The 72,089-nt window shown below is 40.2% G+C and overlaps 3 protein-coding genes across 5 annotated transcripts; 2 read left to right on the top strand and 1 right to left on the bottom strand.

Moving 5' to 3' along the window:
- Positions 1 to 332: 332 nt before the first annotated feature.
- Positions 333 to 31,023, top strand: kcnk12 (potassium channel, subfamily K, member 12). Its single transcript, XM_085182996.1, has 2 exons — positions 333 to 2,428; positions 21,571 to 31,023. Exons 1-2 carry the CDS (start codon positions 2,089 to 2,091, stop codon positions 22,461 to 22,463), a joined length of 1,233 nt encoding a protein of 410 aa, XP_085039122.1. The 5' UTR covers positions 333 to 2,088; the 3' UTR covers positions 22,464 to 31,023.
- Positions 31,024 to 40,544: 9,521 nt separating this feature from the next.
- Positions 40,545 to 48,834, top strand: msh6 (mutS homolog 6 (E. coli)). Of its 2 annotated transcripts, none has more exons than XM_085182913.1 (10): positions 40,545 to 40,961; positions 41,631 to 41,836; positions 41,949 to 42,124; positions 42,316 to 44,878; positions 45,396 to 45,679; positions 45,811 to 45,928; positions 46,020 to 46,109; positions 46,228 to 46,382; positions 47,454 to 47,653; positions 47,767 to 48,834. In XM_085182913.1, exons 1-10 carry the CDS (start codon positions 40,702 to 40,704, stop codon positions 47,846 to 47,848), a joined length of 4,134 nt encoding a protein of 1,377 aa, XP_085039039.1. In that variant the 5' UTR covers positions 40,545 to 40,701; the 3' UTR covers positions 47,849 to 48,834. The 2 variants fall into 2 exon arrangements, with proteins under 2 accessions (XP_085039039.1, XP_085039040.1); XM_085182914.1 differs by having other exon boundaries at positions 41,634 to 41,836.
- Positions 47,907 to 60,831, bottom strand: fbxo11a (F-box protein 11a). 2 transcript variants are annotated; one of them, XM_085182915.1, is made up of 22 exons: positions 60,453 to 60,831; positions 58,461 to 58,585; positions 58,273 to 58,354; positions 57,056 to 57,200; positions 55,865 to 55,994; positions 55,181 to 55,264; positions 54,940 to 55,072; positions 54,746 to 54,852; positions 54,504 to 54,615; positions 54,152 to 54,258; positions 52,903 to 53,040; positions 52,466 to 52,683; positions 52,189 to 52,369; positions 51,964 to 52,086; positions 51,656 to 51,741; positions 51,446 to 51,522; positions 51,193 to 51,336; positions 50,913 to 51,023; positions 50,680 to 50,787; positions 50,470 to 50,578; positions 50,280 to 50,378; positions 47,907 to 49,590 (listed from the first exon to the last, which is right to left on the bottom strand). In XM_085182915.1, the coding sequence occupies exons 1-22, from the start codon at positions 60,544 to 60,546 to the stop codon at positions 49,461 to 49,463; spliced, it is 2,643 nt and encodes an 880-aa protein (XP_085039041.1). In that variant the 5' UTR covers positions 60,547 to 60,831; the 3' UTR covers positions 47,907 to 49,460. The 2 variants fall into 2 exon arrangements, with proteins under 2 accessions (XP_085039041.1, XP_085039042.1); XM_085182916.1 differs by having other exon boundaries at positions 57,056 to 57,197; positions 60,453 to 60,830.
- Positions 60,832 to 72,089: the final 11,258 nt, after the last annotated feature.

Here is a 72,089-nt window from a genome sequence, read left to right on the forward strand (position 1 = left end):
TCTTTCATATCTCCGTCCTGGGCTTTCCTACATTTTGAGCTCCAGATTGGATTTGACAAGGACGGACTCAGAGGAGCAGAGATAACCGTGCGCAGTGTGCCCTTGTTCTGCAGTCTGCCTTCATATTTGTAAGCCAATTAACTAGATTAGAAAGCATGATCAATACAGCCACCTTATGCAACCCCGTTACTGTCAACTCATTAGAAAATTAACTACTGCCTGTCACAACAATGCCGATTCAACGCCCACTTTTTCGACTTGATTCTCACAGGATATGTTTTTTCTTTCTCATTAGCCTCACTGTCATTCACACGTTTCATTTTTTATCAAACATAGCTTAGCCTATGACATCTGAAGTGACAGCTTGTTTGTGGCTCCTTCCTCTTCAGTTGGATAAGGTCTTTTTAAAGCCTCAGTCGATATTTTCACGGGTATTTAAATGGATCAACAGCTCTCCAGGTCGACATTGATTTTGACCAACTGAACCCAGAGGAAATCGAGTAATTTGAACCTTGTGGGGTCAGTAGAAGTTTACTCAGCCGTGATCTGAAGAAAGTTTTGACCTGCTCTTGGCAGATGATTTTAGCACATGTGGCCACCGCCAACCCCAACTCCACCCCATCTTTTCTTAAACGACAACCGTTTTAAATCTCCATCTTACCATCAGGTCTTTTTTTTTTCTGGGTCGTTATTCACTCGGATCAAGTGAAAGGATGACAGCGGGATCATGTCCGACTATCTTTAGGGTTTTTTTTTCTTACTTTATGTTATAGGTACACTGGATATATCATTTTTTTTGTTTTGCATTATTTCCAGCGGTGGAATTTAAAAAAAGTAAAGTTATAAGTAAAGTCATAAATAGTATTATTTAGTATTGTTGCTTACTTCCTCTTTGTCGAGGTTTATTTCATTTATTTAATTAAAACTCTATAAATCTCTATATTTTGATAATCAGTTAATCGTGGAGATATTTTTCAGCTTAGTATTATTTTGCTATTGGCGCCTCCTGTGTGATGATTTCTTCTTTTCAGTGTTTTGAGTCACCGTGCGCTGAATTATGGCGGTTTTGAATCTGTGAAATTACAATCGGCATCATTGCCAAGCCATAATTTCTAACATTAAGCAGATAACTAGCATGTCATTAATATTTGATTAATTGAGAAGGTATGGCTTTTTCCACCGGTTTTTTTCTTCTTCTGACAGTTACATTTTTGTGCCTCTGACTCTCCGCTGAAGCTGTTAGGAATAGTTTAGTTTAAGGAGGTATAGCTTAATTTTGGTTCTGCTTTTGCGCCCACTGTGCTGAAAGTGAGTTTCTAGAGAGTAGTCACAGTGCGCATGGCAAAAGATAGCGTCTGCACCGGAGTGAAAATGTAAATCCTGAGATCTGAAGACTACCCCATCTGAGGACGCATAAGGGGATGCTGCTTATCTTCAGCCAAACGCACACCCCCTGGATTCGATGAGAGATTTCACAACACCCGCTGCTGATGGGATGCACTGTGCTACCACCAGTGCCCACGTTAAGGCGACAGCTCCGCACTCCTGCAGAACAAGCCTGTGTGGAAACAGAAGACTTTACTTGTAAGGAGGGACGTGGTGATTTTTTTAGACGCACTCATTTGTAACTTAGAGAATCTCGAGCGTCATTGTGATCTTTTGTGTGGGGGATCGTTTTGGTGCAACGGAGGAGGGGTACCCAGTGGATACTACTGCTTGCTTTTGCTCAAAAGAAGCGCGCTCGGTTGGATTTAAGCTGCAGTCCACTTTACGCCAACTGCATTGCCACAAGGAGAGGGGGGGAAATGTGTGTACCATGAAACTAGGCGCCTGCGGCTTTTCGCATTAACTCTTTGATGGATGTGCGGACTTAAATCCACAAGTGGGGTCGTTCTTTGTGCTTTTAAGCTATACATAATATCACTTCACAACTACAATGAGACAACGTGTCGGGAGAGGAATTGTTGCCCGGAGAAGTGGAGACACAGAGCAGGACAGTGACTTCCAGAGGATACCTACAGACGAGTGAATGCCGTCTCTGATGTGGAGCTTGTCGCTGTCCGACGCGCGAGTGGTGCTGAAATTTGGATGATGCCTGGCCAGCGACTGCAAGACTGCCGCTCCCTGCACCTCAACGAGGACAACGGCCGCTTCGTTTTGCTCGCCATCCTCATTTTAGTGTACCTGCTGTGCGGCGCTGCGGTCTTCTCGGCTATAGAGAGGCCCTCCGAGCTGCGGGCTCACGGGCGCTGGAACGGGACGCTCCTCAACTTCAGTGAGACCTTCAACATAAGCCTGCAGGAGCTGAACTCCTTCCTGCGGGAGTACGAGGCTGCCATCGCCGCCGGAATCCGGGCTGACGCTCTGAGGCCAAGATGGGATTTTACAGGGGCTTTTTATTTTGTTGGAACTGTGGTGTCGACTATAGGTGGGTGATCTCTGCAGCATTCACTAAATTCCCTGACCTCTTGGTCCATTCGGTTGCATCATGTTGTTCTCTCGACAGCATACATGTTGGAAAATATGCATTAGGGCTATTCTACATAAAACCACACACATGCCAAGCCCACATAAAGCTTTGTGTTAATAAAAGAAGAAGAAATTCCAGGGATGCTTGTCAGCCCATGTCGTGAAGACAGGAAACACTTGAATGGGTCTTTGTTACTGGATTGGATTAGAGGTGTTTTATTTTAAATTGTATTCATGGTAAATACTGATATCCTTACTTTTTGTGTGGATGTCACATAAACTGGAGCTGCTTCCCTGGGGGTGGCTTTCTTTCCACTGGCTTACATGCAGAATAAATGATCCAAATTATTGTGTTTTTCTTTCCAATCATGTGTTACATTTTGGCTGTGAGGGACTTTGGCACCGGGGACGGCATCTGACTTGTCTGCCATTTGGAACAGGGATGAGTTCCCTGGCTATAGGACAGCACCCACGGGTGCAACTCTTTTTTTTTTTTTTTGGCCACATTTCTGTTCAAACCAAAAGGAATGTCAATGAGAAGCCCCTTCTGCTCTCACCCCGCCCCCTCCCCATTTAACATTTACTTGTGCAATAGGTCAGAAAAGAGCAAGTGTCCCTCCCAGGGCACCCCGAGGGCCAATACTGTGGTGCACTGCATGCCTGATGGGCTCCAACACCCCCCTCCAATCATGCACACCTGCCCCTCACACCACCACCAGCATCACACCACACCCCGGACAGATAAAGCAGAGCCACAGCTTACAGTGAGTAAATGAGTGAGTGAATGCGAACAAGCAAATGAACACACTCCAGCAGCTGTCTGTCTCTGACCTTGGCCTAAACACACAAACACACTCTGCGTATACAGTGTGACACCTTCGGCAACTATTTTTAATTGAATACTGTGGCATAGGGAGTGATAAAAGAAAGCTGATCCACGTGAGCAGGGAACCTGTCACAACTTTATTTACTGTAGACCTGTCAGGAGAGCTTTATTAGTCCTTCTACCTCCTGCTTGCAGACACACAAAGGCACAGACACAGAGCACTCGGGGAGCCCGTGCAGTCAGCTCACCGTGTTATGGGAGGGAACCACAGCAGCTGTGTTTGTGTACATGTCTGTGGCAGGTTGAAAGCCTTTGTACTCCGGTTGTCTGCATCGCTTTCTTTACCCAACAGGCTGATGATAAAAACTGACTCAGCAGCTTGGGGCGGAAAAGGGAAGGAGAAAAGAATGATGTTATGATGCTTTCTACAATATTTCCTCCTTTTCATGTGTTTGCATGGATTTCTGTCAAGCATTTCATCCTCCTTTGATCTCAACCCGCTCCCCCCCACCCCAACCCTCTGGCTTGTGTGCTACTTTTTTCTGCATGCTTGTGAGATGGTGATATAAAAGGGATTGTGGGGCCTCCCCACACAACTCTTTATCAGAGCGGCATCCCCCTGTGCACTCTAGACTTTACTCCCAAACACTTCCCGCCTCTGACTCTGCTGTGGCAGAGGCTTCAAATCAGCAGTGACTCTTTGCTCCCCTTGATGTGCCTCCATAGCATCACTTTGAAGAATGAAATAAAGCCGTGGCCACATGATGCATTCTTTACCCCGGGATTTGGCTGGGTTCACTGGCCATCGGTGCTGCACACATTGTGTTGTTTTAGAATTTTCGAAAAAGCTGCAGTAAGTATCAAATCCACTGCAGCTTTTTCCAAAGGGTATGTTGAACAAATGCAACAAAACTAGCACTTTGGCCCAGATTGAAATCTCTGGTGTTCCCTCAGATTGGTTAAACTCTGACTTTTTTTTTTTTTTTGTATTTTCTGTAGCTGCACATTTGTTGTTTTGAGTGAAATTGTTCAAAAAAGAAGAAATAAAAGTTTGTCCAGCATTTATGCATGAGAGTAGCTGTGAGGAGCACATCTGCCTTCTGCCTGTATGAGGCGATAGGCGGGGAGAGCAGAATGAACGGGGCAGGCGTCAGATAAGACACCGATTAAATCTGAGATAGCATGAGCTGAGGTGGAGGTGGCTGCAAAGTGAATGGGCTTAAATAGTATGACCCATATGAGATTTGACAGTTGGATGCAAAGAAAGGTATCGGCTGAGCTGTCACTTAACGTAGGTTGGAACTGAAAACAGCTGCCGGGATAACAGCTGAGCATGGCTGCTCGATATGCTTGATTTGGTGAGCAACGTTAGCACTAACCTGTCATATACACAGCAGTATAATGACCACTTCACACAGTGCTGCCATTCAGTGTCACTTCTGATTAGGCCCAGTAATCACTCAAGGGGAGGCCACAATAAGAAAAAAACAAGCTTGAGGCACAAAAAGCATTTCCCTGTTGAGAAGCCCTGTCAGAGAAACATCTGTAAAATTTCTGACAGGTGAACTCCTGCTACAAACATGAACTTTTCTATCATGAATTCTTGAACAGCTGTTTATCTGTTTCCTGTGAGCGGAGTTTCTGTGTGATGAGTGGGAATGGATGGGACATGTACAGCCAGGGCCAAGTGCATTAATGTGGAAGCAAAGTTATAAGCTTATGCATATTTAACTCAAAGCCACCTACACACAAAAAAAAAAACACCACACAAGTATCTAATGTGTGTCTAGCATGAAAATATAGACTGTTAGACTCTTTTCAGCCTTCTTGTATTGGTTGTATTGTATTGCCCCATATTTCTGGTTACTGTGTTTGAACTCACATTAAGGAGGGCACAAGAGTTGCATCAATAAAATGGCTTATTTATAGCCTTCAGAGCTGATTGATAGATGCTAGCTGCCAATTAGGACAGCTCTCTGTAGTCTTTTGAGAGCCTCTATGTCTCATTTTGAGTACCTATAATGGCATTTAGGAGAAACCCTTAGTCACTTTTACAGTGCTGGCAATGGAAATACTTGCTTGAGAATAAAGCAGCGAGGGAAGAGAATCAATTAGATTGAGAACTTTTAGCTTGTTGGGAGTTATTAAGCAGGTTAAGGCTGTTAGTTGTTCAGCAGTTTGTAACATAACATTCAGCTGCAAATTTGGATTGTGTCTGCACTGTTTATTCCTGAGGATAAACTCTGTCCTGCCCCTGGCAGCCACTGCAGCATCCTGCTCTATCACACCTATATCCACAAAGGCAGACAATGCAAATAGTACAGTTTAACACACAGCACACAAAAGAGCCCCATGCAGTTTCTTTTGCTTTAAATAAATCCTCACTGAACCTGCAGAAAACTTTCAAAATTAAGAGGAATGTCAGAAATGGACATCACATAATCCTGCTTGATCCTGGCTGTACAGAGTAGCTACTGAGATGAAATGTGATCATTACGAACAAACTGTCCTCATTAGCCTGACGTCTCTGAGCTTACTGTAGTGTTATGATGATATTATAACATAATAAGTGCCATAAAAACCCTGTTTTGTATTTATGTGTCAGATCACATTGAGAACACCTCTCAAAAGTGTAACTTAAAGTTGCATTAAACAACATTTCGACATTAGCAATCCCTTTTATGTGTTATACGTTACACAGAGGGGGATACTGCATAAATCTCTGGTTTCCAGTCAACTCTTCATGTGTTTTAGCTGCATTTAGCTCTTAGATCTTTTAGTCTTTTAGTCTCACTGAGAGGCTCATTTAATTGTTTCCTGTGAGCTGTTAATTAGCAAAGAACCCCCTTGTGGAGTACACTAAATGTCCAGCTCTAAACAGTGGACAGACAATGTTAGAGATTAGTTGGTGAACATATTAAAGCACACAACAGCTTAAGGTGGTGCCCTGAGTGGTTGAAAGAGCTAAAAAGGAAAGTCACTACTGGACTGGTCTGATTGAGATATTAAAACACAAGAGTAAACGATGCTTGTTGGATTATTAGTATGATGTTTACAGCATGTTCTACTCTCTTATTGACCACCATTTATTTATAGAGTGCTTTATTCTAGGGGATTCTAACACTTTATCTTACATGCTTGGTCAATATAGATTCGCCAGTTAAGCTAGCTTGCATGTCTTGCACAGTATCCAGAGGAAATCCATGCAGGCACAGAAAGGCCCAAACCAGGTGACAGGTGACAGTGCTCTTAATTTTGCCAAAACCTGGCTGAACGTGTCTTTGTTTGCCCAAATGAGTTTAAAATATACCCTGCTATGCTAATACAGCGCACCTGCCAGGACAGTTGTCTAATATTTCATGAAACGAGATACATAGACAAAATATGTCAGTCCCTCTACTGAACTGGGGGCTGCAAAGTTGGTTCAGCGGCGTTTCTGAATTTGTGTTTATAGTCAGCTTATGACTCTATTTCATGAATCCCATAACAGGAAAATTATTCTTTGAAGCAGTGTGTGAATATGCATTACTCTGCCAACTTTTCTAAAAGTCAACACCAAAAGTATCTGCGAAACCACGATGTATTCAGTCCAGCAGAGCGATAACCGATTCCTGTTAATGAGCAGCAGATCTGACTTAATGCCTCCGCTGCAGAAGGACAGGTTTGTTTTTTGACACTCATTATTTCAAACATAATCACTTTGTAATCTCATAAACCAGCAATCAAAAAGCAATCAAAGCCATTCTGGCATTATATTGCATTTGTATTATAACTAGGTGACAATTAGAAAAAAAATTGTTAACTCAAGAAAGCTACAAGCGTGTTATGTAATGATCAATGTAAGAAAAGATTTAGAAACATTATAATCTTCAGCGTTTCTGGAGTGTTAGTAGACAATTAGGCCTAATGGCTTAGAGGGTATTATTCTCCTCATCTTCTGGTGCCAATTTAAAAAGTGCTAATTTGGCAGTCTCATTGAGTCTCACTGAGTCACACTTGTGAGGTTTCTGTCACCATGCCTCTCTGACCAAGGCCCGATGTATGTGCAAACCAAATTTGTTCTGTACTGTGCTGCCTTTTAATTTGTGTGCCTCTGAGGTTATAAGACAATGTCACCTCAGTCTGGTGAAGCGTGCGTTTGGCATTTAAGCAATGTGAAATGTCAAATGATGGAGTGCGTGGATTCCTGAAGGCAGGCTGTGTTTTTGCTTTGATGTCGTGTTCCCATTTAGATTAACCACTTCATGCTGCCTCGCTGGGACAAAACCATCTGTGTTGTTGTTACTGTTGGTGCATGTTATGAATGTGCCTTTGGGAGGTAGGTGGGAAAGGTTTGCAATCTGCGAAGGCAAAATCGCTGCACAGCAATTTTTCAAGTTGTTCTTGTTGTCCGTCTCTCGCTTCAGCACTGTTGCTAGAGTGTCTCAAACAATGCCGATTCCCATCTAACGTCAGTCTCAGATCTCACTGTGCTGGACATATTCCTTCTTTTAACACCGTTGTCTCATTTCTTTCTATTTACAACCCCAATTCTGAAAAACTTGGGTTGCTGTATATTAGTCACTGTCAATTTTTTTAAAAAGGAGATGTACTTTACAAGAGAGTTTGAAAACAACAAAAACGAACCATATATTGATTTTAGTCCAATTTAAGTACAACAGCAAAATATAAAAATACAATAAAATTGACCCCCCCCCCAAAAAAAGGCTAAAAAAAGACACCACAACATAAAAAACCCAGATGAGAATCAAACTGAGATCTAATTTTAAAAAAAAAAAGTGTAAATAAAAACAAAATGCAATGATTTGTAGCTGTCATAAACCCATATTTTATTCACAAGATTGTAGAAAACATAAAAAAAAAACCTCACTGGATCACCTGTTAACATGTAAGCAAAATGATCAGATGCAAAAAGGGCGTCTCCGAGAGGCAGAGTTTCTCAGAAGTCAATACAGGCAGAGATAGCAAGAAGAAGCCATATGGCAACAGGAAAAGTCAAAGCTCTTTGTAGAGAGGCAAAGTGGAAAACAGTCAGACGAATAAAAATTTGAAACTCTTTTTGGAAAACACAGTTTACCTGGCACAGCTCAAATCCACATGTCTTGCATATCTCGGGAAGTAAATGCTAAGCTGCATAATGAAGCAGCTACAACAGCTACAGCATTCGTAGGAGAAGGAGAAGAGTTGAACTGACCTTTTTGCAGTCCAGAATTTTCATTAGCTGAAAGCATTCAAAGCACGTTGAAATGAATTAAATATGACAAAGAGGGACTGCCTATATAGCCTATATAAGACAAGAATGGGACAATATTCCTCTCTGAGAAGTCCAACAACTGATCTCATCATTTTCCAAATGTTTACAGTCTGGTGCTAAAAGAAGAGGGGCTGCTACACAGTAGGAAATGTGGTCCTGACCTAACTTTTTTGATATGTCTTGCTGTCATTAAATTAAACATAACCTTACAATTTCTTAAAATGGTATACTTTCTCAGTTTGAACATCTGAAAGGTTTTCTGTGTTCTGTTATGACTAGAATATGGGTTTGAGAAATGCAAATCATCATCTATTTCTTTGCATTTCTATACATTTTACATAGCATACCAATTTTTGTGGAACTGGGTTTGTATTAATTAAGTCCCTTTTAAATTATATTGTAAGTTTTTGGGAGTATCACTGCCACTGTGTTAAACAATAGACTGCTGAACTGCACACTCGATAAAAAATTTCAAAGATCAGTTCTTTCGAAGCTGTATGTTATGATTTTTTTTTTGTTTCTGGTTTTCCCCTTTCCTTTCTTCAGATCTCAGTGGCTGCTCAGTGACTCTGAGGAAATGTCACTGTTAAAAGTGAAAAAAGGGGAGTCCCCAGTCACATGAAAGGCACTGGGGGTCTTTTTAGATTAGTCCAAACCCTCGGTGCAGAAAAATGTCTCACTAGGGATTCAGTAAACCTGTTGTGTACCACTTCTGCATAAGACTTGCATGGGATTTTGTCTATAATACAGGAATGCAATATGTCTCATTTTTGCCCTAAAGCTTCCTTATGCAATATTTTTTGTAAGGCACTGGAAGGCTAGAGGGTGACAAGCAGGAAATTATTACATGAGTTTGGAAGATTAGTTTGGTCACTAAATTGAAACTAAATGTTGTTTCTAGCTTCAAGCAGAGACGGGGTGCAGACTACTGTAACCTCTAATCCACAGTTCCAAATTATTTTCATTTTCAAACTTACAGTTTTCAGTCCCAATCATGTATGGGACATGATTGACAGGAGTCACTTTGACTCCTTATAGGTGCGACTAATAATATTATCAATAGCTCTGTTCTGTTTAATCTTTGCAGGGTGACAGTGAAGCAGTATGCACAATATCATAATAAGAAGCTAAATAAAAGTTAGTTGTACTACCCTGTCATTACTATCAGCAAGTGATTGCCAAAGTGATTATTTTTTCACATACAACTCCCCAAGTCCTGGGATCTTTGATATTACAATGTTTGTTCTCTGGCTTACAAGATAATAACTTGCCAACTCATACAGAGTTGCAAAGTAAAACAAAGAGTCATCCTGCTGACACGGACATGTTGTATTACTGTTCTCACTATAATAGCTTGTAGACATGCTAATATGCTAGCTTTGCCATCAGCTACTTCACATTTAAAGTAGTACCTTAACAATTATTTAGTGATCACTAACCTTGTAACATTAATTTTTTCCATCATTTTGGACATGTGACAATGATGGTGACATGTAGGCTCAAGGGAATAAGATACCATTCCCACAGGCCATCTAGCTGGTACTGGTCAGGGGGGAAAAATGAGTAATCGCGACTAGTTAGCTCAAAAGTCCCACTAACACAGACCTAAAGACAAGTTAGCGACTCCCTTGCAACCACCTCTTGCGAAAAAAAATATTTCCTAACTGGTTGGCTAAAACCTCTTTTTGATTGCTTCAGTTTCTAGCATATGATTGCAGTAGTATTTTGAATGGAAGTGATGAAAGTGTCTTTAAACACCGTACAGCTACTCTCCTTAGTGAAATTGTGAAAAGTGCAACACAAACTAAAAACGGAAACTATTTGCCTTCAAAGTAAAAGTTGGGAAACATGTTGGCTTCCGCACTGAGGTATAGCTTTTCCTCTGAAGGCAAACTTTGTTCACTTCTAGGTTTGATCTGTAGCTGACCAGTTTGTCAGCAGGAAGAATCCCCAGTGGCCTCTTTGATTTTCATTCTGTAAATGAAGTAGGCCTGTGGATATGGCCTCCTGTTACACAGAAGTACATAACTGGACCTGGCTTGGATGAACCAATGATGGCAGATGGTGTGATGCATCCATAGTTTTAAGGCTGCAGATCTGAAACTTAGAAGCATCCTGGGGCTTAAAAGAGATATATGTGAATCATCTACATAGCAGTGATAAGAAATGTCCTTAAAAGTGCTTAAAATGTGCTGAAGTCAGAGCAGATGTAACAGAAACAATAAGGGCCCTAAAACAGAGCCTTGTGGCACACCATAGACAAGAGAAATGGAAGAGCCTGAACTGAACACTATGTAACAAGTTATCACAGAAGACTCTGAGAAGAGCTGTTTCAGTACAAAACACAGACTAAAATTTATCAAGAAAGCTGCTTAGCTACAACCCTGCCTAAAGATTTAACAATAAATCGTAATTTTGAGATTGACCTGCAACTGCTAAGAAGAGAGGGGTTGAACTTTTGCTTTAAAGTTATTTTTTTAAATATGTTGGTGAAAGTTACATTAGCAGTAAAGTTTAAACCAAAATTAAAAGACTAGAATTAAAATGTGTCCAGATAAGAAATAGCTGCTTTCATTCATTTATTTTATCCCTTCATCTCTTCCACTCTCTCAGATCCTGTTCTTCGAAAGTGCTTCCCACTGTGATGCAGAAATACATGTGCATGTGTGTTTCTGTGGTATAGGGCAAACCTACTGGGAAGCCTAAGCTTCAATAAATCTCCATCATAGTTAATTGCTGCTGTACAGAAAGGCTGTACACACCTCTGTGCTCTGTCGCAGCAGGTCATAAATCTGGTCTGACTTGGCGTGTACTCGCCTACGTACAGTAACTCACAGACGTAAACCATCACCGCCAAGTATTACCAAGATCATTTTAGAGGACACAGCAAATTTGCTGGGCTTCATCTTCCTCAAGCTGATTAGCATTTCACTGATTCTGCTCTTTGCAGCAACATGGCACTGGGAAGATAAAACTCTCTGTGTTCTTTGCACTCTGAAGTCTTGTGACCTTCTCTGTGTCAGGGTTAATTTTTACAGTCATTCATTTAATTTTTTTTTTTACCTGCTGATAACATTTTGATCATTGCCAATTTATCTGGCAACCCACTGGGACTGAAGCATAGTAGTCATTGCTGACTTGCAGCTATGAGAGTTCAAAGTTTCCCCATAAGCAGAAAAAGTCTGCATCTTTTTTTGGTAGGTTAGCAACCTCTGATGCAGTAAAAGTGAGGCACCCACTTTCAGAGCAGGAATGAAGCTTTTTTAAAAATCAGTTTTTGCACTAGTTGAACATTTATCTGCAACTTGGGGTCATGTTTATAAATAGTTATCAATGTTAATGAGCTAACAGTAAGTTGGTGAGCACTGTGATTTGGCAGCCATCCATCTGTCTGTTCGTGTAAAGGAGGGGCTGCTTGTGTAAGAGCAGAGAGAAAAGGGAGAACAGCACTTAGCCATGCTCCAATATTGCATCTTTTAGTGGATAAATAAAAAAAAAAAAATACACTGAAATATCATTTAATGTGAATGTGTTTGATTAAATGTCAGATTTGGGATTAACCAAAATTCTCTAGAATCTCATCACTTTCACTTTAAGGAGCTAAACAGAGCTAACGCAACAAAAGCATATATTTTGGGCTTGACCTTTATTCATGCGATTAATCATCATTATTAGATTAAAAGATGAAGAAACGGACCAAATAACCTGAGTTAGGCCAAACACTGTCCTTAAATGTTCTTTAGCGTGAGAATAATCATTCGGTCTAGCTGAATGAGCGTCTACACCAACCACCAGCTCGTCTGACTGTAGCTTAATATCACAGCCCTGCACAGAGCGAATGGTTGTATGTTTTTGCCAGCGATCAAATGGACTGAAAATACTCAACAGACCTTCTCTCTAATATAAAATCTTTCATTGTTGCCACCTAATTATTGATTTGTTATGGTTTTTTATTTTTATATTGAAAGAATTATTACCCTTGTAGTAAAGGATGAGATACAGCTGAGGGTATTCATAAATTCTTCTGTTACCTCCAAGCTGGCAGCCTGTGGCACAGTCAGCCACTCTCACAGTGGGCACATTTGTTTAGTATAAAGTAAAACATTGCTTAACTGTGTGCAACAGAGCATTCTTTCATCCATTCTCCCAGCTTCTTGTTTCCCTGTGTATGATCAAACATCATTATTGTAGCTGCTCAGCCTTAATTTATAGCCTGAGCTTTCACGTTAGCGGGAAAGGAAAAGTCATTAAAGCAAATTTATGCTGACCCCAAGCAGTTGCTACATTTATTTCTTTTTCTTTTTTAATGCAGCAGAGCTGAGAAAGACATACACAATGTGACATGCAGACATGTGATTTTGCAGGTCTTAAAATTAGATAAATGCAACCTCAGATGACAACATATAACATGTTATATCATGCTGTTATTTATTTATTTTTAATTAAGGCAAAATGCAAAAGCGGTGTGTGAAAAATTAAGTACACCTTCACTGCTCCCTGCTTACTGGAGTTAAGAGGGTAAGTAGCAGCCAGGTGCTGATTAACTAATGCATCTAATTAACTGATCATGATCAAGTGTGAGCACCATGTATGTTAACACAATGCCAAAGAAGGAAAGACATTAGCAGTTATCCTAGAGACGAAGCTGTTGCTGCCCACCAGTCTGGAAAGGTCTATATGGCAATTTCAGAAAAGTTCAAGTCCATCGTTCAACAAAACAAAAAGATAATTTACGAGTGGAAAACGCTCCAGACTGCTGCCAATCTTCCCAGGAGTGGACATCCCAGCAAATTGACCCCAAGGTTAGATCGTGCAATGCTCAGAAAATCTGGTTCAGTCTCCTCAGGCCTTAGTTAACATATTCAATTTCATGACAGTACAATTACAGAAAGACTGAACAATTATGGTTTTCTTTGGGGTGGCGATAAGAAATTCTCTTCTCTCGTAAAAGGACGGGGCAGCACGACTTAGGCTTACAAAGGTGCATCTGAATCACAAGACTTCTGTCATTTGGACAGATGAGACTAAAGTAAACATAGTACAGCACTAACAAAAACACCTCATATCAACTGTCAAGACTGATGGTGGACGTGATGAGTAAGGTTTGTTTGCAGTCAATCATAAACTTGTCTGTATACCAAAGTATTCAAATGAAATGGCATCTATCTGATAGTTAAAGCTGGGACTGGCTTATGTAACACCACAATTATCCAAAATCCACAACAGAATGTCAGAAAAAGAAAGGAATCAATGACCCGGTCAGTCCTGACCCCAATCAAGCTGTGCATAAATTAATGCCTTCAAACCTCAATGAACTGAACCAGTGATGAAGAGAAGAGAGCCAGAACTCCTCATCTATGATGTGAGAGGCCGATAAAGTCATGTAGAAAATGATTACTTCATGTTACTACTGCTAACAGTGACTCTACAAGTCTTTATTTTAGTATTTAGATATTTTTTACACCTGTTAAGGACAAGATAGTTCTTGTTTTACTAGGTCCTGATATGTAACACTTTATTTTCTTTTTGCGGTCACGGTATGAGGATAACATGTGTATAACCTATTAACTGAACACGCGGGCTTATCACGCTAATCACAGGGTTGTAGTGCTCCACTTGGACAGGTGTGTTTACTTTGCAGACTTAAACGTGAGAGTTTTGTGCAGCCTTTATTCAAATATTTACAGTGCACACAGTACAAAAATAATAGGAAGCACGAGAACATGGCCTTCAGATCCATAGCCAGAAGCTATTAAACTGATGAGAGAAGGACTTCTCAGCCGTAAGAAGGAACAAAATCTCTGTTACTGTTTGCAAATAAACACTGCAGCCACATGAATCCTGATTTTTTATTTTCCTTATTCAAGTCCTGACTTAATTTTTTTCATGCCGCAGAGGTGAAAACCAGAGTGAAAACTGAACACAAAAGAGTAAATGTGCTGCGCAACCAAAGAGAATGCAACACCCCCCCCACCTCCTTTTTCTTTTGACAACAAATCAATACAGACTAGAGTGGAGTCATCAGTCCTTTCGGCTCTTTTTGCCAGTGAATTAACTGCTGGGACACGATATAAAAAGCCAGACCAAATTCAGTTATGGGGGAGCCAATTTAATTATAAAAGAATCAGAGAAAAATATTCAGGTTGTGCTCAGGTTTCTGTTACGTTGCTATCTCTCACACGGTGTGTAAATTATTTGCACAAAATGTTACTCTGTGATTTATATCTGCATCGACCCGCTTTAATGAATGGTACCCAAAGGTTTCTTGCAGATAACGTCAGTCCGATATTTCTTCTAATAGGGTGGTGTGACACAAAACGCTCTTTAACAATCCTTTGACTTGAAGAACAGATACCAGTAATGCACTGCCTATAAATTATATGGGTGTGAAATTCAAATCCAGGCTGTTTTGCTTCAGGCACCCTGGCTTAGGTTTTTTTTTTTTTTAAATATATAATGCTACAGTCTTTGTTTAATTTGTATGTATGCAGTCAACAGATACAACAACGCAGCCACATCTCAAGCAAAACTTGGCATTGCGTCCACTCTATCATCTGCTTTTTGTAAAGCTGGCAGCACAGTTTGAACATTCCTGTTATTCCAGTCTGCCAGTAATCTTGGCAACTCCTCAGCAGATGGTGTGGCGTTGATGTCGCAGGTCTGGCCATGCTGCTGCTTCCTCGGCCCTCTGTCCTCTCTGCAGACCCCCACTACGTCGCGCCCGTGACTAATGATTTCCTGTTTGTCACAGAAACACAGCCATCAGAGGGCATTGCGTGGCATTTTTCCGCTCCAGCTCTTATTGGGCAAATTTAGGACTGTTCCCACTAGTGGAAAGCAGTTGTTTTGAGTAAGAGTTTGTTTTTAAGCACATTAATTGGGGACACGGGCCAATAGGATGCCAGGATGAGATTTTTGCTTTGCAAAACAGTCATATATTGAATCTGTGCCCATTTTAAAGGATTCAAGGATTTGTGTGGGAGGATAATGACCCTCAGAAGCAAAGATATATATATATATATATATATATATATATATATATAAAGTGAAAATACAGCACTTTTAGTTGCCCTTCATTCTCCTGTGGATTTCCATTAGGATCTTTTACCCACTTGAATTGGCTTTATTTTATATTTGCCTTGCATTGTGTCTTCTCTATCCATTTTGGTGCAGCCAATTAATTCTGACCTTACCTGATGTTACCTTGGTCCATGCAGACTGGTTGTAACATAAGACATGCACTCAGCTTCATGATGACTGGCCTTATGAGGCTTTTTTCCCCATAAACTAAATCAATATCCCTTTTTCTGGAAACTGTATTTTATAAAAGTTTAAAGTGGCCTTTGATTAAATATGACACAAGCACCAAGGTGCGCTCTACTGCACACACCTGGTATGGATTAGATTACTCCACCATAATTTTCTTTGAATTGACAGTTAGATCATATTTCCAGTTTTTATTTGGGCCTGGAGTGTTTGCACGGTTTTCTATCAGAATTAATGTGTATTAATCCCACGCACAGAGAGGTGGCAATTTAAAGGGAAAACACGAACTGACCAAGCATTACTTTCAATCGATAGTGTTGGTCTGACTGATCGTCCTTATTGCATAATGAAAGATTTTTATCCTGACAGGAGCAGAGACTTACAGGAAGACATTGTCATTTGCAATAAAAGTAATAAATTGGTCCCAACAGACCAAAGCTGAAGCCTGTACTTAGGGTTGCCAACTTTTTAACTATCAAATAAGGGACACTCTGGTGTCCCAGAAGCACAATGCACAACCAGCTGGGCATAGTGTAAATACACACTGTATGCAATGTTGCAGGTAAAGGTCAATATACGCAACATTTAAGGTAGAATATAATAAGGGACGAACCAATTTTGCTCATTATACAGGATGTCCCAGGAAAAACAGGACAGTTGGCAAACCAACTTGGACTATGAAGTAGGATTTAAGGCTAAGTGAATCAAACAAGAAAGTTAACTCTAATCTGAGCATATTGCCATGGTAATGTGCTCCAGAGCAGGTTATGTTAGAGATAAGAGATCAGCACTCACAAACTCACCTCCTGCTGACCAATCAGTTCACTTGTTTCATCATTCCCCAAAAGATTTCCTGAACTTCTGTGAGCTAACGTTAGAGTCTAAAGTTATAGAAACAATCTAAAGTATTTGTCTTTATGTGATGAGAACCAACAAGAAATATGGATCCTTAGGAAAACATATTCCCCTCCAATAGCTGCAACCAAGTTTAAAAAACTTTAATTGGCGCAGAAGCCTTGAAATAACAATATAACCCAAAACAAGGCAACTCTGACCTTTGCTACTTGTCGATCTTGCAAAAAATCTGTATGTCAGCCTCCTAGTTGGAATTTTGCTCTAATATTTATTCCTTAGTTGTGCTCAGACTATCCAACACCACCTGGGCTGTCCCTGAAAGAAGTGAGTTGAAACTGTCTCACACACCACGTGAATGTTTTCATCACAGGAACATATTCATTTGTAGTTTAGTGTCTAAGTCAGACCAGAATACCCAGTTGTAATCTTGATGATGGGTTTGTAATTAACTGAAACAGTTTCCAGTCATACAGGCCACTCATAGCCTCCTTCTCTGCTGCATTGTCATATAGGCTCCTAGGAAACAGGGAAGAGGGATAATGAAGTACAGGTGAACTCAATCAAGGTGCTAACGAGGGGTGGGAAAAGGAAGGGGGCAACATGTGGAACCTGGCTTGAAAGTTAAACAGGAAGTAAAGTGAAAGATGCTGCAGCCACAGACGGGGAAAACAATAAATCAAACAGACATGGAAAACATTGAGGAACACGGAACTCCTGAATGCCTCCACCTGCAGGGCACGAGTGCTCACTCAGAGGTTTTATGAGCTTGTCTCGTGAATTTTGTTCTGTTGCCTTTATAGTTGTCGCAACGTAACCCACCTAGGGGATTTTTAAAGACGCTTGAAAGCATTGCACTCTTCTTTTAACTCTGGTTTTGGTATTCGGTAACTGTTGAACAAATGGACTGGTACTTTTTTCCTGAACCTTTCTGCTCTTACTGCGCACTTAAAGCACCTTTACACTGCAAACCAGATTCACACATTCTAAAAGCATACTTTTCTGCCACTAAACATTTTACCTGTCTTCGACACGCTCATACATCACTGAATGGTTCAATATATAGTCCAAGGACATTCGTAACTTTCAAATCAGAGGAGCCGAGGATAAAAAAAATAACGTGCCACCCTCCACCTCCAGGAGCCACAGGCACCTGCTTTTGCTGCAGATGCAAAATTAGTCTAAAGAGAGCAGTTATATAAAATCAAAACTTTCGTAATAGTGCACAGAATTGCACTGAAACACTTCATATAGCTGAGAGGAACTGCAGAGGTTGAACATAATTATCTGTAGGTTTCCCCAGATAAACAGAGCCTTTGAAATTATAATCATCAAAGCCATTGTCGTAAAAAAGAAAAAGATTACTGCAGCTTGAAACTTTGGTTTGAGTGCCACAGATCTGGATTGGATTGGATCTGAAAATTGAAAAGTATTGTGAGGCAAACTGACTGACTGACTGGTATATTGACAATAACCAAAACCAATATTTGCAGCCTCATCTCCACCTGTAAAATTGCCCCTAATCCCTCACTATAACACTTCAGTGAATACATCTGTATGCTTATGAGGAAATAATTTCTGCTGCCTCATTGTTTCTTTACACAAACTGGTATTGAATAGCACATTTCATCTCAATTTGCCAGAGGAAACGTCACTCGACTGACATGAAGAGTGATTGAACGGTGCAGTGTTATTTACTGCAATAGCTGCTATTAACTCTTTTGTGCAGCGATCTCTGCAGATAATGAAACGTCTGTTAAGTGTTTTAGATTTTAGAGTGGCTCTTCAGTGCAAAAGCTGATGATTGATTTCTGCTTAGAGGCGAGCACACTACTAAGCGAATCAAGTTAAGTGCAGAGCATTCGTAATCTCCATTGATATATCTGTAAAAAGAAAAAAACCCACAGTAATGAGAGCTGTTTGTTTAGGTCCTAACTTTACTGTGGGACTTAATGAACCCTTTGTTGCTGGACTGTAATAAAAGCTGCGCAGTTTAAACTGTATCAGCAGCAAAGTGAATATGATTTACACTCGACTCTCGGTGATAAAAGGTTGGATTCACTACAGTCTAGTAGCAATTTATTTCTGTATTCCCTCTATTTCATTTCGCCCACCGTCAGATAATCATTAGATCATCTTTTTTTCTTCTTCTCCTCTTAAAACTGTCACATTGGTAAGTAATGGATACTAATGGCGCCGTTTCCATCATTTTCTTCCTGGTTGAATCTCTGGTGTCTAATTATGTGAGTAAGCATCATTAGTCATTAGAGCATAACATCATCTTCTATGTTGAGTTGAGCATACTTTATTTAATGTTAATGAATAAATATTCTCAGAGGGCTCTGTCTGAATTGGATTTGCACACGTATGATTTTCTGCCTTATCAAGTTCGGCCGAATTAAATGAGTCATCTTGGCTGAGACAGAGTGGGTAAAATTAATGTTTTCACAAAAGTCAGCAGTATTTTTAAGTGTTTTTAAAGAATAAATGAAGAAGTCTTTGAGAATAAAAGTAACACAGAGTTTAGCATCTTTTGGTTTTGGCTCTCCTGCACTTTGGTTTCTAATATTGTCCTGCTTTCCCTAATGCGTCCTGACACAGTAGTCTGGAGTAATGGCTCTGAAATGCTACACTGAATCGATGCCTGGTGCCTTTTCCTCTCTTAGGTAATTTACTTGGTAATGAGAGACGGTGCGGAAGACTGTCTCTGTGTGCCCTGAGAAGATGTAATCTGTTTTCCCTATGATTCAGCTCAGTTAGAGAGACTTGGACTGCTAATTAATTAACTATGAAACACTGAAATAGGATTTCACTGAAGGGCTTAATTTGGGTAATCGCTGCCCCTCACCTTTCAGTTGCTTCGGTGTATGTTACTTGAACCTTGTAATGGTCACAAAAGCAGATTATGTCATGTCTGGAATGAAAACCATCGTACGTACGCGTGTGTGTAGGAAGCCATAGGCGTGCATGTGTGGACGCGTGGGGCTTATATTCCCTGTTGTCCATAAAGCAATTTGTATCAATCAGTGTTGATCTAAATGACCCATCGTGTCAACAGCAAACCTGCGTGAGAGTGGTTTTCAGTGCTAGAGATAAGGGCAAAAAAGCCATTTTGTCTGTCATAAAGGAAGTATTGTCTGGATATTGATGTCATTTATTACTTGACAAGGGTGGCTGGTGGGAAAAAGGGGTAAAGCACAGCCCTAATGCACTGAGAAGATTGAGAACGAGGATAGCCATGATGGAAAAATCAATTAACCTTGGCCTGAAAGTGAACTGCTTGATCTTTCAGCACGGTTTTATTTGTTGACAAATATACCATCTGCTGTTCTGTAGATAAGGGGCTCGACACTCTGTGTGTGCTTAGGTGTGTGTGTCCAATTTGGCCTTGGACAGAGCGTCCCAAGCATGCATACGAATAACCACTTTTAAAAAATATATACATATGTGTGTGTGTGTACATATACATACGTATGGATATATGTGCAGAAAATTTGCACATGAAAAATCAGTCAGTGGGAGAATATGCATGTAGCAGGTCTCCTGCAGAAGCTTTTTAAGTGCATAGTATTTCTGTACTGGCTGTTTTTTAGAGTATGCTTTGCACATATAAATTTTTTACACAATTTTTATTTTTACCGGGTTTTGGAAATTAATCAAGAAGGAAAATATATGATGCACTGCAGATTTCACGACTTCTCTGCAATGTGGGGTTTCCATAGTGGCTCCAGTAATAGACACGTAGGTCAGATGTTTTTTTGTTGTTGTTTTTTTTGTAAAATAGGATACTGGATGGATAATAAGCACATTTCGTATGGGCGCCAACCTCTGCTATTTATTTTACTTCTCATTTTAATTGAAGATAACGACTTAAATTATTGTTTTGCCTTAATTTGTTCCACCCTTTTCTCTTCCGAGTAGACAGGTAGGGTACTGTGCAAATTTATGATATTATTTGACCTGATGCGAAACAATGCCATGCCCAGATATCAGACACATGTTTACATCAGAGCCAAACCTGTGGCACTCGAGTTTGAGGAGTGCTCCTTCAACACGCAGCAGAATCCATAAACATCCTCCCTCCTCTGCTCTAATAACCACTTCCTCGCCACACACTCGCTCAAAGTGACTAAGAAATCAGGCGATAGCAGGAAGCCAGACGCAGCTGAAGTGGGGGGGGCATATTCAGAAGGCTTAACCCAGCTTATTTTTGGCATCCTCTTCTCGATATCCTTCTAAGTTATTTGATTTTTCTTACTCACAGCAATAAAAATATGCTGAATATACAGAATCAAGGTTTTTCACAATCAATTTTCACTATACAAATGGTTGTTTTTAAATGATTTAACTATTAATAATTAATAATACAAGCAATGCATTAAATATCTGCAAGGATTTAATATTGAATAAGCTGCTACACCATTATTGGACATAATTCTTCATTTTTTAAATTATGATCAATTTTTTTCTTGTTGGCAAATATTTATATATTTTGGATTTTATCGCTTTGCCCTTATTCTCTCTCACAATGCAAAACACAATTATCACACAGTTCCTTTGTCTCTGTATATGACTTTTCAGACACTAATCTTCCAGTAAAAGCTTGCATTCTCATATCAGCATCGAGTCAAATTATCATGCAGTACTTTCTGTACATAATTTGTATTTGCACAGCTAATCCTCGGCTTTACGTCCTTTTAATTACTAGGCAAAATGTTTTAGAAGTATGATTCAAGCCTCATTTAATCCTCTTTTAGATTTTGAGGTTATTTTTCTTTCACGGCTCACTTCCCTGGCTTGAAACTCACTTCCTGTGAGGAAACTGCAAACATCTCGTAGGTGAAAATCCGGTCGTGGCCTCTGCTGCATGGCTGAACGCGTGATATCTTTTCTGTTTCTGCAGGTTTTGGGATGACGACACCTGTGACAATTGCAGGCAAAGTTTTCCTGATCTTTTATGGGCTTCTGGGCTGTGCCGGAACCATCCTTTTCTTTAACCTCTTCCTGGAGCGCATCATCACACTGCTGGCTGTGGTGATGAAGGCTGTGAGGGAGAGGCGAATCAGGAACAGCGGCCTACTCCCACCAGGCATCCGCCATGACTTCTCAGCCTACTCCCTGCCAGGATGGAAGCCCTCGGTGTATCACGTGATGCTGATACTTGGCCTGTCAGCCATCACCATCTCCTGCTGTGCATCAGCCATGTACACGCCCGTTGAGGGCTGGGCTTACTTAGACTCTCTCTACTTCTGCTTTGTCACCTTCAGCACCATTGGCTTTGGGGACTTTGTCAGCAGCCAGAGCGCGGCTTACGAATACCAAAGCCTTTACAGGGTGGCCAACTTCTTTTTCATGCTAATGGGTGTGTGCTGCATCTACTCGCTATTCAATGTTATTTCTATTGTCATCAAGCAGGTGCTCAATTGGATGCTGGAGAAAATGAGCTGCCTGTTTTGCCAGCGCTGCAATAATGCTAATGCTTTCCTGGGCAGACGCAATGCCATCCGCCCGGGTTCCAAAGGTCGCCAGCGTCGGTTTGGTCAGCCGCCCGACTCAGACGGACCTTGTGACAGTGACACAGAGGGCCGCAGATTATCGGGGGAGATGATCTCCATGAAAGACCTGGCAGCCTCTAGCAAAGTGTCGCTGGCCATCATGCAGAAGCAGCTGTCTGAGTCTGCCAACGGATATCCCAGGACAGTATGCGGCAGCTCACGCCATAATGGTTTCTCTGGGGGGGTTGGTGCTCTGGGTATCATGAACAACAGACTGGCAGAGACAAGTAACTCCAGGTAGAGGGTGTGGGGGGCACTTTACACTCGTACTGTAATAAGAACCCAGAGGTTGATCGCCATATAAAAACACAAAAAGTTTTGTCTAAGGTTTTTTTTTTCTCGAAAGAGATTGCCAGTGTAATATCGACATGCATGATACATATGATTTTTTAAAATACTTTTGGTTGGCCTGTGATAATACAGGTATGATAATAATGGTGATGATTTTAATGATGATTTGGTGATCATGGTGGTGGTGATGGCATGAAGAGAGAAGCACAGAGTCATCAATAGAAAACATAAACTGACCTGGAAGCACGGGAACCAACAATCGCCCATTGACCTCAGTCCCAACCCAGAACAAACTGAGTCTCAGACAAAGTCTCTTATATATCAGTGTTATTCTGCAGAGGACACAGTCTGCTACACTCGCTCTATACTATCAGACTTATACAACTTTAATGACGTGCTGTAAAGCAGTCAAGGGAAACGTTCAGCACAGTATTTACTGTTTGAGGTTTTGCCAGTTTATTTAAATGTGCGTACTGAATGTTGATGTAAAAGGAGCGTAATCGGCGAATGATATAGCACATACTGATCTATGCATTATATGTTTCTCATGCATTTTTTTGCACCATTCCTTCGATTGCGCAGAGCCCCCACCCCCCACTTGTTTTTCTCATCTATCCTCAGGTGATTGATTTCATTTTTGTTCCTCTTGCATTGCTCAACATGGAGAAAAAGAACAGAGTTGAAGAATGAAAATCCATTTCTGGAAAAAGAAAAAAAAAAGGAACTGGTCCTCTTATCAGCTAAGAACATGCTTCAGCGGCCAAAGACTTTGACTCAAAGGGTAAAAGAGGGCACCTTCCCAACTCCGTCTCTCTCCTCTCTTTTTTTTAAAGCTTACAGCTGTCTGCGAAGGGAAGTAAACGATAAAGCTTTTCTAATTGTTCGTCCACTGCAGCATGCAGACATGTATTTGGAGAGCTGAATAAATAAGAAAAAGCTTTATGGATTTATAAGGTATGTATAAGAAAGTGGAAGGAGTTTGACAAGCAAATTAATTGCATGTGGCTTTATTCCATGGGCACATTATGTTAAATGATGCAGACTGAGCACGGCCGGGTCAGTCGTAGTCACTAGACTGAAAACTGATTCATCATTGTAAGGATTTGTTTTCACTGATGGATGCTTTTTTTTTTCTTTTTTGTACATTTTGAGTGAAAAAAGGAAGAAGAAGAAGAAGGCCTAAAGTCCTGCAAAGATTGATTTTTTTGTCTTGAGTTCAGCATAAATGTGCAGCCAAGGTTTTATGGATGGAGGATGTTTGCGGAGGATATGGTTGCCCTGTCAGGCTCACGATCAATGTCCCTGTTGCCGGCAACTATCTATTCCGAAGCGGCGGTGTGTGTGTGTGATTTAAAGCCACGTGATGGCGTTTGATGTTTGTAAACAGCGTGACAGAGGAGGAGACATTGATAGTTAAACTGTCCGGGACACGTTGATGAAGAGGAGGAAAGCAGAGAGAAAAGAGGTGGCCAATGCAAATCGATGGTCTCTCTCAACCAATGGCTCAACTCTCCCATCTTCAGCATCTGATCCCCCCCCACCCCCCCACCCTGTCATCTCTGCATTCACTTAACGCACACTGCACCAGAACTCTCCCGCTTCCTTTTTACTTGCAGATCTCGGCTCTCTCCTCACGCCCATCACTCTTACACTGTGAATATGAGACATATATATATATATATATATCATTATGAAGCGCTTTTACAGTAAGGCGTGATTTAGATCTGGATCTTTCCTTCCATTGATTTTTATCATTCCTGTGCATAGATCTGAATAATTTGGTTTTACTCCCCAGTGTCACCAAGAGGAATAGAAAATGACTCAGGTAGTTAAATCTTCAGGCTCGTCTTAGTTTCTCCCGCATGCCATTATGGTGAAGCCATACAAGATAGCTGTATATAAAACTAGAGTACTCTTTAAAGTCTATTTTTCTACATATAGCTTTCGAAATGTCTACTCGTGGATGATTGAAAAAGTCTCACTGTCACATGTCTCTCACACAGTCGGTCAGCAGATTGACAGGTACAGCATCCAGAGTTTAACTACCCCTATGGAATATGAGGATGTTAGAAAAACAAACAAAACACAGATGCTTTTCCAGATGTTTGGCATTTTGCGAAATGCACATATTTACTTTTGTGTTTTGACAGAGTTTTAGATGAGATGATTGATGCCAAGCTCACACCAGTGTGTTACCAGTGTGCTCATTTACCTCTCTGCAAGACAGCAATTGCATGTAATTCCCAAAATGTCAGTTTATTATTTTAACAGTTCCCAACAAGGCAGCTCATGAACAAGGAAGCGAGCAGTGTGTAGGTGATGCGGCACATGCAGCAGCAGAATCGTCATGATTTGTGCACATATTTCTGATAGGAATAGAAAAGTAAGTATTAAACCCTGGGACATTTGAGCAGGAGCATGGGCATGTTGTAGCAAATGATATACTGCAGTTTGAATTCAATGGTGTTACCCTGTTTTACAGTATGTCCAAGGGGAAAAGCACTGCTGCCACTTCTCTAGACTAATGTTTCCTAAATGATGTGTTAACCTTCATCTCCCCCCTGGGGCTTAAGGCTACAGTGGTAGAGGTTTCAGGAATGCTTCTATAGCTGTCAGTTGTGCTGTATCTTTAACCTTACTTTCAACAAGGATCATATGTGTTTGTATGCATTTGTGTATCCAAAGAAGAGTGTAAAGAACTGAGAACAGGAATCCAAGGACTATCATATGTTAAGCATTATCCCCCGAAAAGTTACGTGACTCAATATAATATCAATTAAAATGTCATTTCCTTAGGCGTGACACATCAGGCTGTTATAACACTGAATATATTACTTAGAGTAATGTTTGCTCATCTAAAAATGCATGCATGGCTTGAAATCAATTGCCTTACTTTAGTCCTTGCATATGACAAAGAGGTTCCTTATTGAAACAATTATAGTGTGTAGACCTTGTGTGTTGTACTATACTATCCTTTTGCATTTTGCAAAATTGATCTCCATTGATTGCAATGGTTTTAACTGCCCCGTTGTCCTCTGTATCTTCTGTAAGAGGAGACAGGTGGTCCTAAGATCTACTGTATGTTTGTATTTGTGAACAGCATAAAAGAGTCCTAAATGTGTCAGCTACTTTTCTTTGTATTGTAATATAGTCGTTCATGTTCACATGAAACACGGGCTCGGACTAAAATGACGTAAGCACTATTTATACATAATATTGACTTTGTAGGTTCAGTCATCTAGGTCATGGTAGTCTAAGGAGCATGAAAAAAACTGGACTCCTTTAAGGTTTCTGAAGATGTTTCGTCTGTCATCCAAGTGGCTTCTTCAGTTCTAACACCAAAAGGTTTTAGAACTGAAGGTAGAGAGTTAAAGGATTTAAACCCTAGTGGAGGTTTTACCTTAAGAGAGTTGCTGACGCACTGTTGATTATGTGCATCATCACATGAGCCAAGGAGTGAAAAAGATGTGGGTCATTACCACAGGTACCACAGGTTTTGGGTGAGACCATCGTGAGACCTTGCTACACCCCATCACGTGACCTATTGAAGTCAGCTGACACAACACGTGAGTGAGGGTTGAGGAGCCTGGGTAGAGACCTCGAGACTGCATTGTACCTCTGTTTAACGATGGGCATTCACCGTGGAGATGGCCCTTTTAAGGCATCAGTATACCCGCTGTAATAGTTGATTTGCTCCCCACCGCAGCCTCATCAAAACCAGAAGCCAAGACTTTGTATGTTTTTTCCAGAAACTCTCAAGTTTCCAAACAGCTGCAAAATCTCCCTCTGTATATCTGTATGTCTCTGTGCTTCTGTGCTAGAATATTAATAACATGGCAGTAAAAACCTGCATGATCAATCCAGCTGCAGCGGAACATGCCAGGTTACAAAAATCACGAGGTGCAGGACCATCCAAGTTTATATCGTGTGACATGTGATGTGACGTCAAAATTGGCGTGAGACACCCACAACACAGGCAACACTGTGAGCAGAATGGTCCCATTACTCCTCTTTTTACTCCAGACTTAATAGTGGTCAACGACCCTCCTAAGAGACACCACCCACTAGGGGTGGACTCTCCACCCTTTGGTTGTAGATCCAAAGAAGCCTCTTGGACGAGACGTGATACATTCTGACAAAACTTAAAGAAGTCCAGCTGCCTTCTGTTTTACAGCCAGATTTTATTCACTTCAGAAACAGTCAGGTTAATCACTCCACCTAATTTCCAATCCAAGCAGATCTGGATTACACAGCGGTGACTCCCCATCAACTTATCAGCAGTTAAAATCACCACTGAGATCATTTATTTTCTGTCAACACATACTGTACTGTATTCACATTCAAAAATTTGCTAATCAGCGGTTATTTGAGTGTGAAATAGCTTAAGTAGAAAGCAACGCTTCAGTGGTCTTTACCAGTCCAATAATGAAAAACAGTTAGTTTGACATTAGAAGAAACTGGAAATGTTGTTAGCTTTGACCTTTAAAGCCGTCGATGGTGCTAATGGCATTATCATTTATTCAAGCAAATTTCTCTGTAATCACAGTATGATGCATAACACTTTGCTCTCTCCAGTTTCTGCTACGGAAGAGTGCACGAACTCTTTTGTATTTCAAGACTGTTAAAGATGCTCGTTTCAGGGGGGAAAACTGTATTATCATCAATTTGGCTGTAACACGCTGGAAATGGCTATTACCAACGGGCAGGTAAACAGCCGAGCAGCTCAGTAACAGAATGATGTATTATTTGCTCAGCTTGGCTGCTTCTGATCTTTAACAAGAGTCCAATTGTTGACTTTGATCCGGAGCATAATTTCCAGATTTACAAGACACATGTCCCTATTAGTTTGTTTTTGTGTGTTTTTTTAGGAGGGGAGCTGATAATATGGAGCAACAAATGACATTCAGCTCTCACTTTAGAAGCTGCTTTATCTGTCTGTTATTTATGTTGATCCTTAACTCGACTCATGTGAACACGACGCTACACCTTTCTGTGTCTCATGTTGCTTGCAATGTAGTGTAACATCAAGTTAATGTATGCAAATGAATTCTGTTTGCAAGTTGCACATTTATACCAATGATTGTACTTTTATATTTATTAAAAGTAAAACCTATATGAAACAAGAAGGGGTTCCATTAAACACTGATATTTACTGACATGCCTCTGACTGATTGATTTATTATCATGCTCTTCTAATCACTCCCAGCTCAGTACTCCTGGCGATTGTAACACTTAATCCATTACATATGGTATTCATTACACTGACTTTCACTCAGGCTAAAATAATGGAATTTTAGGCATTTCTGTTTTGTTTATCACCACAAGATATTTCCAATTACAGACTTGAATCTCAGTGCCGATGTGACATGACAGCAGCATAAATTTCACTAATGACTGAAAGCCTCTTTGAGTCTTGTCTCAGTCAACTTGGCAGACTGCAGCATAGACTGCAGATATTTGCTGAGTCCAGTGATTAAATATTATAAGTCAGAAGCTTCATAAAACTAAAGCATGCCTTTTTTTTTATGCACACACGTTTTTACCTTTAGGTAGAGTCAAGTTAACTTTCATAAAGAAAACCCACCAATATCATTTTTCTTTAATAATTCAATAAGCAGGACATCACAAACCCCTAACCCCGCTTTGTTATTTATAGCTAAAAACACTTTAACTGAATTTTTAGAGATTAGCAAAATGTTCAGGAGGAAACATGCAGGTTAAGCTCAATAGAAATCCAAACTAAAGATGTGTGTGTGTGGGGGGGGGTTTGTTTCATGCCTGGCAGCCTTGATTAATTTATGGGCAAGTGCTTGTTTCCAGTGTTCTTCTTAAGACTGAGGAAATCTTCCAGTTGACACCAGATTGTTGCACTTACCACTGTTAAATGTTTGACTCAGATTTCAACAATTGTCAATTTCACACCTTTTACTCTCTGTAGACTCTTCCCGGTCCATGGATTGCAACTGCAACTTTGGACTGCAGCTTTCTTTGTGGATTCACCTGAAGAATCTCCGGGTTATGCCCTGCATGCCCCCCGTCTGCCAACCCCCCCTCATTCAGTTAAACTTTCTTTCTGTGTCACACATTTTGAGTCCAGATCCCTGGTGGTTTCTTGACACTGTTGAATCCCAAAAGGGAAACAAAAACTGTATGGAACAACACGAAGACAAGCAGGGAGTAAGGCAGGAGCAGAGCCAAGCCTAAACCAAAGCAAGTAGGAGAACTCATAATCCTTAATAGCTTAAAGCCATGCACGACTTGGAGGACTGCTATGGATGGCGGAGCTGAAAGCGGGACCTTTCAGAGGCTTGTGGAAAAGGGACAAAAAGGCTAGCTTGTGTGTGGAAGCGCAACTTCAGGAGTGGAGTTCAGGGCCCAGTGAAGTCTAAAACCAAGCGCAGTCAGACACCACCTAGAATACAGTACACACAGATGCTCTTTGGGCTATGGCGTCTTTAGAGATTCTGGTCTCTTAGATGCTAGCCAATGGCATGTTGGTGACTGATTTTAAAGACCAACTTTCTGATGTGTAGTCAGTTGGAGGGCTGACCCTTGAGGGAACTGGAAGTCCACTGGGACATTCATCATAGGTCAAGTGTAGGTGTGTGGTGGGCCTACTCCCATACTGGAATGAACTGGTTAACCAAGGAGCAGAAGAATCATCACATGACTCAGAAGCAGTCTGTGATTTAGAAAAAGGAAGAAAACAGTCGATTTTTAGTCAGGTACTTGTGAGCATGGGAGGCGTTGACTGCCTTAGTAGCAGACTTGTTACTGGTTGATCTCAAGTCTGAGTCAGGAAAAGCAGAAAGTTTGCTAACTCAGGAAGAATCACAGTAACAGGGTATTCATCATCTGACTCAGCCATCAGCAAAATGACAGTGAACTCTGGTACAGTCTTTGTGCCTGTGACTCTGGGTGCTCAGGAACACCTTTTGTATTGATCAGACATGAAAGCAGCCTATGCTTGTCATCGATCAGCCGATAAACAGGAATGGTGTTAATAGAAATAGAGAAGTGGTGATTGGACCAGGAACAAAAGAAGGTGAGAAAAGACAAAGAGGGTGAGGGAGAAAAGACAAAAACACTGTTTTAGGAACTGGAAAACCCCTTCACAGAATACAATAGCAGTCTTGTTTAGCTACATAGATGCTAGATAGAGATAGAAACCCGCACACAGACCACACATTAAAATCAAATCAATCTAAGTTTGTGGAGGAGCATGTGATGAAAGCAGTTTGCCTTCATTCACTTTCATAACTTCTACTTATAGTGCAAAAATGTTCTGAATAACTGATCACAAGGATCGACGCATGAGAGATGGGTCATCAGCTATGACTGAGCAGTTTTCACTTGAATTAAATTATTTATGTAGTGCAGTCCAAAACAACAGCACCTAAAACGGTGCAGTTTCAGTTGTGTGTGTGTGTGTGTGTGTGTGTGTGTGTGTGTGTGTGTGTGTGTGTGTGTGTGTGTGTGTGTATGTAAATGATGATGTGTGTACATGTTGGAGGATGTGTGTCTATCGAGAGCCTGAAGAGGCAATTTCTGGGAGAAAAAAAAATGTTGATCGGTATATCAACAGGGACCTCAAAACTATAGAAAAGTAGATAAAGATAGAGAGGGATCATTTTTTCACAAAAAAAAAAAAACGGCATAGAGAGTCGGGGATTGTAGAACCAGAAAGTGAGCAAGGAAAAAGAGGAACTAAAACAATGCAACGTAAGATGCAAAAGGAAAGGGGCACTTTCAAAATACGGAACACATCACAAACATTAAGTACAATTTGATAAACTCTTAGCAAAAACTCAACCAAAGGTTCATTCTAATTCATAGTTATTAACAAATCTATGGACACTTTCTTTCTATTGTTATTATTATGAGTGAACCCATAATAAACACATCAGTGAACTAATTAACGTTTTTCTGACATCTTATCAGAAAATAGTACCAAGAATTAATAAACCTATTGAAGGGATTAAAATGGCATGAGAGCAATTTCACAGTTTGCTCTTACAAGCAGTGCTGCAAAACTGCACAGAAGCTGTTCAATGGCAAAACAGGCACTCCAACTCCCATTTCAGCAACAGAAATTAGCTATTGTATTTTGAGATGTATTTCGACGTTTACATTTACATAAATTCAGTTCAGTTTTATTTATATGGAACCAATTCACAACCTCAGTGGCCTAATTGCACTTTATATTGCAAGGTTAAGACCCTACAATATTAGATGTAAAACCCAAGAAGCAGAAAATAGCCCTTTGAACAAGCTTTTGGCAACATTGGGGAGGAAGAACTCCTTTCAAACAGGAAGAGACCTCCAGCAGAGCCAGGCTGAGGAAGAACTAATACAAAGTATGCGAGAGACAAGAGAAGAGTTAATGACATACATGTATAGTAGCATATAAACACATGAGATGTAAAAAGAGGGGAATGGATAGGAAATGCTCAGTGCATTATGGGAAGTCCACCTGCAGTCTGAGCCTATAGAAACATAACTAAGGGAGAGTTCAGGCCCACCTGATCGAGCACTAACTATAAGGTTTAACCAGAAGTTGTAAGGTGTGCCGATGACATACAGACTTTTTTTTGCCTTCTTGCCTTTAAAAAATGCATCTCTAAATTTGCTGCTAGGTCTCTGTAGCGCCGCTGGTGTATGTTGATAACTTTCAGAACAATTTGAGGCTCCATGTTCCGCCATTGCTGTAAAAAAAAAAAGGTCCATTGGAGTAAATGGAGATGATGCGACTCTTCCATTCAGTGGCTCTGGACTGGTTACTTTTATACATTCTATGCCTTTGTAGTCTTGGTAACCCTCTAATTTATTGACTTCCAACTCATACATCAATCAGTGGGTTCCTGGGTCTCAGTTCAACTGCTCATGTTGAAAGCACCCACCAGTGGTTATTTTGCCTTTTTTGCTTGAAGTCACCCAGTGTTCTTGACCTCCTATGGTCTCTGGTCACCATGTCTTTGTGAATCACTTCCCATGTAGATGTAGCTCAGCCCTGCATTCTGAGAGCAAAGTGCTCTATTGAGATAATGTGGTACGATGAGGTCTTTAAGATATGATGAGGCCTGATCATTCAGGATTTTGTATGTGAGGATTTCAAAAATCAATTCTGGACTGAACAGGGACACAATGAAGAGAAGCCAATACAGGATGAACATGATATCTCCTTCTATGAGCCCTATATCTGATTGGTTCGTATGTTTTTAGTTAACAGAAGGTCAGCGGTAGTTCTCTGTATGTAATTCTGATAAATTATTATTCTTGAGCTCTATGCAGCCATACTACTGAAGCAGCACAGTGGCTTCAGTAATGGGCCGATCCAGGATGTTACTCATAAAGGGAAACATATAATTGCATTCATTATTGAAATGAGTCTGAACCCAGCAAATCATGCTCAAAAATAACTTACATTACCTCCCTGAAGTGGGGTTAAGAGGACTCCACATTGAGGAAATGTGCCACAAAATCTGTGCTCATCACCAATTGTCTGTTCAGTAAGAAGTCTGGTTTATATTAGCAGATACATAAAACAGAACAGTACTGTTGTTGAAGCAGTTAACACCCACCTAGAATGATTGCAGTTGTGCTTTTTGCCTCCCTTTTTCTAAATCACATCGGATCACCGAGGCTTTTGTTTTGCGGGGATGTCTGCAGGATGCCAGAATTGTGCAGAAATAACTCGAGCTGCCTTCTGTGTCTTACAATAAATGAAATATAAGTCTTTTCATCTTTTTGTAACAGATTGAATTCAGTTTTGTGACCCAAAAAAGTTCTCTGATTAAGACAGTTAAGGGAATAAAAACAAATCTTTGATATCTTTTTTTGTTATCCCCTCCCCAGAAATACAAACAAACCTCTTTGTAAAACTGTGAACAGCGAGATTATCCCACAGAGTGACAGGACTGCAGCAGGCTGAAGCGTTTCCTCTGGGTCTCAGCTGGTGTCACAGACATGTGCCTCGATTCTTCCACTGCGGCAAAAAACCTGCTCACGCAGTTTTGCTGCATCTAGTCCTCGTTTTCTTCCTTCTTCTTCTCACTAAGTTTTCAGCTACCTACTGCTACCTACTGCTGTCACATTTGTCAGATAAAATGTCTCTAAATACGAGAAGACAGATTTTCCTGATAAACCCACCGCTGATGTCATTTTTCTTCACTTAACATTGTCACAAGTAATTTTCTTGGTAAGCTGTTAAAAATCCAGTCTTCTTAAAATGTTGTCAAACTAAATACACTATCCAATCAGTCATGGCAGAAGAGAACGGTGACAGAAATGAATGCAGTCAAAGAAGGAAGAAAGTCAGTGAAACATGATGATTTAAGACTGTGGAAGCTTTAATGTACCGCCTAAACTGAGTCTTTTTCCAAATAAAAAATATATATAAAACTAGTAAACTTTACTTTTAGTATGCTTTAGTGCTCTAGCCTGAAATCAACAACTTCATAATGCTGTGCTGTGCCAAGCTGGTATATCCAAGTCTGCCATTATGCCACTGTTTTCCAAAAGCTATTAGAAATACATCAGTAATCCCCACAACATTCCCAGAGTAATAGATTCTCCCACTATGATGAATGAGGGCACTTTAATACACAGCTGTTAAAGGAAATCATTACATCAATTTTTAATTTCATTTTTGGAATACCATCCACATCAGTCTCAACATTTAATAAGAAATTAGGTCAGAAATACAAACAATAAATAAATATCAGCCCATTAACTCTTTCAGATTTAGAAAGTATAAACTAAGCAATCTTTAAATGTTTCCACACAGAGCTCTGAGGTTTTTATACATTCATACGCTTTAAAATCAAAATGTGTTTCCCTTCCTGCTTTTTCCCCCCATTAATTTTCTTCTGCTTGTCCATTTCAGGTTTGCAAGTAGGGGGTTGGCTGGAGCCTATCCCAGCTGGCATAGGGCAAGAGGAAGGGTACACGCTGGACAGGTCACCATTCTACTGCAGAGCCAACACAGAGAGACAGACTGCCATTCATTCTCACATTCATGCCTATTAGGCCAATTTAGAACCTCAAATTAATCTAACCCTGTGGATGTTTTTGGAGTGTGGGAGGAAGCCGGAGTGTAGCGAGTGAACACGGGGAGATGGATGTGAAACTTCCTGCTGTGGGGCGACAATGCTAACCACCATTCCATGCCATCCTATGTTTGCTATATAATATGTCGGGGCATCTTTTATCATATTTGTCATATTGCTCCAAATGTCAGACAGTGACAGAACTGGACTGCAGGCAGACTGAGTGCAGAGCCTTTCTTTTGTAAGAAGTAAAATGTACTTTGACATTATCCTCCTAAAAGAATAAAGGCCTTCAATGGAAAAAATGCCAGCTATCTTGCGCCAAATATACATATCATTCAACATTACTGCGTGCGATGTGCACAAATGCACTTCATCTTTGCTGATCTGGCCTCTGATCTGTGTAAGCCTGACAGTCTTTCTTTCCTTTAGCTCGCAAGATATAGGGCATGTTTCCTTGTGTCAACACTCGATGCCTTGCCTTTGCAACGTTTTCAATCAAATCAATAATTTAATCATATAATTTGTGTTAATGATATAAATTCATGTACATTTTTAATTGAAATTAATGTTAGAAGAAAAGGAGTGAATGTTGCCACATCAAGGATGACTTTCAACCCAGCAGCCTCTGCTTGCCTCTTTCATGTTGGCTGCTGTTTCATTAATGTATTCGGAAAGCATATGAGGAAGCCTGTTGAAATATCCTGAGGCGCTCTAATGGTATCCGAAGAGACCATAAGCGTAACTGAATTAAAAGTATAATGTGAAAATCAAAAGTCATTGCGGAAATGGGACATATAGATGTAGTGTGGCTGAACAGCATGAATGATGAGGCTATTACTTTATAACATCTGCTCTTTCAATTACCATTGAAAAAGAGATAAATGCTGAGAGGGGTTAATAGATAAGAAAAGCTCACCAGTTCACCCCAAGCTTAATATGATAGCTTCCTCACAATAGAACAGAGAGGTGTAACAGAAATTGCAGAAATTGCAGAAATTCTTCAGTGTCAGCTTAGACAAATGTAATAAGATAAAGTTAAGAGAAATACTAATGAAACTGCAGGTGAGAAGAAATCCGACTCAGGCATGAAGGATTAAAGTCAACTTTAAATAGCTTTTCATTAGCTTTAATGCAAAAACGAGTCTGTGCATCAAAAGGGTAATTTTACAATTTTCATGTGTAAATAGGACAGTGAGACAACTGTAGGCGTAGTTATGGGACTGGCCCTTTTAATCCCAAAGAAATAATGAGCATCCCCTGAGAAAACATTGAACCTAAAAAGGAATTAAACGATGTAGGGTTCACTTTATTCTAGCACCAAACAGTTGCTAAGATCCAACATTTGAATTGTTAACAGGTAAAACAAATTTTCCAAAAAGAAGTCTTGTCTCTCCTGAAAGTCTGTGTTCAAAAGCCAATTCTTACTGACCTTTGAAGTTCTTTTTTCTATGATGGACACACCAATTTGGTCCAGTATCTTGCCCAAGGACAATTCAACAACAACCAACTTTCCAATTAGTAGACGACTAAAGATTGCAGTCATCTATCCTTTCCAATTTTAGACCTCTGTTACTCTTGTTTCTTGTAGGCTGGCGCTCTGTGGTGCATTTTAGTGTCTGTCAGTTGATTGTCTCAGTTTTACAATGCAACAGCTATTGGAGCACTACAGCTGTATCTTTCTTTTAAAATAAGCCCAACTGTCAAGCTCGTGGTGTTAAAAACAAGAGGAAGGTGACAACTTTTCTTCTATCAGCTAACCAATAGAAGCAAGGAACAGAAAGATCATTTCAGGTGAAGACGCATATACAAGACTGAAGGATACCAGCTGTGTCCTTTTTACTTGTTTTTGAGGAAAAACACATTTCCATTGCTTTATGATGGACAGTTAAAAAAAAATACAAAAATTGTGAAGTGTACACAATTCTGATTCATCCAAAGAAAAGCGGATATTCTAGTTTATTCTCTTAACACTCACGTTTTGCATGTTTTAGCTTTGTTGAGTGCATGAAATAACCTCATTTGCAAAGACTCGTTAACTTAATCCTTCTAAATATAGACAAAACTGCACTGCACCGACGGGAGGATCTGTATCTTTTTCCATCTCTCTTTTTCCTCCATTTCACTCACAGATACCCACGTCTGGAGGAAAAGACTGCAGTCGGTGTTAAATCTGCTGACTGCACTATCACTTCACTATCAGTGACTGCCCCCACTTCAGCTCCCCCAGAGGCGGCTGAATTAATATGTGACTGAGGCTTACACAATTATGGCATTTCAGTTTGGTTCAGCGGTAGAACAAAGCTGTGCCGGGACTGCAAAAGTGGCAAAGGGCGCTAGTCATTTTGAAGCAGGACATTTAATTGGTCTCTGTGTTTTAATTTGAAGGAATGGAGGCATTAAATGAAGCGCTGTGATTATAAAAATCTGTCTAATGTTGGCTGTCAGATGAACAACAAAGCAAAAACCTATGTTTATCTGGTCAGCCTGTTAATCAGCAGAGCGCAGGAAGAAAAAGATGAGAGGAAGGAAGGAAGGAAGGAGGAGAGGAGGGATGACTGAGTTTCTGTTTCATGTAGTGTCTCTGCACAGTTGCAGCGCTGCTTGGGAATCACTCCCTCCAACTGCGTGTAACATGCTGTCCTCGTTATATTAAGAGGACTCCCGCAGAACTTCCTTTCCCTAGCAGCACTGTTTCCAGAGCGGTTAGGGAAAGAAAGAGACCAAAGATTTCAAAAGTAAATAAATAATTAAAAGCACAGTAAGGAGTAAGGTGATAGTGTTTTGGCCCATGAAAGGAAAATGGGAATAGCACCAGAGAGATCTAATGTGAGTCTCTGTTCTCTCATCAGTGTTATTGCTTTTGCTCCTTCTGAGAAGTCTGTAGAGATGTTTATATGGATAATGTTGTTTTAAGCCGTTTGCTTTGCATGATCTTCCTTCAATCCTCAGTTGACTGGTGCAGAATAAATGAGCGACTCGCAGCAGCATCAGATGGTATATTATTCTGACAGCCATAATTAGTAATGTCCATCGAGAGCCGCTGCTACAACCTGGCAGTGTCTTAAAACAATATATTGGAAGGAGTTTTCATTCCCAGTGCTTCTGCTGGCAATAACAGCAGATTATGTTTTACCATGTGTTCACAAAACCAAAGCAGCACATGACATTTAAGATTTTTCAAATACGATATTTTTTTTTACATTTTCACCAGAACATCTTCTCCAAGTTTCACCTGTCATGACAATCAGCAGTAAAAGTATACTCTGTCAAGCAATGCCACTACCCAGCCAGTGAATATAGTTTTAGAGGACAACATGCTTTGTGTTTCAACTTTTAGTCATACTGCATACATCACTCAAACATCATCTTGTCATCGCCCAGAAAAGGCTGAAATAGTGAAAGAAATTCTTTCAGAGGCAGATTTATTTCTCATTGCACACTTCTGCTCACTTGCAGCTGTGTGCTGCTTCTCACAGAGGTTAGTATTGTTACGAGATTGCTACTTTTCTGTGCATAAACACACATCCAAGAAGTGGCCATTCCCAGTACAGGACTTGTAATTGCCAGCTCTTAATGATGTGGGTGTTCCCTTTTGCAGCCCCAGCTCATGATTTACGCAGATAAGGTGGGAGTATTTTACGCCATAAATCCAACCTGACGTAGCCTCACAACCATTAATCACTGAGGGCAGAATAAGATGTAACTGTCGTGGTCTTTGATTCATAAGCATTTGTAAAGTGTTCTTGTTCTTTTGTTGTTTTATTGTTTCTTTGGCCATATCTCACTATTCTTCCTCCTCATTTTTTTTGCACCAGCTTTTTTAAAATGTGTAAAAATCTGAGTCCTCTCTTCTTTGAAACAACAGTAAGGTTTTATTTTTTTATTTTTTTTACCCTCAAGGCTGCACTACTTTGCCACTTTATTTCCTAAAAGACTTGACACCGCTCAGACATGCGTGCTTGCAAAAATGTCATTCAGAAAGAGTCCTTTAAGAGGATTTCTGTGCTCAGACTGTAAATACTTTATGAATCTTATGTCTGTTTACGTTTTGCTCTCTGGCTCTTGTAGTGGCTCTTAGCGTTCCATAACGATCAGAGGGGAGAAAACACTTGGCAACATAAAACGCGCTTTAGCATCTACGGAAACTCAACAAGTCAGCTGTAGCTGCTCTGCACTGTTGCATCAGGCTGATTAGCGTTGCCTGCTGGGCAAACAGCCACTGTGGACAGAGCTGGCAGGTGCTACAGGAATGTAGTACCCTAGATGAGACTGAAGATTAACTGAGTCAGAAGTTTTGCTTTTGTAGTATTTTCTAGTTCCCTTTTTATGTTCCAAATTATATTTCCATTCAATTAGCCTGTTTCTACATCAGCAGCAGAGATTCTGTCTCATACTTTCATACAAACTTAACAATAGGCCATCATATTAGCCCTCTTATGCCACTTTGGGTGGGATTAAAGGGCGTCCTTAAAGATGCTTTGAGACCACTGGCAGGCTATACTGCTTATACAGCAATCAGAACACAAGTACAAGTTACTTATACTTTGTGATAGTTTAAACTTCTGCTTATCAATTTAACATGCTGCTATGTCTTACTGGGACTATAATCCTTGTTGAGGTTATTAGACAACACCTGCTGTTAAAAAATGGAAAGAAAAGAGAATGAAAAAAAAAAAAGCTTTGTTTGCTTCAGGAAATTTCTGCTCCTGTTAATTAGTTGCTTTTTTAGTAGACCGCTGCTTCCTGGAGTGCTTAAAGTTACTGAGGAAAGAGATGAGTTTTCTCCAGAGTGCAAAAGATCTTTAATTATGTACTACTTCTAACATAACTCTGCTTTAATCGTGCTAAAAGTCGCCCTGTTAATTATGTTCCCACATTGTTCCTATATAAAAGGTGGTATAGCCTATACATCACATGGCACCACGTCTTTATGATGGCATGGCAATTGAATCCTGTTTACTCATTGATTAGTGTCAGTTCTCACTGAAGGGAAACTGCTCCTCAAAACATCCTCTGTGTAAGGTTTCATAATAGTATCTTAATTAGATGCTTTCTATCACCCACACACCATATGCCAAAAAGTCTTCTGTGGGTGGATGTTTGTTTGTCTTGAATGCGTAAGGCCATCCTTATTTTTTGGTGGTTGCAGCAGTATTTATTTGCACTTTGACAGAAACAGCAGTATACGCAGGTAGACATTTTAATACATCATCATAATCTGGAACAATATGGCCACGTAGATGGTAATATTTCATCTGAATCATTCTGCTGAAACAAGACTTGTGACTGTGCTCATTCCTCATCTGCTTTAAGAGTACAGACCTTGCTTTTATATGGATCAAAGTGTGTAGAATTTAGAGTGCAACCTAAAATCGTCAATCAAAATGTGTCGAACATGATGTTAGGAAATATAGTTTATGAATCCTGAATATATTTAATGCCATATTAGAGTTACATTGTAAGAATTGTATATAGAAGCTATTATGAGGCTTTCAGTATTATGCTGCTCTCTGCTGGTGGTAAATGACTAGTGCAGATTAGAGATAACAGATTAACAAAACTACAATACTAATCTGCACTCATGCAGAAAGCCTAATTTCCTGCATCGTCAGGCATTTTTGACTGCTGACTAAAAGAATGATTTAATGAGGCCCTAAAGAAACCTACTCTCAATAGGAATGCCTTAATCTTTAGGCTACTTCTGTCCACATATAACCCATGCAATAAATAATAGCAAGGTCCTGTTTTATCTTTATTTTATATCCTCAGGGAGATGCTTATTGCTTTCTGCTTAATGCTTATTCTATCTTTTATGGGTCACATAACCATAACAAGCGCTCTCAAAGTTCATGACCGGGAACAAAGGGAATCGGTTTTCTGTTTTCATTTAGATACAGATCCATTTTCTCATCCATCTTCACTTTGGTCTCATTCAAACATTTTGGCATTTACATTTGGCCTAAATATATTAAGGCCAGACCTATCTAATACATTTTTATAGGTCTATTTTCTATTTAATGGGTCTATTTAAAAAATAATAATTCTTTAGCACTACATAAGTAGTAACAAGGGTACATTAAGAGCAACAGGCTAGCTCAAAGTCCTTTTGTGAGAGCTCATAATGCTTATTCAAACTCAAGAGTTATTTTTAAATATTGTATTTAAACATGTATTTACTTGTGCATCTATGGAAGCAAATCTGTAAGAGTGCTGCAACACTCATGAAAAAGAGAAAATCTCAGCAGACATGTTGTTCACCACCTTCAAGTATGAGCATGGCTATTGTGGGCCGACTGGGTGCAGGTGAACCGTGGTCCTAATGTGGGTTAGTCCATGCAAGGCACACAACACTTTTGCCATTTGGGTCCCCTTTATGGGTTTTCAGCCAACATCATGACTGTGAGCATGCTCTGGAAGCCTATTGGGCTGCTCCTCTGGGACCACACCTGTGTCTACTGCCCAAAAGGTCATGTTTGCTGGAGTACACCTCCCAAAGAGCAGCTAGATCCCCACGCAGTGAACAAGCATAAGCCTAAGTATATCTAAACATTGTGTTTCAAACTGTGTATGCATGTTGTAGATGTGCAGATGTAGTTGTTTTCTTTGTCTGCACTAATTTTACATCTCATTCTGATTACTCTCTGAGAGCAAAGGAACATCTGGAGCTCTTGGGTTCAGTAACCCTTGCAGAACTACTTCATGTGACAAATAAGACATATAATTCTCATATCATTTACTGTTTCTTTACCTCAACATTTTATAAACACAACAAAGACAGTGGTTTGTTCCAATAAATGACAGTGCTGAGTGTCTACATGACAGTGTAATTTGTACTTATCCGCCTGGAAATAAAGTTTAGAGAGAAAAAAGAAAAAGACCCCTGAGCGCCAACAGCATGGCCAACAACAAAAGTTGTGTTTGGGTCACGTGACTCCCACATTATAGTATGCTAACTCATCATTGGACGAGGCTCTTGTCCACGCCCACAACACCCCGAGCGTGTTTCCCGCGAACGGCTTGCGTTTGCGCCGTGAAGCTCACTAGCTATACGCTAGCTGGTGCAGAAAGGTTGGGTGTGGTTGTCGTTGGAGTTATTTAAAATACAAACACAGGGAAACAGACTTTCAACTCGCACACATGGCGAAGCAAAGCTCGCTCTTTAATTTCTTCACCAAGTCTCCGCCGCTAGTCGCCAAACCGAGGCCGAGTCCCTCCCCGGCGGAGGCAGACCTTCCTTCCTCTATAGAGAAGTCCAACTCCTCTCCGAAAGAGCAAGCACAACAGACTCCGCACCAGACAAAAGACACCAACAAAGCTAAGAAGGAAAGTAAGTCCAAGCCAGCGAGCGGAGGATTCAAGAAACTATTTGGCGACAAGGCCCAAACAACCAAAGAAAGGTGAGTGAGTTTGGGAGCCGTGTAGTTGCTGGAGTCGGGTTTCGTACAGTTTTCCTTCCCTCTGCTAAAATTGTTTGCAGACCCCAGAAACACCAGCGTAAGTTCTCTTTTTAAATTAAGGTATTAAGACCGCTTAAAACGAGAGCTGACAGAAAATAAATAAAGAAAATGTACTGTGACCTTTCCTTTGTGCTACGGACACGTGAAATTGGGGGTGACTCGAGCAGAACAATGCTGGCTGTTGGGTCAAATCAATGCTAATGCCTGTATTTATCAAAGTGGTGGGTGTGTGGACTTATCACTATCTTCTATCATAGTTTAGACTCTTTGGGCCATCTCAAGTGGGCACCACACCCCTACCCACGATAGGGGGAAATGATTTTTGACGTGGCCGTGTGTGCTTTTAAGATAAAAGGATTTGCAAAACCGAGTTATCACAAGTGAATTGCAACTGCTTTTGTCTTTCCTGCACCTCTGTTTTACTATTTTAAACTGAATATTATTTTTAAGAGGGGCATGTTGGACTAATAAAGGTCCAAGCTGGTGTTGTGGTGTTGCTTTTCCACTCCATTCAAGAGATCGACTGTAACACACAATGAGTCACGTTTAAACGTAATTTTTACAACATTGAAAGTTGTGTGAAAGTGTCTTTGTTCTTCTTATCCTCAGCAGCCCTCCATGCTTATTCAGTGCTGGTGCCCTTGTGTGGGCAAAAATGGAAGGGCACCCCTGGTGGCCGTGCATGGTGGTACCCCAGCCTCTGACTGGGCAGGAGATGAGGGGCCATGGTCGTGCCCAGCGCATACACGTTCATTTCTTTGATGAACCTCCAACAAGAGGATGGGTCAGCTCTAATAGAGTCAGAGAGTACCAAGGTTGGTTGTTCCTAGTTGCAAGTGCATCAGTGGCTTGCATCCATTTTGGGGCCATTGTTGCTGCTGCTGTCTGCTCAGAGTAAGCTGGAATTTCTTTGTATGATTTGCACAGGCTCTGACAGCAGTGATGCTAAACCTGGAGGAGTCTACTTCTGTGGCAAACCTGTAATCCGTCGTGCAATGGAGCTGGCTGATGGAGTTATGTTTGACAGCCCAGAAAAAAGATTAAAGATACCTCTCTGCACGGACCCATCTGATGCAGAAGAGGAAGATGATGAAGAAATGGAGGTTACCCGATAATTTCTGAATATAATATTTCACCAGTGTGGTCATGAAGTCTAAATTCTCCTGTAATATTAAAAGTAATGTTATTCCCAGGGCAGCAGCCTTAGTCGCATGGTGTAATTATCAGCTTATCATTACTGGTCAGTAATGCAAGTTTTTTTTTTTTTTAATTTATATTTATTCTTTTTTTCCAGCTTGACAGCTTAGTAGTGACTGATGAAGAGGGCAGTGATGAGTATGAAAACGAAAGCGAAGCCCCGAAGCCATCCAAAGTCAGTACACGTTTATTCTGTGCATTAATGGAAAAAGGAAGCAAAGCCAAGCGCCGTCGCATTATTGCGGCCTCAGATAGTGACGGATCCGATGAGGAGTTCAAACCAGAACACGCTGCGTCCAGCAGTGACGATGAACGAGGGGAGGAAAGCTGTGAAGAGAAAGAAGAGAGCACCGAAAGGTCAGACGTGGAAAGCCCTATCAAGCCTGCCAAGCGCAAACGTCCTGCAGAAAAGTCGGCTAAAACAAAAGCAAAGACACCTACTGCTCCATCTGTTGCACCTAAAAGAGCTCCAGCAGCAGTTGCAACTGGCACAAAATCTCGTTTGTCAGCCTTCTCTGCTCCCGAGAGCTTTGAGAGCCAGGCGACTGGATCAGGCTCCACTGCAGGGGCAGTTTGGGATCATGAGAAACTGGAGTGGTTGCAGGACGGCAAGAGAAAAGACAGCAAACGGCGGCGACAGACAGATGATGACTATGATCCTAGCACCTTGTATGTGCCAAATGACTTTATGAATCAAATCACTCCTGGTATACGTCGGTGGTGGCAGCTCAAATCTGAGATGTTTGATACAGTGATTTTCTACAAGGTGGGAAAGTTTTATGAGCTCTACCACATGGATGCTGTGATTGGAGTCAACGAGCTGGGACTGACATTCATGAAGGGGACTTGGGCGCACTCTGGTTTTCCAGAGATTGGCTTTGGACGTTTCTCAGATGTACTGGTGCAGAAAGGCTACAAAGTGGCTCGTGTTGAGCAGACAGAGACCCCAGATATGATGGAAGCGCGCTGTAAGACAATGCTCAAGCCCACTAAATTAGACCGTGTAGTGAGAAGAGAAGTGTGCAGGATTATCACACGTGGTACCCAAACCTACAGTGTGTTGGATGGTGCTCCTTCAGAAAGCCAGAGCAAGTTCCTCCTGAGTTTGAAAGAAAAGGCTGAAGAAGAAAGCTCCGGCCGCTGCCGCACATATGGAGTCTGTTTTATTGATACATCAGTCGGTTGTTTTCATGTCGGTCAGTTCTCAGACGATCGTCACTGCTCACGCCTGCGTACGCTCATAGCACACTATGCCCCCGCTGAGGTGCTCTTTGAGAAAGGAAACCCATCTGTTGAAACTCGCAAAATACTCAAAGCCTCTCTGTCCTCTGCTCTGCAGGAAGGACTTAACGCAGGAACACAGTTCTGGGATGCTCAGAAGACTCTGAAAACCCTCTCAGAAGAAGATTATTTTAAAGAGGCAACTGGGAAGGAGGAGGGGACTGGGAGCAGCTTTCTCCCCACTCTTCTAAAAGAGATGACATCTGAGAGTGATTCACTGTGCCTTACTCCTAAGGAGGGCTATGAACTAGCACTGTCCGCTTTGGGTGGATGTATTTTCTACCTGAAGAAATGCTTGGTGGACCAAGAGCTGCTCTCCATGGCTAACTTTGAAGAATATGTCCCAGTTGATGTTGAGATGGAGAAAGCTGCAGGACCCGCCAGTTTCTTTGCCAAGACTTGCCAGCGTATGGTGCTTGATGGAGTGACTCTGGCAAACTTGGAAATCTTTCAGAATGGGTCAGGAGGAACAGAAGGGACACTGCTGGAACGTTTGGACACCTGCTCTACTCCGTTTGGAAAGAGGCTTCTGAAGCAGTGGCTCTGCGCTCCAATGTGTAACCCCACATCTATCAGGGACAGACTGGATGCAGTGGAGGACCTGATGGGAGCTCAAGCCCAGGCTACTGAGGTTTCAGACCTTCTAAAAAAACTTCCAGATCTAGAGCGCCTGCTGAGCAAAATCCACAGTATCGGGACACCTCTGAAGAGCCAGGACCACCCTGACAGCCGAGCAGTTCTCTATGAGGAAGTGACCTACAGCAAGCGCAAGATAGTAGACTTCCTCTCAGCACTGGAAGGTTTCAAAACGATGCAGGACATCATTTCTCTCTTTGCTCCAGTTTCAGGTGAGTTTCGTTCCACGTTGCTTTGTCAAGCTATCAGCCTGAATAGCGAAAAGAACGGCCTCTTTCCCGACCTCTCTGGTGAACTCAAACGCTGGGACACTGCCTTTGACCACCAGAAAGCCCGCACTACTGGAGTAATAACCCCCAAAGCTGGCTTTGACCCGGAGTACGACCAGGCTCTGACTGGAATCAAGAACTGTGAACGAGAGCTGCTGGATTACCTGGACAAACAGAAGAAGAGACTTGGCTGTAAAAACATATACTTCTGGGGAACTGGGAAAAATCGCTATCAGATGGAGGTTCCTGACAGCGTCTCGGAGAGGGATATCCCCGACGAGTATGAGTTAAAGTCTACAAAGAAAGGCTGGAAGCGTTATGTGACAAAGAAGAGTGAACGGATGTTCTCAGAGCTGCAAGGATTTGAGGAGAAGAGAGATGCTGCACTCAAAGACTGCATGAGGAGGCTCTTCTATAACTTTGACAAGAACTACAGTGACTGGAAGACTGCTGTGGAGTGCATGGCAGTGCTTGGTAACAATCCTTTTGTTTTGTTTTGATTTTTTTTTTAATTAAAAAGGTTTTTTTTTTTTTAACTACAAAAAACTACAAAAGTTTTCTTCATCTTTTCGATATGTAATTTGTGTTGTTTCGGTTTTCACTACACCGGTCTGTTCTCAGTACATTTCCTGCAGATGTTGCAGAGAAACTGTCATACTGTGTTTTTTAAATAATGATGTTGCACCAGTCTGAGGGCTTGTTAGAAGTAAGTTCATTTGTTTCACAGCTTGGATAAGTCTCTGTTTCAGGGAAATTATATGTTGATGTTTGCAGTTATTTAGATTATTGCATAGTTTTTGATTTCTGAAAGTGTTTGTACCACTGGGACACGTCCCAGCCACAGATTTGGTTTTATTAATTTTATTGTAGCAAAGCAGACCTATAAGACATGCATTTAATATGTGCATTTTTTTTAGTTCTTAAATGTAAATAATTAAATGTTCAGTACTTATTTTTTATGTATGTCCCTTTTTTTTTTTTTTGTCCCCAGATGTGCTGCTGGCCTTGTCTCGCTACAGCCAGGGCGGCGATGGGCCTATGGCCAGGGCAGAGGTTGTGCTTCCCGAGGATGACGCCCAGGTTGCAGCCTTCATTGACCTCAAGGGATCCCGTCATCCCTGTGTCACCAAGACCTTTTTTGGCGACGACTTCATTCCTAATGACATCTTCATTGGCTGCCGTGGCACCGGTAAAAATAGTGAAGATGACAGTCTGGCCTCTTGCGTCCTCGTCACAGGGCCAAACATGGGTGGAAAGTCTACTCTAATGAGACAAGTGGGTATTTTTGACTATATGTATAAATGTATACATACAATTTCATACGTTTTTTCTACAGTCTACATAGATGGTGTATTTGCAGTCTCAGTTGGTCCATATTAAGATAACGTGCTGCTCCTGTTGTACAGTGTGGACTCGTGATCATTCTTGCCCAGCTGGGTTGCTACATTCCAGCTGAGAGCCTCCGCTTCACACCAGTTGACAGGGTCTTCACTCGGCTGGGCGCCTCAGATCGTATCATGGCTGGTAACATCAGAGACTCTTAACATATTAGGAATAATGATCTGAGCTTGTGCTTCATGAGCTGAGGGTGTATTTTCAACTCTGTGCTCTACAGGAGAAAGCACCTTCTTTGTGGAGCTGAGTGAGACTGCCAGCATCCTGCGCCATGCCACTAAACACTCACTTGTGCTTCTGGATGAATTGGGTAAGCATTTATTTAGTTTGTTTATTAAAGCTTATTCACATGATTGGTGGATAGCATAGACTGTATTCTCAGCACAATATTGTTGTGGTGTAATCACTGAGCTGTGAACTGCTTGCAGGAAGGGGCACAGCCACATATGATGGCACAGCAATCGCCAGCGCTGTTGTAAAGGAGCTTGCTGAGAAGATCTGCTGTCGCACTCTCTTCTCTACACATTACCACTCCCTGGTGGAGGATTATGCCAACAACCCTGCTGTGCGTTTGGGCCACATGGTGAGTACAGCAATGCTAATCACACTTGATACAATGCAAGGTCATTTAGGATTGTAATAAAAAGCCAAATTTATATACCAATTAAATAGTACATTTTGCAAGGAAATTAATCCTGAAATAAATAAATGAGGCTATATTTTTATACATTAATGTCAAATATAATATTTAAATGATTAGCGAATTATTGCATTGTTTTTATTTAAATTCTTCACAGCCTTGCAGCTTTTTTTTTGTTTTTTAATGGGTCTGTGTGTGTCTTTAGTGTATGTGCCCCAAGTATCCAGTATTAAATTAGTTCTTGCTTTCAGAGTGCATTAATGAGGTTATGTACAAGACAAATGAAAGCAAAAACTTTTAGTGCGAGCAGTTTGTGGCTACATCTGCTCTTCGAGCACAGCTGCATGCCTGGAGCCCTAGCCGCAACCGGCAGCTTCCTGCTCTTAACATTTTGCTGTTTTAGTAACATGGTGCAAAAAATTGTAAGGTTTATTGTAGGGTCTACCTTACAATATAAAGCCCCTTGAGGCAACTGTTGTTGTGATTTGTCACTGTATAAATAAACTGAAAAAATAAAGAAATTTTGAACTCACCGGAATTTGATTGTTTCAAATTGTGCATGGCAAGTTTCATACAATTGCTCAGACACCGATATTTACGGTTTGTTAGTCTGTGTTACTTTAGTGTATAGTATATAATGTGCACTATGGTGGCATTACTGTAAACAGCTTTGGTATGCAAATTTCTGTTACAAAACCTCAGGTTGAGCCTTTTAGTTGTCAAGGCATGACAACTGAGGGAGGGATAAGTCATAAATTGGATGAAGGTCTCATTTAGTTCTTAACAACTCATTAGCAAAAGTGTTTAGTTGGGTCATAAAGGAGGATGGCAGCTCATTTCGGACTTTTTACAACCAAAATTGCCTCCTGCTGTTCATTAGGGGGAACAGCAGGAGGCAACGATTTATTTTTCAAACCCGGAGGATTTACTAGTTGTTGTTTTGTTTTGTTTTTTCTTAATGCAGTCGGTTTGTGGGTTTTAAGTATCATGTTTCCCTTTCACCCCCCCCTTCAGGCGTGCATGGTGGAGAATGAGTGTGTGGATCCAAGTCAAGAGACCATCACTTTCCTCTACAAGTTCATAACGGGTGCGTGTCCTAAGAGTTATGGATTCAATGCTGCTCGACTCGCCAACCTACCAGAGGAAGTTATCCAGTCAGGACACAGGAAGGCCAGAGAGTTTGAGAAAAGCACCGTCAATCTCAGACTTTTCAAGTACGTATTATTGTTTCGCGTCAGTTATTCTGCGGATACTACAGTGACACACAATGCTGATCTGTTAGAGTCAGAGCATGGTTACTTATGTTCCCTCCTGTCCCCTCATATAGGAAGCTGTGCCTGTTTGCTGAGGATGCTACACTGGACAGCACCCATTTCACTTCCCTCATTCAACTGCTCAGTACTCTGTAAAATGTTGTTGAAAGTTCAATGCGTTTTGTTTTGTTGTCATTAAAAAAACACTACTGAATTGATCTAATAAAGTTTATTTTTAAAAAATGACAATGTTTCATCTAGGAAATTAAACCCTTTTAATTCACGCTAGCGCCTACATAACGGTTATTGAATACTTCACAATATATTAAGTCTAGATGTTATGATACATGCATACATTTCAGTCTGTATGAGAACCCACAATCACCAGTACACATAAATTGGGGGAAGGGGGCAATAAAACCAATAAAGCGCTGTATATAGATACTTGTCTCAGCTTCAGTAGAGTAAAAGCCTCTTTAAATTCTCCAGCAACATTGGCAAACAATGGAAAAACGCATCAAAACTTATGCTTTCATAAGACTGCTCTTTCATTTGGAGGACAAAGGAAGCCAGAATTTGTATCCTAATGGGCTGTTAAACAGCATCCGTGCCTGCGATGGTAACGAAAAAGGCACCCGTGTCTAGATTACCTACTGAACTGAGATCGATTCACAAAGTTACAGACTAAATGGCATCAGGTCATTTTATTGTCAAATGTTGACCAGGGCCAGAGATTATTAAAAAGAAACTTGTATTAATTAGCTTATCATGGGTTAATTTCCAATCAAGATGCAGTCGCATGTAAATCTGTACTGCCTGGTCTTTAAAGTAATGGTGACAGGCCAACAGATACTAAACCAAAAAATATGCATAGATCATGTAAAGCAGACTGGAATATCATCAACAAACACAAGAAGATATACAAGTCTTGTGAAAGCACAATTACACATCTAATTTTTCTGTATTGCAAGTGTAAAGGAGTCAACATTGCTGGAGAAAGTGTTTAGTGTTTTCCTCTCTTGTCTCTGATCTCTTTCACAGAAAGAAGTTAGATACTGCGACATGAGTATAATTACAGCAATTCTAGGGTATAATAACAAAAAAAAAAATTAAAACACATTTAATAAAATAAAGACATTCAAGTACAGTAAGATTTTTGCATGAAAATACAAAACTACACAGAAAAAAAAGCATTAAAATCAAATCTCAACAGTTGTCTTGAAGAAGAAAAAAAAAATGCTGAAGTGCTAGGTCATTTTTCCCGTACATATCATACGAGCACATCGGTTGCCCAGTGATGGAAGCATTGTTGTATGTGGGGGCTTTTGCCTTTTCATGAGACGAGCTGTAGCCTCTTCTGACTGACTCTCCATGTTGGATCTGTACACTGCAGTATCTCAATCATCCGCTTCCCAAAAGCAGATAAGCCTCGGTGGATTTTGTCCAACTCTCACCGGCATCATTTACTTGACCAAATCAACAGACCTACAAATCCCGAATCAGTTGCTCTTCTGCTCTTCTGATGTCATCTTTTGTCAAAAAATGTAAGGAAAAGAAAATGTGAGGCATCCATAATCACCTTTTTCTAAATGTCTCCTTTTAGAATATCCGGGTCGCAAGTCTTTTTTTGTTTTACTTTTTAAAGTCACTGTATATTTTTGCCAAAGTGAATCTGTGTTTTAGTTTGGAATTGCTCTTCCACGGCACAATTTAAAGTGTCTTATACGTCCATTACTGCTGAAGCGCAGAAGCACCTCGGGACTTGAGCTCAGTTGTGCTGCAGTGTATTGGACTCTATAGGGGGAGCTGAGTCATACAGAGTGTCTGTGTCATGTGTCGGCTCTCCTGCTAACGTGCAAGGATTTGACAGCGTCCCAGCACCACAGTCACAGAAGAATCTGTAGGAAGAGACGGAGGAGAAAAAATAATTATGTTTGGTCCCCGAAAACAGAGAAGAGAGTACATTATATTGTATTTAATATGCCTCTATACATCTGTGACTAGTAAAAAATTAAACAGTGTAATCAGACCCCAAGCTTCTTACAAGCGAGCATGCACATTATTCTCTTTAGCATCAAGCAGACAGACTAGTTTTGTTTCTCTTCATTCAATTCCTCCTACCACTGTCTGTATCTTAGCCAAAATCTGCTTATTTGAATTAATTATCAGTGCACTTAGCAGCAAGCTATTTTGTCTCGGAGATGGTATCCCTACATCAGCAAATAAAGATGTGGCAGGTTAAGCCAAGCTTGCATTATAAAATACACTGAAACAGCAGGGATCTGCTGCAACTTATTGATATCCACCATCATGAGAAACAGTGCTGCCGTTTTCCTCTGCTCTCTGTGTGTGTGTGTGCGTGTGTGCGTGTGTGCGTGTGTGTGCGTGCGTGCGCACGCGCGCAGGGAGAAAGAAAGAGCAGCAATTATTCCTTGTTTTGTGAATGCTGTGTTCTGCTTCTGCACTTTCACTCTGGTCTAAAGTGGGGAGCTTCAAAGGAAGGCACCAACAAGCCAGTCTGTCATCCATTTACATCCAAGGTGTATTTAGTTTGTTCTGTTTACTAGCATGCATCAGTCAGACTTACCTATCGTGTCTGATGAACTCTACATCATGTCCTTGGTGACACTTCTTGATACAATTCACGCAAATGGCGTTGCGGTCTGTTGTGTTACAAGTGTGACACCTATGGAAACCCAAGGTGTGTTTTTTTTAAACAATCACAAACAAAAATAGCTGAAGTTATTTTTGAGTGCGAGAGGTGAAAAAAGGTTTACCTGTAAAAATCGTGCATTGGGTAGCTGGTGTAACTTGAAATCTTGTACAGGCACTGACCTCTGCTCACAGCTTTTTCAATGGCATCTTGATTGTTCAATATTTTATTATCTGGAGGAAACAGAAATTTGTACGATGATGTTTTGATCCATTATGAGATTTCTGCATTTTTATTCAATAATATTTAAAAATCTTTGCCACTAATACTGTACCTTTCATTGTAACATTGACACCAGACGCAAGAAACAACCCCCCAAAACGATTGTTGAAGATCTGATTGCCCTCTAGAGTCGCCGTGGCATGGTTGGTGATTTCAATACCTAGTTTTACATAAACAAATAAGAATAATCAATTTACAAAGACACAGCGATGTTGAAAGTCCACAATAATTAAATTCAAGCATCTCATCTTGAGCTATTAAAGCTAGTGTGCATGCATTACCCACCTGCAGCGAAGCCATCAAATATCCTGTTTTTCCGCAGTACTGGGTGACTGTTGGTGCTAATGAGGACCCCCGCTTGGGCATTTCTGAAAATGTCATTCTCCTCTAGCAAACCTAATAACAGAAAATGGACTTTTAATCTGACAATTCACTAACATACCAAAAGATAGGATTACATTAATTTAGGTCTGAATTTCCTAATATTATAAAGCCAAATTGGATCTACACTACTTTTAACCACTTGATTATTTACTCCACTTCCTTTCTGTAATAAATCGGTTACCTCTTCCTCCGTTGAATATACAGATCCCGCCATCTCTACCGTCGTGGATTTTATTCCTCCGCAGAGTGGGGTTGCTGTCTGTCTTTATCCACACACCTGCCATTGCATTGTCAAAGATCTCATTGTCCTCGATGAAACCTAAGCCTAGAGAACATATACATGGATGTTTTGTTATTGAGGAAATCTTGTTTAAACAGTATATTAACTATGGCAATAAAGAGAACAATAAGACAGAAAAATCTCCTCTTTTCACCTGAGTTGTAAACCAAAATGCCGCCATTCTGGCCTCCCCAGATCTTGTTCCGTCTGATCTTAGGATTGCTGCCCGTCCTGGGGAGGGAGGACACAATGGAAAAGTGAGCAGCTGCTTCAATACCACTCTACCAGACCACCCTAACATCAGGACATCGCTCAGGTGAATCTTGCTTATGTTACTTGTTATTATTTGTCATGTTACACAAACCTTATTTGAACTCCAGAGTACATGTGATTGTAGATATCATTGTCTTCAAGCACACCATGGCCATTGTCATAGAAGTAAACTCCAACCTGTTAAAATGGAAATGAAAATATATTGGCTTTAATTTAGTGATTCATAATGTGCTTGTACATAAATCTGGTTTATTCCTTTATCCATCTTCTTTTAATTCACAGGATATCAAGTTGGTCTTAGATGGAACTTTGTGATCTCATGACATCAGAATTATGACCATTATGATCAGATGAACAATATACATCCCTCTAGGTGTACTAACTAGCCTGTGATCTGACCTGCTTCCCGCTGTGTATCCTGTTCCTCCTCAGCACTGGCGTACTGCCCGTTGTAACCCACACTCCTGCCAGTGTGTTGCTGTACACCTCATTCTCCTCAATGACTCCTTGTCCTTTTTCATGCTGCATGGCACAGAAACAAATGGTTTCACCTCATAATAAAAATAAGAAAGCTGGAGTGAAAAACCCTTAAATATGCAAAACAATATTTTTAGAAATATTTACCACATATATTCCTCCATGTTGACCATCATGAATCTTGTTGTGCCTGACAATAGGGCAGCTATTTGTCCTGATCTGGATTCCTGCCAAGGCGTTACCATAGATGTCGTTTCCTTCAATGAGGCCTCGTCCATCACCAAAAATATAAACTCCACCTTGGTTACCATTAAAAATGGCATTGCCCCTGTTTTGGACAGAACAACAAATTTGAGAACCTGAATAATCAGATAGATTTGAATGCTGACCTGATTTGAGCTCAAGACTTTCAGTTCATACTGACCGTATTGTGGGGTCACTGTTGGAAGTGATCCACACGCCTGCAAAGTTATTCGCAAAGATCTTGTTTTCAATGAACTGGCCGCGACCCTTTTCATGCACGTAGATGCCTCCTGTCTGACCATGATGGATCTCACAACGAACCACTGTCGGATTGGCGTATGCCTTCACCTCAAAGCCAGCTATACGGTTCCTATGGATGTTACAGCTCTCAAAGTAACCCTGGAAACAGAGAATGACAAACCTATTATAAGCCCATCAAAGTGGTTTTTAGCTTATATGTATAAGTGCACCATCATCATGTTGTTTTATGTTTTTCACCTAGTTTATCTGCACTAGTGTTATTTGGCTACTACATATTGTACATTTGAATTTCTTCTCATACAATTTAGTGGCTGACAAACATACACAACATAAAACCATCAGTAAAGTGGATCTCACCATGCCGTGGTCAAATGTAAAAACTCCCACGTCTCTGCCGTGGTGGATGTGATTCCGTCTGATGATTGGGTTGCCGTGGTTTTTCACCCAGATCCCAGCCAGAGCGTTGTTTGAAATCTCGTTGTCTTCATAGATTCCCTGAACAACATGAAGAATTGCATTTAAAATAAACCTACTCGTCCCCAGCTGGCCCTGATCCTTTATGTAAAACCACAGTTTATCCTTTTTTGCCTTTGTCTTATCAATTGCCAGCTTCTTCTAATGGGAAGTTCTTCCTGAAAAGCTACATTACTGGTTTGAAAACACAACTTTGGCAAAATTGATCAGAATAAAAGCAGCACTGGTGTAAGGCTCTGAAAACAAATAGCAAATCTAAATAACATAATTATAGTTCTTGATTAAATTAGCAGCTTTTCCAACCAATCTGTCAACCTAAACATCTGCAGCAATACAGAAAGAATTCTTTGGTCATTCCAGTTACCTACTTTCTAAGTGACATAAAGGTAAACGTACTCTTTCACAAGATGTATAATATTTTTCTTTTGTTTTTTTTCCTGTCAACAGATGTATGTTTAAATCATTTGCTGGTAGGAAACACCAAAGTTAATGTAGCAAGTTAAGTTTTATTGTGCATAAACCAAACAACTATAAATCTCCCTGCCCTGTCAGTTATTTGTATGCAATTACATGCTTTCAATGCTACTCAAGGAGACAGTTTGGCAAGAATGCGTTCATTCATTTACATTTGCCAAGGAGACTAATTTGATTCTATAGGTGTGCTTTGCCTCCAGCAGATGAGCAGAACCACACAATCAGAAAAACAAGCAAACAAACAAACAACACTAGAAATTGGGTCTAAGGCCTGAACTCTTGCCTCGCTGAATGACTCACTCATCACAAACACATGTATGATTATTTGGACATGTTTAATACTAACTTTTAGCACTGTAACATTATACACATGACAGAAAATAGCAACAAACAAAATAATAGGTCAGCTGTAAGTCTGCTGATTAGTTTCCTTAACCTTATAGATAAAAGACTGATGTCTGTAGACTGGACTTAGACTTGTGATGGTATTCACATATAAAGCCAAGCAGGAATGTACAACTGTGATAGATGTACGTCACTGACGCTGCTGTTCCTTTAGCTCTAGTGAAGATGTGAGACTGCTGGACACGCTCAGCAGAAGCTGACATATGCATTTAAGTTCTATATTTAAATAACATGAAAAACAGGTGCGCATTACCTGTGCATGGTCAGTGATGTAAAGACCAACATTTTCGCAGTCACTGATGTTGCAGTGCTTGATTGTGGGACAAGCACCCTGACCACTGACACACACTGCTGACCCCACTGAAACAAGCACGACAATGATATATTAGTCCATAAATGTACTTGTCAAAACAAGCAACGAAAACAATCTGCGCGCCATCATGGAAAAAAAAGAAAAAAACACTTCATCACAAACACATAAACACAAGACCTCTGTAATTCTCAGCCATTTTATCTTATGAGGAACCAAAAACAACTTTAGTTTCTGTCAAATGCTCCCACTGACCCCTCTGAAGGCCTGAAAAGTCAGATCTAAACAAAATTACCTGTGCACGTGCTGCGTATGATGCAGTGGTCAATGATGGGGCTGCAATTGACTGTAATCTCCAAGCAATGGTGTGCATTGTGGTGCTGGGCGGATTTATCATCAGGATTAAACTGCAGGAGAGAAAACTGTTAACGTTGAATGTGACAACAGTAGCTAAAACAGGACTAACATACATACAACATGGGGAAAAAGGAAACATTTACTGTATATGTGAGGAAAGAAATATCAGAGTCATCTCACCCTAATGGTCATGTATCCAACATAAGCATCTTCTGAGCCTTCCATGAATACAAATGTAGAGTCTCTGGTATTCTCAATGATAACTTTCTCTGCTACTTTTCCAGGAGCTGCAAAAAGACCAGACTGGTTTAATTAAGAGACCAGACTAAACAAGGGTGCACTGAAACCGTAACCATGACTACAAACGCACTTACCAGCCCCGATCATTGTGATAGGCGACTCGATGTAGATCCATTCGTCTGTGTAAATACCAGAGTGGACAAATATCAGGCCGTCAAAGTGAGGCTCCTGACCGCCTCCAAGAGCATCTTCAATGGTGTCATAGTACTGGGGGAAGGAAAAAGAAAAATGTAAGAAAAGAACAGGTCAGATGAATGACTGCAATATAAGTGGAAGATTTGTTTGTTTTTTAAAGTATGTAAAAATTACACTTACAAACATGTTATCTCTTCCTTTGTATCTGGCAGGATTACTGTAAAAGTGTTCTGCAAAGCCTGGTTTTACATGTGCGCCTTTATACTGGGGGAAAAAAGGGAAGAAACACTACTATTATTCATATGTGGAAGAAGTGAACAATTACAAAAGGATTGTGTAATGAAAAAGATGGAGGAACAAAGGGAAAAGAGACAATTTTGCTGAAGGGAAAAGAAAATACTTAAGATCAGTGTATTACAGAGAAAATAATTGTAAACACTATTTCCATCTTAAAAAACATCCTCTTCTACGCTTTTATTTCAATACTGAATGTCACTTCAGCTATGTCCACACTGGCAGAATTTACAGTAGCAAAAAGGTCACAGAAGAATCATTCAAAGATTCAACAATGGCCTAGTTTCTGTCTCAACACTGCCTTTAAAGTTGCTCAATAATGCACTACTATATAAAAATTGGATTACATGTACAAGGTTCTACCCAAATGGCCCCACCTCATTCCCTTCAATTTTCTGATTAATATTTCAATGATTAAAAAGGTTTTATTGTAAAAGTATTTCTTAAAACATTTTAGATAATGTGGTTTTCATGGCCTGCTTCATTTAGGACTGAAGCTCTGCAAACATTATTTAGGTCACTTTAGTCTGAAACCAATGCTACTACATTGTATGTCAGTAGTTTCCATACCAACTGCTGAAAACTTTCCTTCCACGGGTTTGGCTGCTCATATTCTTCTGGGTTTATCTGGTAGAATTTCCCTGCCTCGGGGTGCATCATGGGTCGCGTGTATTCAAAAACCTCCATGTACAGCCTCTTCCTGAAATATGAAGGCATACCAGGAGTTTACATCCTTCAGAATTCCTTACAATACAGAAGTCATTGTTTGGCAAAAATGTGATGACCACGTTTTAAAAAAAGTCACATCCACAATATAATTGTTGATACACTGGCCCACTAGCAAAAAGGCTGCAACATTATATGGTGGCTTGGCTACTTTCATTTGTTATTATTAGTAGTATTAATACAGACTACTGTCCTTCTGCACACTAGTAATGATGAGCCAGCACCCAAGACTCGATGAAGAACCACAGAAACTATTATACAGTGTATGCGTGCATGTGTGTGTGTATATATACACATTTATATTTTATTGAGGCATTGAAGACAAACTAATGCAGTGGGTGCTCAAAAAGTGCTTGTTCTGAATAGACTGCAGCTTACAGCATGAGTGGGTTATTGAAGTCATCTGTGGCAGAAGAGAACAGTGTGTCAGCAAAATACATGGCTGGTGCTGGTTGCCAACATTTAGCTGCAATGATTCAACAACACAGGCCGCAAACTGCAATCCAGATTTTTTGGTAAATCGTGTCCACACTTCTGAATCCATCCACTCAACAAAGGTGAATGGTTCACGTGGCATCATGAAATGAAACGACGCTGTATCGATTAAAAAATAAATTGTTCCAATGACGCGAGGGAGGACAACAATAAGCCAAAGTGCTCATCCCAATGACTTTAAGCTCAACAGTGTATGTACCGCAACAAATCGACCAAGTCTGAATTACATTTGTTCTAAAGAAAAGTATAGCAGTGACACACACCCACACATCTAATTATTAAAGATGGCTTGCTCACAACATAAAATGAGATTTCTGTTGCTGTTAAATCAACAATAATATCTGGTTTCTGTTGAATTCTTAGCATATAATCAACAATTAAAATTTAGATTAACCACATTAACAAATGCTAATTTAAAGTTAGTAAAGGCTAATGGCTATAGAAAAAGGGTATTTTACCATGTTAAAATAACCGTAAAAAACAAAAAAGGGGGGGCACAATAAATACCACAGGATGTTTTGTCACTTTGTCATGTCTCACCAGAGGATAGGGTCATTGGCCAGCTCACTGAAGCGTTTGCACACACATGCTGCACGGCACAGGTCCTGCTCCAACAGGTATGAGAAGATCTTTAGCACCACCTCATCTGGAAGCTTCTCTTGCAAATATTGCTCTGCTGGAGCTGCTGGGAGAAAGACGATCACTGAATTAGACATGCATGTAATGATTTTACAATTCCACACATAAAATCAATCCTCAGTTTTTGGGCTATGGTTTAACTCATACAGACACAGCATATTCATCTGCATAACAATATTTTTTTCATGAAACAAAAGATAATGGGCCATGGCTTTCTCATAATGCAAACAGTGTTGAGCTTTTTGCCAGCTTAGAAATTTGATCTTTTTGTCATTTTACTTCTCTGTTAATTGTACACATAAATAATCCATTTTTTAAAAAGGTATTAGCTCAGCCTCTAAGATGATCTGCTCAGTAGCAGTCACCGTTGTTCGGAGACTGTCGATGACTTAGACGTACTTTTAGTTTTAAACACGGATCATGTAGAACAACAGTATGCACAACATAAGACATTCTGACAATTGTAAAGGCAGAACCAAATGCCATCTAACAAGGCAAGCATTTATTTGGGATGCTTTGGCTGGAGCAACATTATATAAAAAAGACGCCATACACCACAAATAACAGACTTTATACTTTCCAAATGACAAATTTATGGAGTTGCTTCACAATTTTAGCAAAGACATTTTTAGAGAGATTACTCTAAAACATCTTTATACTATAACAGTCATTTTCCCCAAAATTGCCAATCATAAGAATAGCTAGGATGGACTGAAGAATAAAACTGTCATGTTAAATCCACCAAAACATGAGTAACTGCCATCGGTTCACAAAAGTTTATACCATAGTTTCTTGTCATATATTATTTTTAAATTAAGCTAGAGATGACATAAGACCCATATAACTATGCCATAACAAGTCTGTGTACCACATAGGACTCTGGTACTCATAATGTTTCAAACCCCCAAGAAAAGATATAATCATAACATAAAAGATTTAGTAAAAAGAAATATGACACTCTGTATGACATACAACTGCACACTACTACCCAACAAGACAGACTAACAGACTAAATGAGTTATAACTTGTTCTTCTCCAACTGCTTGCACAATTAACCCTCACAAGCTGTAGGGAACAAAATTTTGAACATGCAAGTCAAAAAATGTCTTCTTACTTACCTGGTAAATCTTGACACTTTCCAGAAACTCTGGGACGCTTAGGTCGGTGTCCAAAGTTTTCTGTGGTTGAAGTGGAAGCACCCTGTATTTAAAAAGTCGTAGAAAATATTTAGAAATGGTATGTGCCTCAAAATTAAATTAACATCCTTTAGGCAGTTATCCATCTCTAAAATTCCTAACAGACGTACCTCCATGCTTGGCTTTGTCGGACACACTGTTCTCTTGGGTAGAGACTTTCTTCTAAGTTGGTATGGACTATTCTGGGCTCCAGGACCGGATTCTTCTGCAACCATATCTGCAGGAACGTCCTCATCTGGAAAAGGTGGAAGATAAAACCAATGATTATTTACAGCTCAACATATTAAACCAATACAACAGATAAGCCTGTGTTGATGTATTTTCAACAGATTTTTCGGTGTAACATTTTAGTACGCTCATTAGGAAAACTAGTTTAAAACTGACTGTCCAAAGAAACCAAAGACCAAAAGAAACCAAAGAACAGCATAATCTTTTTCCTTTTCACTCTGCATGCATTTACTTAACCTATGTGGTGTAGCTTTCTCTGCTTTAAAACCCTGAAGCATGTGTCTTTATCTGTAAATACAGACATTAATTTGCATGCATGTGTCGAACAACAGGCATGACTTCACAACTTTAATTCATTGTTTAAAAAAAGAACAACAGCACAGATTCAGATTCCTTTACAGCATTTACCTCACAGGACAAAAGCCAGTAAAAAAGGTTGTTTGACTATTATCTGCTGTGTGAAGAACAAGCTGATTACAAATCCTATCAACAGGAGATTCAAATGATTGGAAAATTGAACTAATCAGAATATGAACCCTCAGCTAAACAAGACACACAGTATGTTTATAAGCCTATTCACCAAGGTATGATGAGTTGATAGCTACCCCAAATCACTGCTTGTTGCTCTGGTTTCAAGGATAACTCTCAATGGCTACTAGGCCTGTAACCACTACAAACAGTCTGTTAGACGCTGCAGCAGAAAAAGCATGCTCTCATATAAAGCTGCAACACTGACAAAAAGCATAGTTAAACAAGTCAGCAGAACCTAAAACATAACAGACACTATCATGTGGAATAGGCGAAGCGGCTGTTGGGTATCTGTTATCTACTATGCCTTGCCCAATTCATCTACTGCCATGAAATCACAACTGAGCTACACTGCAATTGTGGCCATGAATAAATTAACTGAGAAATAGAGATGAAGTCAAGTAATCTAATAAGTTATTTTTATTAAGATGAACATGACGGTTTAGTTTATGATGCTCTATTTTGTAAACATTAACACATCCAGCACATCTTAGGTTAACTGCCAATTGATGCTGTGAGCTCAAACATCACAATATGAGATTAGTCCAACTGTAAATCAGATTAAAAAACAAACCATTAATGTGGCTTATTGGTGTTCCTCAAGACCGACCGGGTCTTTACTATAGCTCTTTCAGGCATAGCAACTGTAATTAAATAGCATCCTTTGCAAGGAAATGTTTATTTTGGAAAAAAAATCGCTGGTGTTACACCGTCTGTTAGACAGTGCTACTGTAACAACTAAAACATAATGTGACTAGGCCAAATAAACGAAATAGTATTAACTACTAACCTATCTCGCAATGCCATGTTACTGTTATAATGGACATGAAGTTTTTTAGAAGGACAGGACGCAGACAGCTAGCCAAACAGGCTAATAATAACAGCTAAACTAGCACAGGCTAGGTTAAATTAGCATGCTACGACAACTGGCAAAACCACTTTATGTCTCCTCCCCTGCGTTTGTTACCCATAGAACCAGCAAACCGATGTTTATCACATGTCATTTTCTATATTAATCGAATCTCACATAACACAAAACACAGCTAAACACCAGCGCGAGGTGAGAAAAGCAAAAGAAAGGCCGACTCGGAGAAAAAAATATCTAGCAAAACAAAGCGCGGCCTGAATGCTAACTACAAACACAAAAGCATCGGTGTTTCCTGGCTGCATAGCGACCCTGGTGATCGCTCTTACATTCACAGCAACCAACTTTACCTTAATGTGCGCACATATAAACAACAAACAAAAAACAGGCGTAACTGCCCAAAATACAAAACACGCAATTCAACCTCAAAACCAGCTATAATTCACTCCAGTAATGCTAACACTCGCTGAGCTAGCATTACCTCTTTCCTGGTGGTTCCTCTCCGGCTGCACCGGGCGCGGCCTCGATACTCGCCTAGGTCTTCTGCTAACGTTACTTGCTCTGACGGAGTTCATTTGGGGTGTTGGTAATCTTGAGGAAATATCGAAGCCTTCACAGCAGAAGAGGCAACGCCGAGGACACCGTCTATGTCTTTTTCGTCAGCATTGCACAATCTGCCATCTTTAGCCGAGGCTCCCGAGAAACGTATCGCGGTGTGTTAACTCCCGTTTCCCCGCACTGGTATTACGTCTAGCCCCGTTCTACTGTAGCAGGAGGAGCCATAACAGACGGGCACAGTCCGTCAGGCCTCAGTCACATCACATGGGAGGACCTCTCGCCATCACGTCGCCTTCCTCGTTCAAGGCGGTCTATTTAACAGTGTTACTTCAGCCCTTTAGAGCCCAGCCTTTGGAGCGTCTATCATGTGAGAGTCTGCTGTGAGAAACAGCCAACCTCTTGATGCGGGTAGTGTAGTTAAAGTCTACATTTGCGATATATTGTACTAAATACAATAATTACAAGTATCATTTACTCAAAATACCCAATAAGGCAGATCATAGCACTGGTTATATTATGATAGTTGACCACCTGACATAGACTACATAAAAGGCAACGAATATAATTGCTCAAGTAAGAAGATAATTTCTGCACGTGGATTAATAAAGCCTCTCATCATTATTATTTATTTACCTCATGAATAAACTGAGCTTAACATTAAAAGCACAAACTCCTGCAGGGATTCAGATTGTAAACATCGGTAGCCCACATCTTTTGAACCAGTCCTGAAACCAGTGTTCCTCAGCTTATCAACATCTGTTGATTTTTATTTGTAAACTAAATAATGAAAGTTGGACTTCTGCTAATGAGGTCTTCGGTAAACAAAGGAGAGGACAAAGTGAAGCCTTTACAGAGTGTTTGTTGAGTTTACCAGGATTAATAACTCTTGTTACCTCAGAAGTCAGTTACTCACTTGTCAGATAAACCTTTCACACTTTGTGTAACCCATATTTTATTTTATTGTAACAGGAAGCTTGACTTACACTTTATAATTGGTCTGAGCAAAGGCTAGGTTAAATAAGACAATATAGCCTTTAGCAGCAACATAATCTATGTTGTATAATAGTAATACAGAATCAGACCTATGGACATTTTTTTCTACATTTGAAGTTTTGCATGTTTTGCCACTGCAGGTAAAAATAAACTGACATACGATGCCAAATTAAAACCTGGCTATTTGTCTGTTGGTGGTGCTATTCAGCAATACCAGAGGGCTGCTATGACTTGTGTTTAAAAAATATGTGTTTAAATGTGTCACGTTTGCAACACATTTAAACAACAAAACACAAACGTTGCCTATTAATAAATGTAGACATAAAATAAACAATGCAAAATACAATCTTGTATTCGCTTGTATGACAAAGGTAAAAGTTTTTCAGATTAGGCTCCTAATTCTTTTCTGTCGTGAAGTGTTTGATCTCCTATTGCCAAGGTCAAAAAACAACTTTCTCAATGATTGAGTCTTATGATGTATTTAGAAGAATCTCCAGATTTCAGTCAAGGGCATGTTCACAGGTTCAGTCAGTGATTAATTTTACATTTACACTTTTTTGTGCTGTACAAATTGCTAAAGATCACGTTTTCGTCTTCAGATAAACTAAATTGACTCATTAACATACAGAATTTTTTTCATTTTGTGTGTGTGTGTGCAAGAAATCTTTGTCATATGCATAGCTCACTGGCAAAACAATTATTATCAATAATCATTAAATTATTATTATTGTTCTGCAGTTACATAGTGAAATATGAAAAAGTGCAATTACATCACAATTACATAAAAGCATGGGATTCAGATTTAGAAGGGATTAACGTAACTGATCTAAACACTATTACATTTTCTAAGTACAGTATACATTATAGTGAATAAACATTTTAATGTGTGCTGATTAAAGGAACAATCCATAATTTTTCAACATCATTATTCTCACCAACACTCATATTAACAAAGCAACGATCATTTTGATTTGATTCAGTGGTTTTAAAACATGGGTTTCTGCTGGGATTTGTGTAATTTGATTCATATCAAGTAAGGCTGCAACATGCTCCTTTAAGTCATTCACAGTCTTTCACATGCTATTCTTAAAGAGTGTTTTATGTTTGCTAGTACAGGACTTGGTTTGATGCTAATCCCCAGAGAAGGGCTTCATATTTGTAGCAACACAGAGAGAAAATAAAATGTTTTTATTCAAAATAAAGGTTTCCTTTTCTCTGTTATTGAGCCTGTCAGTTGTGCAGCTTAGCGCAGCTCCTCTCAGCTGTGTTACGTGTGGCCCTTTTAAATGTTTGTTGAACTGTAATACTGGACTTCTCTGGCCTGAAAATCCACTATCACGCTCAAACGTCATGTTTTTGGTGAATAAACTAAAACCTTTGAAGAACCTTTTTTATTTTCAAATGTGCAGTATCTCATTAATGTCTCCTCTGACACAACTTTTGTCTATAACACAGTTGACAAAGCAATGGATTGAGTGTTTTTTTCCATTTAAATCACTCAAAAATAAGTGTAAGATTTGCAATTAATGGATTTTGCACTCTGCTCTTTTTTTATCTTTCACCTTTTAGTTGACATAAAATCTGCCTCTAATTAAAATGTAAAATGAAATGTAAATTTGGCAGACAGTTTGAAGACACAAAAACAATACACGTGTTTAAGATCTCTAAAAATTAACCCCAGGCTGTACATGAACCTGTCAAAGTGCAGGTGTCCACATGGTGCTTAGCCATGATTGGCTAGAGTAGCTATAGAGTGGCTGCACTTTGCTACCTGAGGGTCAGTGAGTCATGAATTGCGAGGCCATCTGTCCAAAAAGCTGTAGTGAATTATGATCCTATAACCACAGGAAAATCCAACAAGAAGCCTTGAAACACAGGAATCAGGGATTATGGAATTGCTGAGCTCTTAATCCTATAGTTCTAACATTTACGAGAGATGGTGACATGTGTGGTAGCCCAAATGCGTAGTACAAGATTATGGATAGAGGAGAATAATCTTAATTTACTGATAGCTGTCTAAAATCCAGAGTTATAGGTTGTACATGTGAAATCTTATGATATGACAGAATGCATTCTGTGAATGAAGGTGGAGTTTGCTCTTTTTAATTTCTGTTGTTTTTTTCATATAGACTTTTTTTTTAAATTCAGTTTAGTATCAGTTAAGAAAGGTAATATTTAGAAAAATCGGTACATGTATTTTTGAAAGCAGTTGACTCTCCTTGTGTTGTAAACATCAGGAGTCTAAATAAACACGTTCATCAAGGCCTCATCAGGCAGACTGTAATACAATTTTTACCAAACTAACAGATACTAGAACTGAGGCTTTATATTTTCTATTTTAATTCTATTTTCACAAAATATTTTAGGTTTGTTTTGTTTTTCTGTTTTTTTTCTTCCAAAAGTCTATATATTATACGTTAACTAAAATGTTTTTTAAATTTTGATTTTAGTTAACTATCATAACCTTGGTTGTGAGTGTAGCGAACGAACTTGCACAGTAGCTCGATTGTCCACTAGATGTCTCATTTTCTCTACCTTTGAGAATTCACTATTTAGCCTCACAGGAAGCCTCCATGATCCACTTACTTTTTGTCTCCATTTTTTGTCACTGCTTTGCTTGTTAACATTTTTTTTCTTCTTTTTTTCCCCACAAACTTCCCAGGTGTTTGTGAAAATGTGTATACATATTTACTTTTCAGGCACTTTACCTCAGAACAGTACCATGCCTACGGTGTTGTTTGTGTCATATAGAAGAATTATGTTCTCTGATAGTCTTTTCACACTGCTCAATGGGTTGATTATGTAAACATTTGCTTGTAGGATATCAATATGTGCCTGAGGTGACAACATTCTAATTAGCATATTTTTTCTGCTGTTCTAAATGAATACCTCTCCACTGATTAATCAACTACCTACAGAAAATGAGTCACAGTGAGCTGCAAAACTGGGTCTGCCCTACAACTGGAGGTGGCAGCATCCTCAGAATGCCTGCATTTACAGTATCTGTATTTCTTGTTTGTGCATCTGTCTGGTTTCGTGTTGACTTAGCACCAGGACCACTTGTGAAGGCTTGCTGCTGTACTCTCTGACTTCTCTGCATGTTTATCATCTGTCTGATGAGTTTACTGGTGATCGACCGCATGAATGGAGTCTCTCTGAGATTCTTGTTTTGAACATTGGAACTGTTGTGCCATTTACTGAAAGTTCTTACTGTGGTAAAAAAAAAAAAAAAAAGATTGTGTAATTTATTGATAAATCTGCAGCTATCTGTAACTTGAAGGCTTAGTTAAGTTGATTAGTTTGTCTGAAAGGACAAACTGTTTACCTGTGTGTTCACTATGCAGTCGCTGTTGTTTTCTGTTGATACAATGCTTGGACTCAGTGTTGCTATGGCCAGAAGGAACATTTTTCTCTCTGTCTTACATAATCTTCATTTACTGCGTTTTTATACTTCTATTTTTCATACGAGATCAGCAGTCCTTTAAGAAAATATAGACAGAAAGATGACTTCACCAAAGCCGGAGTCATGGATAGCCTAACTGTCAAGATTTTGGTTCTTCTTTGACACTAATCTGCTGGAGATAGGACAGTGAGGCACATGTGTTGGCTTGGTAACCAATCTAGTATCCAGTGGCAACAGAGGTCTATTGAATGCTGGGCAGCTCTACATTGGCTGGTGTGCCCACCACTCTCCTGTGTCACCAAGTTGTGGAGGCATATTCATATAGGACCCTGCAGCAAAGGTAGGTTAGTGCAATGTTCACCTCGTGGGCCAACATTGTGTGCATGTGTGATCAGATATAGGTCATTCCTGTGCTGGTTTTACAAATGCTCTTTTTGTTGAACAACTTAACCAGCCTGCAGGTGGTAGCACTCTCTCTGTCTCACTATGTCATTTTCTCAATAAGGTGCACTTGCTTAGTCTATGTTTAAGTCCTTGTTTCAAATAACCTCTCTTCTTCACATCACAGCCTCTCTTGAAAACACGCCGAACATGTCTTGATTCTCACTCCACATCTGAAGGCATCTGCAGGCGCAGAGGCAGACACAACAGGATAAGCGTCTTTGTCTCAGACTCCTGTCTGTCAGAGATCCCTACCCACCCACCCCTCACACACCTCCCTTTCCCCCCCAGCCTCCCATCTATTTGGGCGGCTGTTACAGAGAGGGCAGATGGCTCATTACCATAAATAGGACAGAGAGAGAGAGTGAGCAAGGGGGCCGTGCACACCAACTAACAGGACCACGCCGCCCAAAACTAAGGAAATGGAAGCCCGTTGCTAGGAGAGAGGAAAAACAGCTTTATGGCAACACAAAGCTGATTCCCCCATCCGACCTCATCCTGCACGCACCCCTACCCCCTCCTCCCTGCTCTGGGGACCGAGCCTTCTATCTGCTGGTTGGGGACAGATGGTCGATGGGCCCCACCGTCTCTACAGCTGGACACAGGCTACGCTGACACAGTCAGACCTGGCATGACTGAATCACACCTCGTCCCGTCCAACCTATGAGAATCAGGAGTGGAAAGAGCTGAAGCCCGGGCCGTCAGCTAAGAATAGATCCACACTTGTTGCCCACAGGAAACGTGACTGCACAATAGATGGTAACATATTAGATTTTTGCCTTTGTAGTTTTGTAAATTTTTTTTGTTGTTTTGGGGGGGGGGGGGTTTCCAATGAAGCTCATTCATTGAAGCAATTCACTTACCGTTTTGTGCTTATCTGCTTCCTGTTTTTTAATTTTTTTTAAAATTTGACTTTTTAACCACTGAACAAAAAGTATGTAAAGCACTTACAAAATGATTTGTTAACACTCAGTTCCAGCTGCAAGTCCTTACTCCATCCCAGACTTTTATAACTCGTCTGCTCTCTCCAAGTCTAACAGGTTAAGAGTCATCCAACCAATGTCTTGTAGAAGAGCAGTCCTCTCTTTCCAGTTCATCAATATTATCCTTTCTGAAAGGTGTCCCACCATGAAAGGATGGTGTGCAGGAAATGAAAATACTGCTTCACACTTCTAGTGGAGCATAGGGAGAAGTGGTAAAACTGACATTTTCTTTCATTTCATTCCCAACCACTCACGCAACCATTTATACACTGGTCAGTAAAAGCTGAAGTCTGATGGGAAATATATATTGAATTACCTAAGCCTATATCTTACAAATCTACAGGGCCTGTTTGACAAAAGTCTTCCCTTCTTTTCTGTACTAGTTAGAAGTACTCAAATCCCATTCTGGGTAAACCCTTTGGCGCTCAGTGGAGGTCAAGCTAATGATGTATGAACTAGGTTTTAATAAGGCATTGGTTGTGTTCTGAGGAAGGGGCAAGTTAATCCATTCATCCTTACTATACCTGTTCACCCTGTGAGGGGGCTGGAGCTTATGCCAGCCAACACTGGGGAATAGCGCGGCTAAAGTCTGAACAGCCAGTCAGTTACAGAGCTGACACAGAATCATCGATGCACAATATGAACTTACATATATAAAGGCTGAGGAGGGTGGGGTGAGAGAAGGCATTTCCTCTGGGGAGTATCTCAGCAAAGACACCACCTGTGAAACAATAACACATCTGTTCTCACAAGACCTTTGATTGAAAGGGCAAGTGCAGCTGGCTGTCTTGCAAACAGGGAAGAGGAGAAACTGTCTAATTTGAACAAATAAAATAATTTCACATAACACTTGAATATTGAATAGAAATGTTGCTTCACTAATATTTGACTTGAAATCGCAGGGTGATACTTGAATCTGCTACAATTAATGTTATTTCATTAGATGTGAGCCATTTTGCACATCGTCCACGGGGAATTGGGGAAGGATGCTTGACAGTGGCACATTTACATGTCGGAAAAGAAGGAGGATGGGGAAAAGAGGGAGAAAAGCACAACTATCCAGATTGCACGAAGGAAAGCGTGGCAGCAGCATGACAAGTAAGCAGAACAGAGGCGGTCCTGCATCACCTAGCCATCCGCCCTGGTTGCATAGGAACACGAGGGCCATGCCTAGCCTCCAGACACGCTCCTTTCCTCTCTCCTCTGCCACGCTTCATTACCCAGTGCTCAGCCAGGCACAGAGAGCCACTGCACCACTTTCTCTGCACTACAGCCGTGCGCCCGCTCGCAGCCTCCCTACCAGGCTTACCCAAAGACCAGGCGGGGTATATATGCTGCCCCTCAGGCATCAGGTCACACTCTCTCTTAATGTATACTGCAGAGGCAAGAGTGGAAGGACACAATCAGTGGCTTCCAACCTTCTTTCAGTCGACAGATGAACTCAAATATTCAAAATGTGCTCATCTGAACTGGTTTCAAACACTTTATAAAAGTGGATGCGATAGTGCATGTCAGTGTTTAAGTCAATTTGGCCACATTTGTTGTTTATTTGTACTGCTGGCAAAATTTTCATCTCTTCATCATATATGAGGCTTACATTTAGTTGTTTTTTTCTGTCTATCACTTTCTATGTCAGATTTGTACATCATTTTTTCATTACTTACAGATTATCCATTTATTTTAGGTATTTGTTTCATCCAGTGATTCATTACCTTTAGTTAACCGTAAGGTCACAGTTAACTAAATTTCTTTTTTTGCATGCCAACTATTTTCCCATCTGCATTTCACTTTGTTTCATCTCTAAATTCAAATTTCTTTATGGAATTAAACACCTTTTAGCTCTGTTAGTTATTAACTTATCAGTTTTAGGGTTTCAGTCATGTATAGATCACTTGAATCCATTGCTTTCATTCATTTAGTAATAGTGTTTTGCCAGTTCACTAATTTTAGTGCCACATTCAGCCATCTAAAGTACTGTGCAAAAGTCTTGAGCCACCACTCATTTCTTTGTAGTTAGTAAAATGGGAAATGGGTACACTGAAACATATGCAAAGAGCCACCGAAATACAGTATATGAGGCAAAAGTAGAGTTTACATAGTTCTAACAAGTCAATATTTAGTATGACCAACTTTTATTCTTCAACACAACCTCAACTTTCCAAACCAAGTAGTCTTCAGGTATAGTTCTCCAACACTCCGACACTCAAAGCTTTTTTATTGGATGTTGGTCATCCTCTGTTCAATTCGCTGTCAATATGTTTCAGGGATCATTGACAAGCTGAAAAATTAACCCATTGCCAACCAGATGGTATTGCATGGTCAGTCAAAATTTGATGGTACATTTCTGTGTTCACAATTTTAATAAATTTTGACAAGAACCACAACATGTAGGGCCAAACCATGACAGAGCCTCCACCATGCTTCATAGATGGCTTTAAACACCCACTGTTGTACATTCTCTACATATTGACAACAATTTGAATCAAAACTTACACATTTGGCTTCATTTCTAAATAAGACCTTCTTGTGTAACTTGCCATACTTCCTTTCCCTGAGTTACTGTTTAACAGCCATCTTGTGTCAGGTCTTTGCTGGATTTTTTCGTATTGCTTAAGGGCATGACTTTCAGATACTGTTTATCTGCTGTAGATAGTTTTCTTTTTGTCCTCCACTTTACTCCAAATTCTGCTTTTTTTGAAGAACACACTGCACATCATGCTGACACATTGAAAGCTTTGGACTTCTTTGTATAACTGAAAAAGCTTCAGAAAGCCTGGAAGACTTTACAAATTATAAGTAAGTCTGGCTCCTTGGGAACAAAATAAAAAGGAATGAGGGGATCGCTCGACACTTTTGCCCAGACTTTTGATCCATTTATTTAAGCTATAGAGCTATGTTACTGTAGCATATGTTAGCTTGCAGCTTGTAGCTTACCAGCTCTCTTGAGAATTGGAAGTGTAAAATCTATTTAGACCCAAAGGTGGTTTCATAGAAGTTCAGACTTCATATTTATTGTTGTTTTGTTTTATTGGGTAAGTTTTGAAACTGAGTGTGAACACAAATGTGATTTTTAACAGGGTCTGATTCATGTTGCTAAGCAGCAGGTGGAATTGCTTCTTGTAGCTTGTATACATGAGAAAACGCAACACACACTGCTGGAAGGACATGAGTGATCCCTCATACGTGTCATAGCCCACTGTGGAGCTGGCAGTGCCAGACAGCACTGCTGGGCACAAGACCACTATTGTCCCACAAGATAAAGTGCACTTGTGACCAAGGCAAGGCGGGGAGGACCAGATGCAGTGAAAAGATAAGGGAGTGTCAAACAACAACGCTTTTTGTGTTGTGCCGTTGTTTACGGTAGCTGAATGTTTTTACAGACGTCACAACTCCATTTTAAACTGTTGGTAGGACACGACTTGTCAGGAGTGGGCCGTCTTCCCTTTATCCTCCTCTTGCTTCACAGTTAATTGACTACAAGTGTTCATTTGCCTTCGAGGAGCAGTCATTAGGGCTGAATAACAAAATTTAGCTCCGCAATAGAGCAGCCAGAGATCAATGGGTTAATTTAATTGCCCCCACATGTGGTGTATTGTAGCAGGGCAATTTGCAGAGCTTTATAAGGGAGTCATGCCGTTTTACTGTGCTTAAAAGTGCAAAGAGATAGCAAGGAGGCAATGAAATAAGAGAAAGACCAAAGTTCAGTACTGTGTGTTTGGTAACAACTAAGCTGCCAGTTATATACAAATGATATTGTCACAGTCAAGCTCGAGAAAGAGCTGTCACTCTATCCCGTGTAATGACTTATAAATGACTGATTGTCTGCCTAAAGCTATAATCATGTGATGGATAACTGAAACAGAAGAATGCAATCGCTTTATATTAGAGTGACAAATTTAAACTACTGACTTTACTGACAATCTGTTTTGACTTGTATTACTTTGAAACTACTACAATTTCTTTAAAAAAAAGCCTAGCTCTCATCACAAACTTCCTGAGCTCCCCTGAATTTTAAAAAGAAGTTGTCATGGCAAAATCACCGCCAGTCTTTATAGAGTGCGCACATGGCTTTATCTGACCATCTTTTCACCAACTGTAACAATGTGCTATCATTGTTTCGTGCAAGATTGGAGCGACATTGTAAGCAAGCCATTAGTTCCCATTCCAATTATAATGTATAGGATGTTTATCAGATTTTGTGGGTGTGGTTGATTCTTTAAGCAACCATTTCAGACGAGCAGAGAGAGTTTTTGCTGAAATTATGTGCATACGTTTAGGAGTCTGTTTTATAAGGGGTGGGGGGTAGTGAAGGAGGACATGCAGAGGTTTGGTGTGACAGGGATAGGGTGGGATGGAGGCAGATGATCCACTGTAACAAACCCTAGAATTGTGTATGTATGATCCTGATTAGAAGTTGAGAGACTTGCCTTTATTACAAATGCACAACACTATGGTTACTAAGGATAGATTGTTAAAATCAACAAGTAAAAACAAGTTATAATCATTTAATCAGGAACTATCTACACTGACGTGTTTCACTAAAGACCTGAATCTATTTTTTTTTTTTTCATTAAGCTGTTATAAAATTTCATCTACTGTCCTTTGTTCATGCTGGCATGCTTAATCCTCCACTGGAACAAATTTAGGACATTTGTGACTGTCCATACAAGCATTTGCCCAGTTGTACCTGAACAAATAGACTGATTCAATACAGTATTACAGCATATGTGTTTGACTGTTGAAACGATCATTCCTCTGCCCCGCGTGTTGAATTTTATTGCCTTGTGCATTAAAAGAGGCACTTATCAGCTGACAGATAACGGACAATCAGCACACTGCTGACACAATTCATAAGACCCGGTTAGGAGAAAGGATTGTCAAACAAAGGCTTGTGTAGGCAAACACACTCTTCAGTTGAGGATAACTGCAGGCAATAGCTGCGAGAACCCCTAGGGAAACAAACCTGAAGAACAAAGAAAGTGTTGCATTTGGAACAAGTTGACCACGCCTGATTGCTCTGCTGACAGTCAGAAGCCGTCTGCAAATTAAATTTACACAATTTGAGCTGCAAACACTTAAATTTAATCACTGAATATTTATTGAGCGATGCTAAAAGAAAAAAAAAAAAAAACACTATCTGTGATGCTTGATTTGTGCAGTCTACTTCATTAAGACTGGTTTGCTCCATTTAGAGCAATGAGGTCTGGACTGGTAGGATTTCTGCTGCGTGGTCCCACACCGCTGCTGGCCTCTGGAGCTTCACAGACGGTTGCAGTTCTCTTCTTGTCCTGGAAAGTATGCAAATACTACCTGTTTAACCGGTTACCACTTTGACCATACTTATCTAGGGAAATTAAATGCTGCCACGCCTCTGCGCATGTGTGTACACATGCATCTGCACGTCTCATTCGCTTTAATGTGCATCATAATTCTCTTGATGACCCTTTCACTTCACATTTCAAACGAGGTCCAAACTAATTAGCAAAGGGAGCTGGGTGTCTGTTAGTGTAGCTTTAAATCCTCTAGAAAGAGCAGGAACAGAGACTTTACATTGTTCACTCTGCAATGTGCTCAGCTGTCCAAGGCACAATCTACCAAATTGCACATAATGGTGTATATTCTGGAAATACCACAGTCCCTTATGTCACAAAGAAACCCAGGATCCATTTTTTTTACATTAAATGGCAGCATCTATTCTGAAAATGTACGTGAGGACACACGGCTGATAGAAAAAAAAAGG

This window comes from Neolamprologus multifasciatus, chromosome 13 (assembly GCF_963576455.1).
Source record: "Neolamprologus multifasciatus chromosome 13, fNeoMul1.2, whole genome shotgun sequence".
In the NCBI taxonomy this organism is placed as follows: Eukaryota; Metazoa; Chordata; class Actinopteri; order Cichliformes; family Cichlidae; genus Neolamprologus; species Neolamprologus multifasciatus.

Coding starts and splice junctions, on each gene's coding strand:
- kcnk12 (XM_085182996.1), top strand. CDS start 2,089: ATGATGCCTGGCCAGCGACTGCAAGACTGCCGCTCCCTGCACCTCAAC. Junction 2,429..21,570: donor AACTGTGGTGTCGACTATAG/GTGGGTGATCTC, acceptor CTGTTTCTGCAG/GTTTTGGGATGACGACACCT.
- msh6 (XM_085182913.1), top strand. CDS start 40,702: ATGGCGAAGCAAAGCTCGCTCTTTAATTTCTTCACCAAGTCTCCGCCG. Junction 40,962..41,630: donor GCCCAAACAACCAAAGAAAG/GTGAGTGAGTTT, acceptor TCTTATCCTCAG/CAGCCCTCCATGCTTATTCA. Junction 45,680..45,810: donor AGTCTACTCTAATGAGACAA/GTGGGTATTTTT, acceptor CCTGTTGTACAG/TGTGGACTCGTGATCATTCT.
- fbxo11a (XM_085182915.1), bottom strand. CDS start 60,546: ATGAACTCCGTCAGAGCAAGTAACGTTAGCAGAAGACCTAGGCGAGTA. Junction 54,853..54,939: donor TATCACAATGATCGGGGCTG/GTAAGTGCGTTT, acceptor GTCTTTTTGCAG/CTCCTGGAAAAGTAGCAGAG. Junction 53,041..54,151: donor ACATCACTGACCATGCACAG/GTAATGCGCACC, acceptor CATGTTGTTCAG/GGAATCTATGAAGACAACGA.